Source organism: Sphaeramia orbicularis, chromosome 5 (genome assembly GCF_902148855.1).
Source record: "Sphaeramia orbicularis chromosome 5, fSphaOr1.1, whole genome shotgun sequence".
Taxonomy (NCBI): Eukaryota; Metazoa; Chordata; class Actinopteri; order Kurtiformes; family Apogonidae; genus Sphaeramia; species Sphaeramia orbicularis.
This window is the reverse complement of record NC_043961.1, coordinates 12,259,289-12,331,377: the sequence shown is the minus strand read 5'-3', so window position 1 is coordinate 12,331,377 and position 72,089 is coordinate 12,259,289. Positions and strand designations below refer to the sequence as shown.

The 72,089-nt window shown below is 37.9% G+C and overlaps 2 protein-coding genes across 2 annotated transcripts; one reads left to right on the top strand and one right to left on the bottom strand.

Annotated features, from left to right (window-relative positions):
- Positions 1–23,674: 23,674 nt before the first annotated feature.
- Positions 23,675–58,255, bottom strand: LOC115418965 (uncharacterized). Its single transcript, XM_030133528.1, has 11 exons — positions 58,187–58,255; positions 49,889–50,078; positions 49,709–49,800; positions 47,768–48,000; positions 43,830–44,066; positions 43,679–43,753; positions 42,968–43,184; positions 38,073–38,281; positions 36,929–37,001; positions 29,840–29,957; positions 23,675–25,663 (listed from the first exon to the last, which is right to left on the bottom strand). Exons 1-11 carry the CDS (start codon positions 58,200–58,202, stop codon positions 25,468–25,470), a joined length of 1,656 nt encoding a protein of 551 aa, XP_029989388.1. The 5' UTR covers positions 58,203–58,255; the 3' UTR covers positions 23,675–25,467.
- Positions 58,256–60,396: 2,141 nt separating this feature from the next.
- eevs (2-epi-5-epi-valiolone synthase) lies at positions 60,397–68,290 on the top strand. Its single transcript, XM_030133529.1, has 5 exons — positions 60,397–60,539; positions 63,896–64,529; positions 66,538–66,777; positions 66,910–67,162; positions 68,196–68,290. Exons 1-5 carry the CDS (start codon positions 60,397–60,399, stop codon positions 68,288–68,290), a joined length of 1,365 nt encoding a protein of 454 aa, XP_029989389.1.
- Positions 68,291–72,089: the final 3,799 nt, after the last annotated feature.

The window sequence follows — 72,089 nt, the reverse complement described above, 5'->3', positions numbered from 1 at the left end:
TGATCGCCTGAAATGAGAAAATGTATATAAATCTAAGCAGTTAATGGAGCTACAGCAGGGATGTGGTTAGTTTAGTTTGGCGTGAAGATGGGAATTGACTGAAAAAACCCAAAAATAACACTGCCTAACAACACTTTCTGAAGTAGAGAAGAAAAATTAGAATAGATATCCTTATTATACAAGACAACATATAAAATGTTAAATAATTCAATACATAAAAAACAATTTGTGCAGCTATTTCATTAGGATAAACTGACATGAAGGTGGTTATTTATTACCAAATAAATTAGGAATAAAAGCAGCCCCCATGATCCCACACATCCCATCCGGTGTCTTCCATGGTAACAGGCACTAATCGTATTCTTTCTCGTAGTAAAACATGTGGGAACACCACCTGCTCCAACTCAAACACGATGATGTGATCGTAACTCAGCCTCAAACTACTTAGAACTGAAGGAAGTGGCCTCAGTTTTAATGCACTAGTATATGCGGGTACATTATTTTAATACAACAGTGAAGTGAAGAAACTATCTGAAAAGCTCTGAGGGGAAGCTGTGTGTAGTTTGTGTTGAATAACAACCTGAGGGAACAGTAAGCCCACCTAAGTTAGAGAGAGAGCTGAAGTCCCGCCCCTTCCTGTTGTATCCAGTGGGCCCTCATTTCATTGAAAATATTAGTCATTTTTCATGACGCGTTCTTGTCTCATGAAACATCATCAGTCGAGCTACAAGTTCTGTTCCATTCAAGTTCGCACAAAATCAATGGTCCTCGGTTTTCTTTTCTTTTTTTTTTTTTTTTCCGGGGGGGGGGGGGGGGGGTCATTTTATATTTTACTTTATTTTATTTGGTTTTGTTTTGGTGGTTGGGAGTTTGATGTTTGTTTTCTGTATTGAAAAACTTTGTCTTTAGTTAAACATGTCATTATATTGTATCTCTCCTTTCACGCCAGAAAATCTATAAAAATATTTGATTTAACCCTTTCATGCATGAATTATGAGAACCTTAGTCAAGATTTTTTTCTTGAGAGTTTTTATTCCTCCTTAGGCATAAAAAACCCAATGTGATCGAGTGTTTTTTTTCTATAGAGTTACAAAAATATCCATGCATTTCATTTTTAAAGTAAAGAAACGTGTTTAAAACCCAATATCAGAAAGTGATATGAAAACTATGAAATAAAAACATTTTTAATGCTGCTAATCTGATGTCTTCTCACATTTAAACATATTCTAATGCTAGTAATTACTCACTTCATGGAGATAATATGCAAAAAAAAAACTTTTTGTCTAACAAATAATTGATTTACACTAAAACATGTCACTGCAGATCAGGTTTATCAAGAACAGCAAAGTTACAGTAATGGTATGAATGTCAGGGTATGAGATGGTGCATAAGTGTCCACTGTGTTGGCTGATATGAAACTAAAACAACAAAACCCATTAATATACAAGAGAACAGCTGGAGAATAACTGTCCACTGTAGTGACTTATGCATGAAAGGGTTAAAAAGTTCACACAAACCAAGATCAGATGAACTGGGCAAATTCTATTCAATTAAGATAAGATAAGATAAGATAAGATAAGACTTTACTGTTCCCACCATGGGGAAGTTTAACAGTTTACAACAGCTGAAGAAAGGCAGGTAGAAATAAGCTTTCTTGAAAGTATAAAAATTTAAGTATAACATTTAAAGAAATGTACATATTTACATAGTGATTCAAACTAGATGCTTCTTTACTACCTTTGCCAACAACTGCAACTTTCAAGATGTGATCAATTCTGTAAAATAATTCAGGTAAAATGTAGTTTCTCAGTTTTTCATTGTCATCAGATTTGACCCATTTGGACGTTCAGAGGCTCTGAAGTGAACGTGGAAACACCGTCATCTTCTACAGCATTGATTCACCAGTAAAACCAATGGAGTTTGATAAATGTTTTATGTTCAGTTAATGATACATTTTGCTGAAAAAGTCACTTTTTCTTCAGTTTTGATATATCAACCTTTGAATACAATAAGAACTTTCATGAAAATCTACATGTTCAGTGAAGGAAAATACCTAATTTTCACTGAAAAATGCAAATTGCAGAAGTTAATTAACCCTTTCATGCATGAATTATGATTACCGAAATAAAGGTTTTTTTCCTGAATGTTTTTATTCCTCTTTAGTCATGAAAAAAACAATGTGATTGAAATGTCTTTATGAAGCTATTTTTCATGGAGTTACGAAAATGTCCCCTCAGCTGGACACCATGCATTTAATTTTTGAAGCAAAGAAACATACTGTGTGAAAACTATGAAATAAAATAATTTTTAATGCTGTGAATCTGATGTTTCCTCACATTTTAACATACTATAATACTAGTTATTACTCAATCAGATAATATGCAACAACAACAAAAAAACAACAACTTTTTGTTTTAAAAGAAATTTAAATTACAGTCTAATAACAATTAGCAATTGATTTAGAATCAAATATGTTACTGCAGATCAGGTTTAGCAAGAACAGGAACAGCAATGGTATGAATTGTAATGTATGGGGTGTTGCATAAGTGTCCACTGTGTTGGTTGATATGCAAGTAAAACAACAAATTCCATGAATATACAATTAAACAGCTGTAGAATAACTGTCCACTGTAGTGACCACTATGCATGAAAGGGTTATAAATTAAATAATAAAGGTTAAATGTAGAGAAAACGTCATCTGGACCTTTAAGGGTTAAACTGGACAAATGTGTTCCCATTGACAGCATCATCTTCTATACAGTGCGTTGCTAAATGCATGTGTCATCACAGGGGTTATCGCTCTAATATTGCCCTGTAGTGTTTTTAAGAATAAACATGATTCCAATAACACAATGTATAAATGTAGATTCACCGGTGAAAAATTCTAAATAATTAAATGACAAGTTACGTGTACGTATGTGTCCTCTAAACACTTTGAAACACAAGTCATAAGGACTGTCCGCTGTGAGTAAGTGTCTGATTATGGCCAGTGTCGTTTGATGATCTCATGCTTCATAGCACCCATGGGGGCACCATTTGGCAAAGGCCGCCGGGAAGACACATAGCACATTGTTTCACTGCAACCACAAAACAACTTGGAAATGCTCTAGGCGTAGTATCAAGGAGAGACATCTGATAATTGATTATGTCTCCACAGCTTTCCTGCTTGTGTCTCTGTGAGGGAGCGAAGCATTTTCTAAATTATGCATGTGTAAAGGAAGGAAAGGATGCTTTTAAAATGTTGTAGAAAATAAAGTGAATACCAGCAGCTCCTTTACTAACACACACATGATTTATGCTGCAAGATACGGGTTTAATATGGACAATAATTCACTACAGGCTTATTGCAGAAGTGTGAACGGGTTGCTATTTTTATGTGTTTCTCGTGCAGTTGACTGTGCAGGGATCGTCCTCAAGTGTCTCTTCTGTCAGTTCTACGATATGATCCTCATGGTACCTGCTTCGTGTGAGAGAGCGGCCAATCACTGTTGTCCGAGCTACAAACAGGTGGTCAGCATGGTGCCGCCGACGCCCAGCAGCGAGGATGAGTCGTACATGGACATGGACTGTGGTCTGCTCACTTCCTGTAAGGATGCGAGCGACTGCCTGGAGCTGGCGATGGAGGTGTCTGAGATATGCTATCACTAAGGCTACGTTCAGACTGCAGGCAAATGTGGCCCAAATCTGATTTTTTTGCCCATATGTGACCTGTATCCGATCGGTTAAAGACAGTTTGATATTTATGTTTATGCATTTGGCAGACGCTTTTTTCCAAAGCGACTTACAGGGGAAAACCAATTAAATCACTCAATCAATCAAATTTAATTTATATAATGCCAGATCACAAAAAAAGTTATCTCATGACACTTTATATATAGAGTTGGTCAAAAACCAGACTCTAAGCCAATTTACAGAAACCCAACAGAGTCCTCCAGGAGCAAACACTTGTGACTGGTGACAGTGGCGAGGAAAAACTTCCCTTTAACAGGCAGAAACCTCGAGCAGACCCAGACTCCTGAAGGATGGCCGTCTGCCTTGTTTGAACGGAACAAATGCGATTTTTTCAAATCCGACCTAGGCCACTTTCATATGTGGTCCTGAATCCGATACGTATCTGATATTTACCTCCACCAAGGAGGTTATGTTTTCATCGGGGTTGGTCTCTTTGTTTGTTAGTAAGATAACTCAAAAAATTATGGAAGAAGTGATTAAATTTGGTAATGATCGGGGGGAGGGATGGGAGAGGGGGTCAGATTTTTTGTTTGTTTGTCTGTTAGCAAGATAACTCAAAAAGTTATGGAAGGATTTGGATGAAATTTTCAGGAAATGTTGATACTGGCACAAGGAACAAATTATTCAATTTTGGTGGTGATTGGTTATTCGGGGGGAGGGGACTGATCTGCCTTTGGGGGAGGTCTGCGCTTTTCTTTTCTAGTTTGCAATGCAACTTCATTCTGAACAGCCAGGTCGCATTTATCCGACCTTTATGTTACTGAAATGTGACAAACGTCACAATTCTGTGCCCCATGCAGAGGAGTTGCAGGAAAAACATATTTACATTACCAGTCAAAAGTTCAGACTCACCTGTTTTTTCTTTACTTTCATGACTATTTACATTGTAGATTCTCACTGAAGGCATCAAAACTATGAATGAACACGTATAGAATTATGTAGTTAAAAAAAAGTGACATAACTCAAAGCATGTTTTATATTTTAGATTCTTCAAAATAGCCACATTTTGCTTTTATTGCTGCTTTGCACATTCTTGGCATAATCTCAATGAGCTTCATGAGGTAGACACCTGAAATGTTTTCCAACAGTCTTGAAGGAGTTCCTAGTGATGCTGAGCACTTGTTGGCCATCTGCAGTCCATCTCATGCCATTTAAATGAGAAGGTGAGTCCAAACTTTTGACTGGTAGCGTACTTCTGTAAACACATTGTGTCCCTGCGTGATCACTTATTACATCAGGACTTCTTTTGTGCATGCGGGTCACTTCAGGGTCGCATTCAGTTCATACTTAAAACTGATAGAAGTCGCATTTAATGTGGAATATGAACGAGCACACAGAAAAAAAAAAAAAAAATCAGATTTCACCAAAAAATCTGAGTTGTGCATTAAGACCTGCTGTCTGAACGCAATCTAAGACTGGAACTAGAACCACCGGGCACCAAACTGGACAAAAGACCAGACTGTTTCACGTGAAGCTGAAGATTTCTTCTTTGTCCGAAATAAACCTACAATTTGCATCGTTCAGTCGTGCATCTGAGATCACGATGACACTAATCATAGACATTAAGAGTCTGCATGTGATATGTTTATTTGTTGAAATGCACTGATTTGTTGAAACAGGAGGAAGCCAGCTATAACTAATTCCACTAATAATGAAAAGATGGAAAGAAGCTCTGTTCATAAGAATTGTGAATGTGAAGCAAGATGGGAAGCAACTATTGTAAGGAAAACGAGATGAAAATGTGTGAGCACCAGTAATGCTGTTGTTTATTACAGATTAAATCCACTGTTTGCCAATGATCATCAGTCAAATCCTGGTAGTGATTGTGTTATATTTACCCCAGATAGCCTTAGTAAACTCTGTCTGACTCTTCGGAGGACAACTTGATTGAAGTTATGTCTTGATATATTTTTAGCTAAGATGCTAAATTCTGCTAACACAACATTTTTAGATGTGTTTATGCATCTCAGTAAGAACATCCATCTGGTCCACATCACACTTACATAATATATACATATAAAATGACAGTCAGTCAAAATAACACTATGCCTTAAGGTGAAGACACACCAACCTGATTTTCAGCAATCGGACGTCATCAGGCCATCTGGCAAAGGTTGGTGACATGAGTCTGTTTGGTGTGTTCTCTGCGATTGGCTATTGTCAATGTTTTTGGCCGATTCAACATGTGTAATCGGCCACTACCCGTCAATCAGTCGGACCAATCTGATTGGTGCAGGGATAGCCCTTGACTATTGAATCAGTGAAGGAGAAGTTTCCATGCGAATCCAGCTCTGCCAAGGTACTTCACATTATTATTGTCTTCTATAATAGGCTATTCACTGCTTGTATTGTATCTGAATGAGTGCCAGTCAGCGTTGCCTATGGGTTTCAATCATTCCATGAAGTTAGCACTGTTAGCATTGTTAGCATAGTGCGATTTCTCTGTAGTTTTTGCCTGCGACATCTTTCTCCTTCCACAAGAAGAAGTCAGAGAGCTGACGACACCAGTATCTTCTTATTATTAGCCATCCAACAAGTACAACAACAACCCTCTTGGACTACTGAACACTCTCTGCTGACAACAATGACTGACGATAGCGAGCTCTGGGTTTTCGTCCAGAGAGATGTTCCGTCATTTCCGGTTTTACATTTCGCACAAGTGCAGAATGTACACTTAAGTTGGTAGTCGATTTGGTGTGTTCTTCACACTTTTTTGACCGTGTTGGGGAGATGAAAGCCAAACGATCAGTCTGGTGATGATCGGCAGTCGAGTTGTTGTGTCTTCGCCCTTATAATCCCGTGCTGCATCAGCTGGTAGTTTACATTCTAGCTCTGTTAGCTTAGCTCTGTTTTTAGACAGAAAACAGCCACAGTAAAACCACAAATCATCACTGTTAATAAATTCACTTCATATCTCTGCAATCCAATACATTGGAATCTTTGTCAGAACTTCACAGCTCTTTATTCTAAATGCTATGTTGATTTTTTTAAAAAAAAATATCTGAAGTAAAAAGTACTACATATAAATAGGGATGTAATGATATGAAAATTTCATATCACGGTTATTGTGACCAAAATTATCATGGTTATCATTATTACCGCGGTATTGTTGAAATTGTGCTCAAAATGTTCAAAAAGTACTAATACACACACTGAAATAACTTAACCAAGTTGTATTTTGACAAAAAAAAAAAAAAAAAAAAACCCAAATAAAATAATAGGCACAATGTAACTTCTGTTGGCAGAAACATTCAAGTATTAACCCTGAGTGGTCTGAGTCTATTTTGGCCGTTTTTCAGTACTTTTGATTTTGCTTTTATATACTATATAAACAAATGTTTACTCTACCCATGTTTGGTATCTTTTTTTTCAGCACAACTTCATTTCTATCATCTGTTTATTATTTTTTCACTTTAACCTACTATATCAACATAAAAGGCCAGAAAACAAAAAAATATATAAAATCCAATTTGAAAAATGTATATAATTTATTGCATAAATAACACAAAGATGCTTAACGAACCTTTTCAAAGACTTTAAAAGTGAATATTGGTTCCAAATATTAGGTATATAAAATCAAAATTGTAATAAATTAAAACTATACTCAAATATTTGACATAAAAGCAGGTCTTTACATAGGCGTTTTCTACGGAAAAGTGCGGTAATCAAACACGGTTATCATGATAATTAGAATTTAAATGGTAATACTAACCGTCTGCGATTTTATCATTATACCGGTAATCGTTACATCCCTACATGTAGACCCTCTAATTGTTTTCTTTGACATCAGTAAAACTCATGTCTTATTGTCTAAGCGGGTGTACAGTCCTGCATTTCAATTGTACAGTATCGAATCAGTATACAGCGAGTGGCCACAAACAACACAGCGGCCTTGAGGCTTGCGAATTCCATCACTGTTCTTGTAATACACACAGACACACCAACAAGCACTCAGATCCAACATCATAGTCTTTCTGAAGTACGGGGGAAAAAAATCTTGAAGCCTGTCCGCTGTTGAACGCGTCTATTTCAGTTCAAGTGCCACTGGAAACACAGGAGCTGTTGGATGCAGCATCTGTAGGACACTCGTCCTTGTCGCTCCCCTCAACCTCTGTTCTCAAAGACAGTTCTCTCAAGTGGTAGATCACTGTTTGGATCACTTCAGTCTGAAATATGTCCTTGTCATATAATGGGAAATGGACACGGGAGCACAGTTGTGTTGTCAGTGTGTGAATACTGGACAACATTATCCTTAAGCATCATCTGTTTCCCAGAGAGGTCAATGTGGATCAGGGACGCACAACACTCAGTTACTGGATTAAGTCCAATTACAAAACATTTGTTTTCCGTCATCATATGTGGAGACCGAAAGAGTAATCACACTCAAACAACAAGACTATTATAGAGCAGCTGGCAGAGGCTTTTCAGTCTCCTATGAGATGAATGGTGCATTAGTTTGTCTGAAAACATGTGTATCAGGATCAGAATAGCCTTTAGTGTCACTGTGTGTGCAGTGAAATTAGGAGGTCCACTCCAAAGCAACAATATAAATTAAAAAAAAAAAAAAAAACATAAGAAAATAAGAATAGAGTGAATCTAAAATTACAAAAAGTAAAATAAGAAAATAGAACATAAAATTTAACAAATTAACAGTAGAATTAACAGACAATAAAATAAAAATAGACAAAATATGAATGGACACAATATTAAAGGGGTCATATTTTGCTGAACCCACTTTTATTAGTCTTTGGTTCATTTATTTGTGTATTTGGACCTTAATAGTTCATAAAGTTTGAATTTGAACCCTCCAGGTGCTGCAAAGCTATCTTTATATTGGATTTCTACAACCCATTTTAATTCCTACTTAATTCGTTATGTTTTATAAGTAGTTACGTCACGACATTTGCACATATAAGGACAAGACCTCCGATGAACTTTTCTCCAAGTACGACATAATTGTTTGTCAGCAGCAGCAGTTGTAGTAAAAACTGAAAATATGCCCAAACTCCGAGCCGATTACCTAAAATGTTCAGTTGTTGGTTTTATTGATGAACATAAGTAACTGAACGGGACTGAAAGCACAGTCAACAACCTGGAAGAGGGTGGGCTCATGTACATTTAAAGGGCCAGCGCTCAAAACCACCTTTCTGGTGTCATTACTCAGAAATAGGGTTGAAGATGGACCTGTGGAGTTGAATTAATGAAGAATTCAGACCCAAGCAGAGCATTTACAGTTTATGTAGACCACAGGGAAATGTTTGAAAATGCAGAATTCCATTTAAAAAAGCCAAATATCACTCCTCTAACAGTAAGTATATCTATGAAAGTTTAAGTGTAAGTACAGGATAGACGAAAACAACGTCTTCTACATCATTGTCGTTGTTGTCTTGGTCGAAGAAGATGAAGATGACAACGACACAGAAGATAACAACAAAGACTACTCCAGATACAGCGCCTTCACCATAGGTCATGTCCTATTGGCCGGTGAGATTTAAGGTTGAAAAACACCAAAGGGCTTCACTACAGCCAGTGTTTAGTTTTATCTGTCTGTTCTTTTCAACTGTAGAACTGCAAGGAGTGATCGTTGGAGGATGCAGGTACAGGGGTTGGACAAAATAATGGAAACACCTTCACCTCAAGATGATAATGCCCCAATCCATACAGCTAGAATTGTTAAAGAATGGCATGAGGAACATTCTAATGAAGTTGAGCATCTCGTATGGCCGGCACAGTCCCCAGACCTCAACATTATTGAGCATTTATGGTCAGTTTTAGAGATTCAAGTAAGACGTCGATTTCTACCGCCATCGTCTCTAAAAGAGTTGGAGGGTATTCTAACTGAAGAATGGCTTAAAATTCCTTTGGAAACAATTCACAAGTTGTATGAATCAATACCTCGGAGAATTGAGGCTGTAATTGCCGCAAAAGGCGGACCTACACCATATTAAATTATATTTTGTTGATGTTTTAAGGTGTTTCCATTATTTTGTCCAACCCCTGTAGATGTGGCTCATTCTGTTATTGTTATTTCCAAGATCATGTTCTCAGTCCCAGGCAGGGGCGCCGCTACCATTTGTGGGTCCCATGAAAGGATAAACGTTGTGGGCTCTTCATAAATTCAGTATCTTGTCAGTCTGTCGGACCAGGGGGGTATGTAGGTGGGGGTGTGGTCCATTAATAACCTCACTTATGCTAGCGTGGAACGAAACTGAAACTTAACATTTTTTCAACGTCCGACTCCTGACTTCTACGCCTCTCTCATACAGCAGATCTTACACGAAAATTTCACAACTTCTACCCTGTATCCACTGGACCCCCTCCACTGCTCTATGGGCCCCCAAAAAATGCTAGGACCCATTAATTTGTCATGTTTACCCCCCATTAACGGCACCCCAGGTCCCAGGTCTTCACATACTGACACTAATTCACCAGGCTTCACTATAATGTCCATTTTCAATGTACGTGTAGAGTTGAGGGAGGTTATAGTGGAACATAATAAGATTGTGGACTCTTATTTTAATGACCTTATTTTTTTTTTTTTTGTAATCTTAACTCTAACCCTTTTTCTGTCTCCAACAAAATTAATTTTAAGCCTACACTGGAAAAAATCCAAATCTTACCAAGTGTATTTTTCTCATTTCAAGTCAAAATATCTCATCACACTAAACAGCAATGTTTCAGTCAGATATAAGAACTTATTTTTAGACAATAGATCATGAAAATCTTATTTCAATAAATCTTACCAAGATCATTTTCACTTGTTCCATTGTCAGATTTTTTGTTTAATTCAAGATTGTTTTGCTTAATTCAAGCAAAAAAGTGAAAATTATCACGGTAAGATTTCTTGAAATAAGATTTTCCAGATCTATTGTCTAAAAATAAGTTCTTGTATCTCACTGAAAAGTTACTTTTTGGGTGATTATGTCTTATTTTAAGTGTGATGAGATATTTTGACTAGAAATGAGAAAATACACTTGGTAAGATTTGGATTTTTTCCAGTGTAAACCTGATCAAACTCTAACTATGGTATTGTTGAGATGTCTTCTGGACTACATCACAGCAAAAACGCTGCTTGTGGACTATCATCTGCACCAAACTTTTACATTCCACTTCTGGTAATCGATCCGAATCCTCTAAATTCTATACACTTTGCCTTAAAGCAAGATAATGGCAAAAGATGAAACATTTTATTAAAATACAATCATCTTCACTGTGAGAATGTAAAGTGAAAATAACACCAGCTCCTACAGCCAGTTAGCAGCTCCATTTATGTTAAATCACAAATTAAGAGTCATCCCCTGTACCTTCAGAGAGACTTCCAAAGAAGCAAAATACATTCAATGCAATCAAACATGTTTCTTCATTCTCTGTATACTTTGAATATGCCGGTCTATATTAAATGTATAACAATCCTATCAATATCATATCAATATTTCAGAATACTTTGCATCTTCTAACGGAGGCTGAGCGTTGTTTGACAGGTAATCTACAGGTAAAACCGGACGGCTATAAATAATACCCAAATCCCCCGTCATTTAATTAAAATACTTTGATCAGTATTGTTGAACGCTCTAGTCAAGCAGCAAAAACAAGGATTAGTCTGCATTCATCGTGAAAAATCGGCAGCTGCTGTGAGCGAGAGGCTGGTGTTTTATGAAAAGCCGAGTGAAAATAGTTGAAAATGTTCCACCTCCTCTTGGAATTAATTGCTTTGAAAATCAAATTCAAGGTCTTTAAAACAATGGGATTTACACATTGCTCACAAATTTACATGGTTTGGTTGACCGCACTTAACTGAATTCTTTATCTAATGCCGAACATTTAAAGGAGTTAACTTTCTATAGACTTTATGTACTATTTTATAGAGGCTCTATGAATTTAAATGAAAACTGCTGTATCTGCACATGTATTTTTAGATGATATTAGTCCTCTGATATGAATTAGGCTCTAAAGTGTGACCATGTTTGACCTCCTGAAAGCTGCACAATAGCTCAGACGGCGCTGCACAGACTCGGAAAAATAAATGTAGATGCTGCACATGCTGTGCAAAATTGTACGTTGCGGGTTACATCTAGAGGGAACACTGCTTGTGACCAATTTTCTCATTACCTGGTACAGCACAATTACAAAGCTGAGTGCTCTAGCTGATACTGCTCCATAAAACCTATTGGAGGTCCTCTGTGGTTTTTCAAACATAAAGTGTGTCTGCATAAACAGATGCCAGTTTTAAAGCGAAAACATCTGCACATCTTAAATTCGCTGGATCTCTTTCAAATTACCTGATAGCTCGGGGAGTTGCGCGGGCTTTAGGAACTCTAATGTTTTTTAATAACATCCAAATGGCCTGTCCTTTCACTGGTCAGGTTCAAATGGCGTCCCATCCCGGCCCAGCGGATGTGGACAAGGTCAGGTGGTTTTCAATGCTGCACAACACATGCATGCACCTTAATGGCTTCTCAGAGGATAGCATTAACCCATTAGCGTGCATTCTCCGCTTTGCGGCTCCCGGTTTAATTCGGAACACTTGTGTACGAGCGGGCCAGAAAGAAACAGTAACGTTGAAATGATTAAATGTGAAATGTGTTGTTGCTAGCAAAAGTCTTCAAAACGCAGCACGTCGTGTTTGGCGACACGAGACTCGCATTAACAAAGTGATCTAATCGCGCGCCGCTTCGTCGTGTTTACATGCATCTCTGCTCGCTAATCGGATATGAGGTTTCTTCAGAGTTCAGGCCCTGATCGCTTCATTAGTGTGAAGATGCTCTAATACTAATACTGTCTCCCTTCAGACACAGTGCTGCAGCCCAGAGTGGCCTCCCGAGGAAGCAGCACCATTAAATATTAATGCCATGTGTTTAGAGGGTTTTATTTCAAACAGCGGGTTTGTCAGCATCTTATGTAGTGCTCCTCAAGATTAAGTCCATGTGGAAAATGGGGTCCTGAAGCGTTATGTAGCGTGGTGCCTTCAGAATAATTTAGGCCTGTTTGTCTAATGGTCTTTCTGTGTTAATATCGCCAACATTTTCACTGTGATTTTCTTAAGTAAATGGAGCATTTTTAAGCATCTGAGAGGACGGAGCAATGTAGCTGTCACAAGGTGAAGAATGTTTGGACGCATTCGAGTTGACGTCACCTCAAATACTTGATGCATGTGTTTCTCATAAGGCTTTATGCTCCGTGTTGCAGTTACACCCATGTTGCAGTACACTTTCAGAGCAAACAATAAGACGTCAAAGAAAATAACATTAAATCGTGACATTTGCAGACTGTAAACAAGCCAGAGTAGATCCTCAAGATGATTAAGTTCACACTTTTTTTTTTTTTTGCAGGATTACATCACTAGACTATGTGAATGCAGCAGGATATTTTTAAATCTATTAAATATCTATCAAGAATTTTGTCATCTGTCCTCATTTTTTGTCATTTGTTCATTTGTCCTAGTTTAAATGCCAGTTTCACAATTACCCCCTAAAATGAACCTGACCTCCCTCGCATATAGGGAAACAGCGTGCGAGCATCTTCTTCAATTAGGTCAGGGGCGTTAATAGTACAGTGGAAAACACTCCCCACAACATCCTCCAGGAATTGCGCCTGACACTACTGACTCTCTTGAATCTATATTTGGGCCACGCGCGTGGATATGTGTCACCCAAGACTTCCCAGCTTTATCTCTTGCCGCGAAAAAGTAAAGTGAGTTGTGTGCCCATGGGCGGAGATTGTCAAGGCACACAGGGAGCTCCCAGCAGGCACTGCAAAAAACCAGGCCCTGGGCAGGTTTTTATGATACCTTTCAATCAGCAGATGATTCCCAGCTGAAATGACAGGTGATTTGACTCAGCCTCCAATTAATGACCTCATTTTAACAATTAAGAGCAGAGGAGGAAGGGGGAAGAAAAAAAAAAAAAAAAAGACAAGACAAGGAGCTGAGAGCCGACGGGGGAGTTTTGTTGCCGTGATAGTACAAGGCACCGCTATCTTGTTACGTGACCGAATCTGGTCGTCCCGGCTCAGGTGACCTCCCCCTCTTTGAACCAGGTGGCGCCCTGCAGGGAGAGCACACAAACCGACGAGGAGGCAGAAGGAGGCAGCGAGGATTGTAGGGCGAGGGGGTGACAAGAGGGTGGCAAGGGGATGATGGAGTGCATCAAGCTGCGAGTGCCCCCTCCCCACCTCCCCACTACCGCCACCTCCACCCTTCTCATGCCCCCACCCCCCACAGCATAGAGGAAATTAAAGAGCTGTGTAGCAGGAGGAGAAGAGGGGAGGAGGGTGGTGATTTAGAGCGTGGCGCAGGGGGATGGGGACCCGGCGCATTGGAGTTAATTACTGAATAATGAGGAACAATTTATTGTGTTCTTGTTAGAGACATCAAAATGCTGCTGGATACTGCCTATAGAGGAGAGATGCAGTTCAGATGTGGTGTTTAACTCGGAGTCATTAGACGGCCCCCGCCTTGCTTTGCCTCACCTTATAAAGTGGGGGTGTTGCAGGACCTCTGGGCTGATGAGGGGACTCATCACGTTGCCCTTATATACCACCACTTTCCTTCAGGCTTTCTGAGTTTATACTAAAACTTAATGAGGGCTGCATCGGCTCAGAACAGCCTCTCCTTCAGTTTCCAGTGCTTCTGTTGCTAATGTGTCAGATATATATTGTCCATCTCCAAAGTCATTCAAGTTGCAAACGTGCTTAGTGCGTGACATGTTCCAATGCAGTCGCTACAGTTAATCAATATGGTGCTGTTATGTGTTTTTATAATCAGATATGGATTATTTCTGATCTAAAAACAGGTTTCATATCTTGTTTTCTAGCTACACACATCCACACTAAAGCGCTTTAACTGCTCATGACATATGTAACGACTAAAACACACAATATGTCATTTTGGCCACTCGGGGTCTCTCAATAAAAACAATAACAAAATACGTAATGATATCATTAAACCGTGTGGGATTATGGGAATTGTTGTTCTCAGCACCACAGCTGATAAGAGTCTATCTGATGTGACTCATAGAAACCATGTATTAAAGTTTTATTCACATTAAATTTGGTGACGTTTATTACCATTATGTTGCATTGTTCTAATGAAAAATAAAATTACAGATCCTTAATTTTAAGTATTGTAGGAAGCAACTGTTAACTGATCCAAGGGACTTGATTTTTCTGATGGGAAGCTGATAGACTGTTGTGTGGAGAAGGGGTGGGATTAAATGAGTTATACTTCCTCCTGCTCCTTTTCGAATATGCAAATGAAGTCATACTTTGTTTTCATGTTTATGTATAGGTTTTTGTTTTCTTATAATCTGTTTCATTTATAAGGAGGATTATTATTATTATTTTTGTTTTGTTGCATATTCGAAATAAACTAAACTAAATATAATCTAAGTATGCAATTCAACAAAAATTAATAACATAGTCCTCGTCATTTTTAGATGTTTTCACATACAGGGTGGGGAAGCAAAATTTACAATATTTTGAGGCAGGGATTGAAAGACAGTGTATGACCAATTAGTTTATTGAAAGTCATGAGAATTTATTTGCCACAAGAAAATTGACATACTAGAAAATGTTTTTATTCTATGTGTCCTCCTTCTTTCTCAATAACTGCCTTCACACGCTTCCTGAAACTTGCGCAAGTGTTCCTCAAATATTCAGGTGACAACTTCTCCCATTCTTCTTTAATAGTATCTTTAAGAAAGTCAACATTGCTGTGTGATGTTCTATTGGTAGCATGTTCTAAAACGCCCCAAACAGCATAATCCAGAGGGTTTAGATCTGGGCTAGAAGGCGGCCATAAACATGATTCCCAAAAATTGCTAAAGTTGGATTTGTTGCTGTTGTCAACAAGTGTTTTGGTGTGCTTGTGTAAGATTTTAACTTCAAATCATATTTTACTGCATTTCTAACGGTCTTGTTGTCTACCTCAAGTTCAATTGCCATTTTTCTCATGGATTTGGTTGGATCCTTTAGGATTTTGGATTTGAGAGCTTTAATAAAAGCTTTGGTACATTTTTTGTTGCTTCCTCCACTTCCAGACTTTCTCGTAATAGTTTTGCTCATAGTCATTCTCTTCTTTACATTATAAACAGTCTTTATGGACACTCCAACTATTTTTGAAATCTCCTTTGGTGTGACGAGTGCATTCAGCAAATCACACACTCTTTGACGTTTGCTTTCCTAATTACTCATATGGGCAAAAGTTTCTGAAAAGGTATGGATAATAGTGTTAGGTATGATTATGACATCAATATATGTTTGGTTTCAAAACAATTGACGTAGTGCCTGCTGAGAAAAAACAACTAAATGTTCATTGTAAATTTTGCTTCCCCACCCTGTAGAAATATTACATTTTATAGCCTTATCAAGTTTTAAGGTTATGCATAAGCAATGGCAACAAAGATATTGGATTTGGCTTCACACAAAATTCAAAGTTTCAGTCTGAAGATTGCTCTTGGTTGTGTTTTTGTGGACTTTGTGATAGAAACTCTGTTGTGCTTGGAACTGGTTATTTTTTCATGTGAGCTGACTGCATTTGTGCACTAATGGCAGCTCATGTTGCTCATACTTGCAGTAGATGAACAAGCACTGAAGAATTGAGTGAGGGGTGTAAAAACTTCTGCAGAAAAACAACACAACAGAGACAGATGTTATGTTAGTGAGTGTAAAAGATCAGCAGAAAACAGACTCTAATGCCAACTTCATCACATGCAAATCTTCCTTATTGAACCTTTAACTCTTTAAAACCTGACGTGTCATCGCTGACACACCCTGCGCATATGAAGTTTGGATGGTTGTAACTCTTTCACTGTTTGTGCAATTAGAAAAATTCCATCGGTTTCTGAAATATGAGATGTTGCACTTTATAGGCTTTATTGGGTCATTATGGTAATTTCACTCACACCTGTGGCAGAAGTTGGAAAATAAGCTGTTTTAGCAGAATTATAACATGCAGTAAATCATAAATGCCTGGCATTTTTAAAAAAAATTATAAAATAAATAAATAAATAGCTGGCAGATTTTGAAAGTTCTCAGCGTTCTGGAAAAGTACACAAAAGGACTCACTCACAGCATATTTTCTAACCTTATTATAGTCAAAAATAGAAAGAAAGGCCAGACAGACTATTTTAGGCTCAGGGTTAAAAGGGTTAAACCCGATCAGGCTCTTTTCCTAACCTTAACCACTGTGTTTTTATTACATACATTTAAAAACCTATTCCATTCACGATGCAAATTCCACTGTGTCGAATCTAAACAACCTAAAATCCTCTGGCACATTGAGCAAAGTTCTGCACTTAGAATATAATTAACATATTTAGTTCAGAAATGCTGATATTAAAGTATTGATAGATGTTTGATAGACGTACAATGCTGGCGGTTGCTCCTTTGTTATCAGCCCTTGCATTGATAATTTCGTAACCATTTACTCCACATAAAGTTGTGTAACTGCAATGTCACTCATGTTTCACATATGCACATAACGTGTTGTCTTCAAAACACTTACGAACTCCACATGTTTACAGATTACACATGCAAAAGGACAGTGTTTACATATGTATGCGTGATGCAGGAACCCGCCACCAGTAATTACTTCACTAAAAGCATAAACGTGACACTTCCTCTGATGTTTACTGGGTATAACTGGTGCATAACTACATTAAGCTGGCAGAAAAGTGAAAAAAGACAACAGCGAATGTAACTTGACTTTATACTCCAGCAGAAAAAAAGACAGACTCTCCTCTCATAACGGCAATGTGTCAGACTCGCTATCAGTCCTCAACTGAGTGTGAAGTATCCCGACTCTTTGATGTGTTAAATATGAAATCTGACCATAGAACAAAGCAGCTGTCAGCAACCGGCACGTGTCAAAAGCAATCCACGCCAATTATTATTGAGTTTCTGTCATGCATGCATCTGCTCTGCAGACAGTGAGGTGTGTTACAGTATCGCAGTGCTAACAAAGACTTCAGACGGTCTTCAAAAATCAACATCACAGCGTCGGGTTGTCTTCATCAAAAGGCTGCTGTTGATCATCTGCAAATACAGTCCACCTTTTGTCCGGGGCCGTTTGGAGAAAAGGCTCAGTAATTTGTTGCGACGCCATCGGGAGCGTTAGTCGCAACATCGTACTGTGACCTAGAGAATATGACTTTAACTTTGTCAAAGGTTCTCCACATTAAGAGCAACACAATCGTTGGATCACAAATCACACACTGTAAGTTATGAGAGTTACATGCTGTGTCTCTCATGACATTGAGGGAGAAAGCGAGAAGGTGCTTGCTGAGTGTGTAGCCATGCTGTGTTGCCCAAATAGATACGTTCCATCTGAGAGTGATGCAGCCTTCGGAATGATCCCGCTAGACAGATGAGTGCTACTTGAATGTTAATGAGGGCTCCTTTAGACTCGCATAAATTAAATGATTAGATGTCTGCAATCATGCAAGGTCCTTAGGTGTCCCCTATTTATGGCATTTGAAATGTAGCTGCCTTTATTTACGACATGTCTCCCCGCACAGGCTTCGCCACCTGAGCAGCCCAACGCTTTCAAAAGACGAGTTTTTTAATGACCTGCAAATGAATCACTCTGGCAGAATCGTAAGAGAAGTGGAGCCCTCCCCCTTTTTAGAAAACAAAAAGGGAAATTGTGCCATCCACCGCGACGCTCGCAGATGTCTCGAATAAAAAACCCTGCGAGTGAGGAATACAGTAAAACATATTTGTTTCGGCGACGCTGCTTACTGAAAGATACACTGTCGAGCCTCGGAGAAGGCCTCGGAGGACGCCACAGTCTCTGAACACAGTCACCTAACAATGAATCTTCCTCCTCCTCGGTTCACACGCTCTTCATTGTCGTTTTCTAGTTGCAACAACAGCTATTTTCATCTTCATGATTGCATTAATTACAGCATAACTCATGTCTCTTGGCTCCACTAGTGTTTTCCCCATAGAAAACAGCGTGTCAAGCCTTCAACAAAGGAGGGGAACAATACATATACTCACTTGGCACTTCATTAATCAACATAAGAAATCAGCCTGGCTTGACACTTATCTAGCTCGGACTGAATCGACTGGAGTTGTATTGTATTTTCTTTTTTTTTTTTTAATGACGTCTATTTCATCCTATTCTGAAGATTTTAATGGATTTGGCTGCATTCTCATCAACGAAATAATCAAAGAGATGCAGCCACGTAGATCCCACATAACGGCGTGACGGACAGGCGGTAAGTAAGTCAGTAAGTAAGTGCTTTTCTATTGAATCATCAGCCCATTTTATAGGTTTCCCAGGGTCCAAAGAAGACCCTTAGGTGCTCGAGTCGCAGTCATCCCCCCTCTTAGACTGAAGTATGAGCCTTTTTTTTGTGTTTTTGTGGCGCTACAGAGGGCAAGAGAAGAATTTTCTCTTAAGATTCTTGCTTTTTTCCCCTCTATTTATTAGGGTAATGAATTTCCGACTGCAGTGCCAGTTCCACTGAGTCTGCTTCTCGGCCTAATTCTCTGTAACATTTCCTCATTGCCGCTGGGGAACATTATATGAAGGCAAGGCTTACAATACCATCAATATGCCCAAGACGACAATCGGACGTCTCATAGATATTAATGGAAGTGCAAATTAAATCAAAGTTGGAGTGCAGCTATCGGGGCTATGATCAATGCCTTTTGCACAGTCAGATTTAATATGGGGTTTGTAATTTGAGTATCCAAACAAAATGTGCATCTTAATGGGAAAGATGAAAGTAATCCCACATGGGGAGGAAATAATACATTAGCTGCATTGTAATTAGAGAACTCAGAGTGCAATGTTTCCCCAGCTCAGTATTAATGTTGAATAAAAGCCTGATACGTTTACGTTGCGGATACAGGATGCGGACATTTGGATTGTTTTTAGACACCTCTTGAGATGTCAGAGGAGGCATCAAAAATCATAATTACGTCGGGTTAATGCATTAGAATCAAACCGAAAACAAACAGTGAAACCGAGCAAAAAACACAGCGCTAATCAAGTTGTGTGACTGTTAAAGCAGCAGGAACACATCTGTGTTATTGCAGTCATGGCACATAATGAAAGAAAAACACTGCAGGTATGCCTTGATTTGATTGTGAAATATTAGATTTCATTATGGGGAAAAAAAAAAAAGCAAACAGAAAGACTCTCTGTTTTAAGGCCAAGATGCTAAAAGGGATCATTTGAAGATGTTTTGGTGAAAAGTTATTAAGAATGCGTGATTGTTTCATTTCAACGTCACATTACTAAAACCAATTGTTAGTCACAAAGGTTTTTTTTTTATGGTCAATGTATCCCAAATGTCCCTTATGTGTGTTTTGTATTGTACAGAAATCAAAAAATAAAAATAAAATGTAAAAAAAAACAACAAAAAAGAATCCCTGATTGTACACATCACATCACACGCATCAAAACAGAATAAAATACAAAAATGCATTTGGACACAATCCGCCTCTTGTGTTTATGCAGCGTTGAGTTAAAGTGACCTGATGTGAAGTCAGCAGGTAGCACAAGGAAAGCAAACAGGACAACAGCTTTACAATGAATAACACATGAGATAACAAACACCGGGAGATGATGATCTGGTACATGTACGAGAGCTGATGCAACTGATCGAAACGAAACACGAGTTAATAGATTTGACGAAGAAAAACAACTTCATTAGACATTAAAAGACGATGACGGGTGATTTCAACATGAATGACAGCTGCTAAATCTTTACATCTTTATCCAACTACAGTCTTTTTTTTTCTTTTCTGATCTCAAGTCGACATCGTGTAGACCGGAAACATCAGTTCGGTTACTTAATAGAAACTTTTCTCTATTAGCGACTGATTTGTACCAAGTCAGTCTGTTAAATGAGGAAATGCGATATTGTGATGTGGAATTATCTGTAAATGTCCTAATGTGATTGAGGGGAGTTGTATTTACAATGAATTTATGACTTTTTCTACTTATTTGATCGCTTGGACATGTATTGTGGATGCTTGTGGGAAAAAAGATTTTCCACTACAGTGAATGAGAAAGTTGAATTGAACTGAATGATGGTGAAAAGTTGGCATCTTTTTGTTTTTTTTTTTAACTTATATTTTATTGTTTCATTTTTGAGATTTTACGACACAAACATTTAGAACATAGTGTCATCCTGTATATTGTCCACTTTTTCCATTGATCTTCGCATGAAAAGTTGGCATCTTTTAAAAACGGACCGATTTGCAATGGCTTTTAATACAAGTGTGTGACTTTTATTTATGTTGCAGTTGTGTTTAAGATGCTATTTATCCTATTATTGTGTATCTGTTTTTATCAGCTTTAGTACATCTAATATTTACTGTTATTTTTACTAGTTTGAGCATATATTGTATTGTTATCTACAACTTTGTTTAGCACTTTAGGTTGTTTTAAATGTGCAATAGAAATAAACTTGACCTTGATCTAAATGTAAATGACAAATAAACCTAAAATGGCCTTAGTTTGATGTTCAATCCAGATTTCTCCATTTAGGAATGTATTACTTAGTTGAAGTTTAGTTCAATAAAATAAGGTTATAAGGTCCTAACAGATAAGTTCTGAAGTATGTTGTAACTCTGATTTGAAAGGTGTCATAGAAATAAAGCTTATTTATTATTATTATTATTTCCAACAGTGTTAAAAAGTGTTTGTAAGATGATCAGTTTTTACCATTTCTGTAAAAATCCATTACAAGTCGACCTGTACTTTTACAGCATGATCAGAAAAAGGTAAAGGCCTCTTTAAAGCCATGTCTTACAGAATAAAGTTAAAGTTTTCTATACATTTTGAAGCTTAATTAGCCGATGTTTTAAGCTGCACGAGGATCAGATTCTCCATCAGGTAATTAGTCAAATTAAAACGTCTTAGGTCATTAAGTCTGAAGTTCACCCGGCACTACTGGCCCTTATTAGAAGATAAATGTTGACATTTTCCTTTTGCTGTTGCTCAGTCCTACCTCTGATGATAGCATCAGGGGACTCGACTCAATTTATAAGGAGTAACATTTCATCTTCAAACACATCGCTGAGTGGATACGAAACGCCGCGCTGTAATCCATCAATAAAAGTGTATTGATATTGTCAAATGTTAATATGTCGTCCATAAACCCTTGGGTCCTCTTGTCACCAGGACACAGGCGGTTCAGGAGCACATATTGCCTCATCGTGTTGTTCGGCGTTGACCCGGGTCTCCCTCTGAACGGCTGCTGCTGTAAAATGTTGCATGCCGTGACAGAGCTGAGCATTAATCAAAGCTGATTTGAAGTGTGAGTGCACGAGTGGCTTTCCTTTTCTTTTTTTTTTTCCTGCAGGAGAACTGTTTAGCACAACAGCGGTTTGTACAACAGGGTCCCACTCTTCAGAGTAATGGTAGCAAAAGGAGGTCATAAATAATGGATTCAAGATCACTTACACCTCATGAAGCAGGCGATGGCGTTCGAGGGGGGATATCACGTTTTGCTGCTCAAATTATAGATTTGGCTCTTTTGGCTGCAATTGTAAAAGAAAACAAGATCTCAGCAAGAGGGCTTTTAGAGTGTTTAATGTGGTGCAAAACTGATGGCAAAACAACAGTTTGGACCCAAACTCTGTAAGAGAATCGGCGGGAACATGAGGACCGAGGGGTATAACAGGTTTCTCTTGAACTCCACTGTGAGTTATACAAGGCTAGTGTAAAGAAAAAAAAAAAAAAAAAAAAAAGTAGTGCATTTTGAGGATGGTTTAAGAGAAGTGTGTAGATAAAAATGAGTATTGGGCTTTATTTTTATAGATACATATTTACCTTTCATTGGCTCTGAAGTTTTACTGATGATTACTCCAATTCCGTCTTGATAACTGATGGAAATAATTACATTTCTAATGCATTACAAATGTCACCGTCCACTATCAAATGAAAAAATACATATACGTATTTGTTTAGCATTGCCTTTTCTGTTCTGTTTGCACTCTAAAATTGGAGAGGTGTCCTTGTTTTATGATAATCTCTGCACACACATAAGGCAGGGTTCACTGTTATTACCTTTAGATGATGGCAAATAATGTGATAACCTCTTGTAGTAACTTTGTGTCCTCGTGTCAGTGGCTCTTCTGCTGCTGCTGTCTTTATACTGCCCCTCAGTGGCCAGACTGCAAAACTGACACAAACACAACCACCCATGAACAAATTCTTCATGCGTGCACTGTGGCAAAGTTTGATATTTCACCATAAAATATGAGCAAAAGAATCCCAATAATTTCCAGTGTGCGCCCGTGCAGCTGGAGATAAATAGCACAGAGCAGAGGAGATGATCAGATCTCACTCCATATCTTAATGGGATCCTCTCACACACCATTCCCATTAATGACCAATCCCCCAATTATGTAAATCAGAGAACGGTCACTAATAGTGAGAAGTTGAAGTTGCTCACATAAACACCAACAGTGTCATGTTGCGGAGAGTTCTAATTGGCCTCTACTTTGGCGTAATTGCAGCGTCTGGGGTCACGTCCTCGGATAACCTCTCCTTTAAGTATTGTTTTTCAGCACACAAACAGTTAATGGAGCAATTAAGACGACGCTCACAAGCACCACTCGTTGGGGCCATTTGGGAAGACCGAGGCAGGGTGAGGCAGACTCGGACGCAGTGATCCTGCTCATGCTACACAAGAGTTTTGGGCCGGCGGGAGTTTCATGTCAAGGTGCAAACGGAGAGAGAGAACAGAGAGAATACGACTCTGAGGTATCCATTCAAGGGGTGAGGGAACAGGTTAACCTCCATTCTGCACCTTTTTGAAACATTTTTAAAATATTTTTCTACATTTGCATCGTACTTTTTAGTCAAATATTCAGTCAAACAAGTGCAAATTAGTTTGGTTTAAGAAGAATAACAAAAAAACATGATTTCCTGTAAATGTGTGTTTTAATTTATTCATTATTTCAGTACCAATGTCATTTATTCCATCATGTAAGATCACTTTAGGACATAATTTGTAACAATTCTGCTTTTAAACACCTAAAAATTAAGCTTATATCGTACAATTCTTTGACTTGTATAACTATATCATATAAAATGTTCTCAAAACTGTTATTTTAACGCTTGATTCATTTCTTCGTTCATCATCATATCCCCTTGACTAAGATTGATATTCAGAGTGAAATTAAAAAAAACATTTACACGACTTACGTCAATGTCAATGAAACTTTTGTTTACCATCTCGTCTGTAAATATTATTAAAAAACTTACACAATTACATCTTTTATTAGTGTCTTGATTGAGCGCCTCCTAGTGGTGGGAGTTATACACTGCACATTTAAGAGTCAGAATTTGTTTTGCTACTAAAAGTGAAATAACAAAGTATAAAAAAGTTTATAAAAGGCAAAATAAACAAAGCAAACAGAGGACTGAAGGGAACAGAGAAAGAGCAAAAAATGTGGATGGTTTTGACGACTGAGCACCTTGTCAAGTAGGGTTGTCAGACTTTTTTTTTTTTAAACACATCAGCAAAACTTTCATGCATAACAGCAAACACAACCTGCTCGAGTGGCACAGATAGAAGAAGACTACAAGACATAACACTGCAGCAAGGCTCAGTTATCCTTTTAACTGCAAAAGATGAAGAAATCAAAGCAAAAGCTGCTATTTAGGATCATCAATAAAAACAGTTTTGTGCAACGGATGGAATTCTTTAGATGAGTCTATTTGTACAGGACCAGAATGACTTTGTACTTGTTTGAATGTGATCTTAATCCTGTGCAAATATATCACATCTCAAATCAGGAAAATAAAAATTCCAAACAGTTTTTTCCTCCATGTTTTCAATTCTACCTCTTCCCGGGATTAAAAACTGCCAAGACTGGTCCTCATGACCCAGGAAAGTAGAAGGTTCAGGGTTTTTTTTTGTATAGAATAATTGTCTTGGGTAAAAACAGCATGTTGAAATTTTTTTTCGGATATATTTTTAATATATTTTTTATGGAATCTCCATATAACAAGGTTTTGAAACTAGTTGTGAAACTGCAACATTGGGTCTCAAGGGGATACATTCAGGATCTCAATATATCATGGATATTTACCAAAAGAGCAGACTTAGATCCTTTGGAAGAGTGATATCTTAAAACAATGGCCGACAGTGAAGAGCATTTTTCTATCTTTCAACAGCGGTAGATGGTTAATACTGAGCCTTGACATCAGATCTAGGGAATAATGTCGGTAAATTTGAGTAAAAACAGACTTTACTTATCTGAATGCACTGTGGTTTCCTGGTTATTCTCGTCCTGTACAAATATTTAGTTGTGAAATTGGTCCCAAATCTTAACACACTACTAGTTTTCTGCTGTTCTGTTTTCTATGGGATATTATAACCTGAGCTGTTTTTCAGTAACAGAGTGCTGATATGTTCTTTTTTTTTTTCTTTTTCTATATATATTAGTTATGTAAAATTGGGGTAGGATGATATAAACTTGGCTTCTTCCTACTTCATTTTGGACTGAGTGTTGTTGAGGAGCCACAATGAGGTAGTTGTACATTGTGTTCTTTTTTGGTTGGCCTGTTGTGGTTTCTCTTTGCGTTTGTATTTTGTTCCCACTTATGTCTGAAATAAAGTCTATCATATCATAACACATTGCATATCAGTGGCAGTAAAACTAATAGCACTGTGTGAAAGCGTCGTGAGGAGATCCACCTGTTTCCAAAACTAATCTCAGGAGAGCGAAAAAAGAAAAAAGTTTTCATCTCTTCATCTACCGAGTCTACCACAGACTTTGCCCACCCTCTATGACTAAGTTATGCCCTGTCATGTAGTCGGAGGCGTCAGATGCCAAGTAGACCACTGCAGCTTGCAGGTCTGTCACTTGAGCCAGTCTACCAGCAGGGATATCTGACAGCCAGCGCTGCACCAGAGGCCTCAGACTCTCTGAGTGGATGAGAGGGGTGTCAACAATCCCCCTGAAAAGAAAGACAGAGAGAGAGAGGGAGAAAGAGGGGAGGAAAAAAAAAAAACACACAATGAAATCAGAAGGCATCACGATTCAGAGCCAGGAGTGACAGCGTAGCTTCAGAGCCACCACTTTGGTGACAAAAATAAACCCAATTATCCGCTGAAGAAAGGGCATGGCGTGGCATCTCTGATGATATTTACTGTGGGACTGGTGGCACTTTAATGACTGGCACATCTCAGGCAGAGCCCACGGGTATGAGGGGACGTCTGGCATAATTTGCTCATAGCCTTTGGTTAAGTACTTCTAAAATGCAGCGCTCTAATATTCCTCTTATGACTTCTGATTGAAATGAGCTGAAACTACTTTGAAACGGAGACGGAGCATGAGTGGAATGTAGAAGAAAACAGGTGATATGTAGCGCTGACCGCGACAATGTTCATCTATAAAGCTCTGCTGGATAAACTCCCAAAATACCTCTGTAATCTTCTTTCTGTTAGCTCTAGCAGTTTCCATCTACGTTCCTCCAAGTGGTTGCTTTTGACTGTTCCCCGTGTTCTGACAGACTTCGGAAAAACAGCCTTTTCCTACCATGCACCGTGGTCGTGGAATAATCTTCAAAAAACTGTAAAACTACCAACATTCGTTTCTGTTAATGATTTTAAAAGTATCATGGAGAATGCACTGTTTCACTGTTTTTCTTGATGCCATTATGGTTGAATAGTTATTGTGTTTTATTGTTAATTGTGTATCATGTATGTGTTTTGTGTTGTTTGGACTTTGTATGGCTGCTACCTTGGCCAGGTCTCCCTTGCAAAAGAGATTCCTGATCTCAATGGGACTTCCTGGTTAAATAAAGGTAAAATAAAATAGATAAAAATAAAAACAACCTGACAGTAAGGACAGTATCAGGGAATATCAAACTTTATAGATTATTCCTGATTCTGATGTGATGGGTACATAAACAGAATCATCTTTATTTGAGAATGTGCAAAGTTTTGATTCAGAATTGGGCTGAATCGGGCTGAAACAGCTGCAGAAGGTAGATTATTTTTCCTATTTTCACAAAAGAAATAAACAGATGTGCCAACATCTTCAACACTGCTATTGTTACAAGAACTACAGATACTTCTTTAACCATCATCAACTGACCTAAAATACAACCAATTCCAAAAATGTTCATGACCTCAGAGATGTTTTACTGACATCAAATTCCAAATTACATTTTTTTCCCTTATATGGTAAAATTTCTCAGTCTACACATTTGTAAATAGAATATGGTGTTATGACGTTTGCAATTCATTGTATTTGGGTTTTATTTACATTGTACACAGTGTCTCAACATTTTTGGGATTGGGGTTGTTCTCGAAGTGTTAGATAAACCTCAAATCAAGTGTTATAATTATTTCTCTTAACATGTTTTTAGTAGTGACCTGTAGTGGGACCATGCTTTAACAAAGGTGGATTGTTATAGAATCACAAAGTTATGGGTAATTGTTGTTATAAATCAGCCTCAGTTCAACGTGTCATGGGCCATGGTGGCAGCAATTGTTAACAAAAAAAAAAAAAAAGAAAAAGGGATGTAATTTTACTATTGGTTATTTTTGCATCTAAGTGGGGTCAAGAGTTGTCATGTGTAAAAAGAACCAAAATAAAATGCACATCTTTGGCATCATAGCATAATTTTCCATGTCATATTTTTGACCAAACTGTGATATCTGCATAAAATGAAGCAGCAGCTATATTTTAGTATTGTGTTCATTGTATTGTTTGTCAGGTTTCATTATTATGTATTCTTAAAAATATGCAAATCTAAATTTAATGGTGTATACAAACATGGTTAATGTTGACATCTGTGTGCCCTCGTATATGAAAGTGCCTTTGTTCCTATTATATACACATGAATAAAAAATATGAAACAGAAAATGAAGCAGCAGTGTTAGGAGAGTTTGTTTATTTATTTCGAATATTTACCATAAAATCAAACAGCAAAAAAAATTATATAAAAAAGAAAGTAAACCATTCGAAAAAGAGCGGGATGAAGTTTAACTTAAAATCTCCCCTTACTCCATCCTCCATCCTTCATCTATCCTAAATTCCTATGTCAGATCCCATAAGTAACTCAAAAAATCCTCACATATCAGACTAAATTCTGACTATGCATAAAACACAAAATTGCTGTACATATCAAGGATAGACTGTCCATTTTGCCGCAGCATTTCACATTAAAATAAACTCTGTCCTTTCCGTAATAGTAATGGTGCACATAGAGTTAAGTTATGGAGGTGTCAGAATTTGGCCAAAAATATGCTATGAGGCTAATGATATGTTATTTTGCGATTCTTAGCTAGCTAACATGCATTGTTAACATTGCCTTTACCAGGTAGAAAGTGATGTCAGAACCAAATCTGCACAAATACAAGCTCCAGAGCATATAATAAGCTAATATGACACTGAAGACATTAAATGCATACACATGTAGCAAGATAGCGATAAAACTTTCCATTTGATCTCATTAGGGTTTTTTTCATTTATTTGCGAAGCTTACAATCTCGTTTTTTATTTAACAATCAGAAGTGGAGTTATGAATGCTACTTTGTGTGCATACATATATATGAATTTATGGATAATTTTTTTTTTGTCTTATTTCCTAGAAGTGTGGTTGGCTATGTGTACAGCCTTATTAATATCATAATTAATTTTTTTTTTTTTTACATACTTATTTAATTTACTTACATTACTTTTTTTCAGTGAGCATTATTGATACCCTTTTTTTCTTCTCAAAAAAAAAAAAAAAGAGAACCGTGTACTTTGTGTTATTGATGTCCTGTATGAGACTGTTCTGAATAAACATTTGAATAAAAAAAAAAAATAACAAAAAAACCCAGTCAGAAGTGGAGGTGGTTATCCATGTGATAAGAGTCATATCTGTAATAAATATATAATACTCTATACAATGAGCCCAAACAGTGTCCTCAGCACTGCTATCAAAACCGGTATTCTGGTTCATCCGGTTCATGATCTAACTAGAGGCCGGTTTTAGTTTTTCCTCCTTTTGAGCTCGGATATCAAGCCTCAGTTACAACAGATGCAGCTCTTTCCACCCTGTGCGGTAGACACATCACAGATCTTCCATTTAAATAAATATGTCAACACACCGGGCTTTGCCTAATGTGCGACGACTTCTGACTTTTTGCACAATTGACATGACAGTGACTAAAAGCTGCGAGGCCTGAATCATTGTTCACTGTATACCGGCGCCTTGATATGGAATTCCAACATTTGGGTAAATTAGCACTTCCAAGGAGCGTGTGACACCTTGGTTAACATATTCCACCTCAATTATATTTCTCTTCAGCTGCCCTGTTATCTGGAACCTTTCCTGGCAATCAGAGGTACTGTTTTCCCTCAGCCAATTTTCTAGATAATGCAGCTTATCACCGCTGCGGCTAAAGTTGCCAATGGAATCAGGCTCCAGTCAACCTCGTGAGCGCTAATTGTGTCCCTTTTTTATGCATATTTACCGACTGTCACTTCAAAGAAATCAGCGGCCCATTGAGACACCCAGTTAGCGAGGGGAAAGAGAATTGCTTCTTTGCAAATTAAAATTAGCAAACAAGCTGCCGATAAATAAAGCTGAGCGTGGCGTGTGTGTGTAAGTGTGTGTGTGTGTGTGTGTGTATGTGTGTGTGTGGGGGGCTTTGTTCTGGGGCTGTGACTGGGCCTGGCTCGCCCGCCGCCACCGGACGGATTTGCTCAGGGATGGCTGGGGCTAAGGGACGCTCCACTTAACACACACACATACATCGACACACACTCAGCCCTTCACGTCTTCCCCCTTTTTTCTTTCCACCGCTCAGCTGCACAGACAAATAGATACAAACAAGCCGCTATTGTTGCGCCGACACTTGGAGTGAGGTTGCAAATTTGATTCCCTAATTGAATAGAACAATTAGAGCAAGTGTTTGGTTGATTCATCCCTCAAGACGTCATCTAATTAAGCACTGATGCATTGTTTGAGGACTTAAATTAGTGCATCATTCTCAAATGGGGCTCTTCATATGAAAGCGCACTAATCACCACTTCCTTTTCTGCAGCTCAATCCTTTACAACACCCAAAGGTGGACGAGTGTGTTTTGGCACAGCTGTAAAAGAGCGAGGCCGGCGGTAGATAGACAGCACTTACGGCGAGATGCAGTTGACACGCACTCCTCGGTCGATCCATTCGGTGCCCAGAGTCTGAGTCAGTTTGACCACTCCTGCCTTCGATGTGTTGTATGAAAGCTGCTTCTGGGGGTGAGGCACTGAAGGGAAGAGGATAGAAAAGAGCTTTTACTTCCACTGGAAACGGGGTTTTATAACCATAACATGTAGCAGTTTAGGTCACAACTCAGCAACAACAGGGTAACAGTGAGAAAATGGTTTATAGGTAATGATGAGGCAAGAAAATACTCAAGTATATGTGCAATGTTACACTGAAATTTATGTAAAAAGGAGCAAAAAATAAAATAAGTGACAAGGAAACATATTTAGAAACAGCAACAAAGCAAAATACTTCCTCCCACCCCTTTTCGAGCATGTAAATGGAACTATTGTGCTGTTCTTCTGTCTAAGATTGTTATGATTGTTGATATTTGCATTATTATGCATGTTTTGCTTGTTTGCGTATATGTTAAATTTCATTGCATGTTCGAAATAAATCACTAAAATGAAAAAAATATATAGGCTGGTAATAATAAAGCAACCTGCTAATGCCAAAATGTTTGTTAAAATGTTTATGTTTATGTTACTGATAATACATACACAAATATCTAGCATTAACATTAGCAATTAGCATTAGCATCCAGACCTTTTTTGCTGTGAGATAATAATAATAATAATAATAATAATAATAATAATAATAATAATAATAATAATAATAATGATGATAATAATAATAATAATAATAATCATAATAATAGCTTTATTTATATAGCACCTTTTAAAACAAAGTTTACAAAGTGCTTTTGACAAACAAGTAAAGGGCACAACAGCAGGATACAAGATGTAAGTAAAAACACTAAAACAGAAGCAACACAATAGGAGAAATGTGTACCACGATGCAGAAACATGACACTTCGAATAAATTAAATGAATCGGAATAAAGAGGGCAAGGATAACGTAACATGATGCTGTTAAATCAATGCAAAAATAAAGGCGTGAGATAAAACATCATCATGTATGAGAATATAAACCAACAATCAAACAGGATAAGATTCAAATTTAAAAAATTTTAAATTAAAATTAAAAGGGACAAACATCATATAAAAGCAAGTCTATAAAAGTGTGTTTTAAGAAGTGATTTAAAAGATAGAAGTGCTAACCATTACACCACTGCATCGCCCCATCATTATTTTTACAATTCACAATTACAGTGCTATATTTGACCTAAAAATGTAAAATGTTTATAGAAAAGGTATAATATTGCTCAAGATCTAGGCATATTAGTGTGCTAACGCAAAGCTTGTTGACATAAGCTAAATTGACATTAGCTAAATTTCTAAGCTAACAGTCGCTACATTGCAAATAGTTGCCACTTGAGAGAAACTGAAGAATTTGGGAGTGTGGGGATTTCTGCGGAAACATTTATTTATTTATTTAGTAGGGACAGTGTACATTAACAAACATCTGTATTGAAACAACGTCAGATGTAAATATGTCAGATTATAGCTAAAATGCAGTTTTGCATCCGTAGTACATAGCCAGGTAACAAAATAACACACTGCAATTCAAACAAATACAAATATAAATATAAAAAATTGATTCAAATTGCTTAGAATCAGCCTCTGGCCATTACGTATATACACAAGTGAGACTGTGTTTAACTAAGAAATGGCATTAGCTAAAATGAACAAAGACCTGTGACAACATGAGCCCTCAAAAATCTCACATCGAACTATTAACGTGGTGATAACGAGAGATCCAATTTTAGGTCAATATCATGTTAGTTTGAAGCTGAAAAAGGAAAAATGCCGTTATTGCCGTTAAACTCTACATCTAACCCCAAATAAAAAAAATATATGAATAAACACCCTTGAAACTGACCACATGGGACCATAATTACAAGAACAAAAAAATACCAGATTTTCTCAACATAGCAATATTTTGAGTCAGTAGCACTATATCATGCTAGTATTTTACTTCGATAAACTCAAAGTGATTAAAATTTAGATGCACTCAACACCCGAAAGGAAAATAAAATGGGTGCAGTTTGAGAATTTGTGCGAGTGGTGAAACATTTTCTGGACAAAGATTAAAGTATGGTCAGAACATTATCAAAGCAGATGAACAGATGTCGCTAAAACCTTGATTTTGTTTTTTGTTTTTTTTTTTTTTTTTTTTTTTTTTTGGGGGGGGGGGGCATCTAAGACATAAACCAGGTACCAAGAGGCTTCAACCCAAACATGATGGTGACTAATGTTGATTCTACAGCAGAAAAATGAACAAAAAGAATAAGCAATAGAGTATATAGATAGAAAATTTGGAATAATTTAGAGCTAAGATGATGGACTCTAGCTGGATACTTAGCTTTAGTGTTGTCCTGATTTTGGATTGTTTTGCTTCCAATCAATCCGATTTTTTTTGGGATTCATTTTGCCGATACTCCCCTCCCTACCCCCTTGGATCGACCTGATCTCGTGACTAAATCCAATCCGATCTTCTTAAAAATATCAGATCACTTTAGTTTTAATGGGCCTGATGTTTGCATCTATACCAAAAAAAAAAAAAAAAAAAAAAATCACCAATTTAGCTCATATTATCCTCAGATTATGAATCCACAAGAAAAGGCCTTGGAGTGAGATTGGATAATGCACATGTTCACATAACTGAAAATCCTGAGGTGCTCAACAAATTCTGGTTTCAATTAAAGTCCAGTGTTGTCAAACTATCTGTAAAAAGAGCTCATGTTTTCCCTAAAAGTCAGTGATTCCAGTTGATAATATTAACATGAGTCATCAGCCACGATCAGAGACAAGTTCTGCTGATACTATGTGAAATATCCACTATTTTTATTAATATTCTGATTAGAATGAGACAGTATTGGTTGATTTTTTTTCATGATGTTATTAACACTCCCAGCATAAAACTGAATATGAAAGCTGGTAATTTCTACCTTACTGCGTGAAATACAGTGTGTTCTACTTATATTTCTTAATAACTACTGCTTTATTATCCCATTATTACCCTACTCTCTTATTACCTGTACTGTAAAGAGCTCCCAGATGACATTTTTAACCATGTATCATTAATAAAGCCTTTCTATAATTCACAGTTTTCATTAAAGATTCATTTTTAGAGTGTTTTAAAGGAAAGTCAACACTAGTTTGTCTTTCTGAAAAGGGTAAAACGTATACATTGTATATAATGCTCTTGTGGATACTACATAAAAGCTCTTCCATTAGCTGCGGGGGGACTCTGCGGATGAAGCCATGTAAAATTAATTGCTTATAATGTCCAGTTATGCTCTGTCCTCAGCAACAAAGGCAGGGAGCCATTTGTTTGCCTTGACCATCACAGATGCTGCACACTGCATGGGATGCCGGGACAGGGGCTCATTTTCCGCTGGTTGATTAATCATCAGAAGGAAGGCTCCAAGTTACATACAACTTTAGTAGTTAACCTCATCACCCGCCAATCTGACTGCCAAATGGCTTCAGTGTGAGTCTGGGATGATGAATACCGGCCAGCTGCAGAGAGGCAGGGACCGGTCCTGTGGAGAGGAGCTGCAGCATCCCGCATACAGCGCTCAGATAAAAAGGAGGCGAGAGGCGGAAGTTAGAAATGAGATGTAAAAGGTGGGGAAGGATGGCGAGTTGGTGGAGATAGCGGAAGACGGTAAGGCCGGACTGGGCCGGGCCGGATAAGGGAAGGCTAGGACCTCAGAGGAGCAGGCGAGGAGGAGCAGAGCCCAGGGCTTACATGCAGATTGAAGGTGAAATCCGACTTATCAGGACAGGAAACACAGCTCAAAATGCCTAACAGCACTAATCCTCGCTCAAGACCTGATGATACGGCCTCAAAATACCATTCAGAAAATGCCTTCATCCTTTAAATAAACCTGCATTGATGTTTTCGCCGTCTTAAAGAGCAGTAATCCCCAGAGAAGGGAAAAGGAGGTAGAAGGAGAGCATTCTCCAAAGCCCTCTTTAACATTCACCCTGCTACTTATTGCCCATTTCAAGTGGGAGAAAACATGCTCTTTATCGGGAACGCCTTGTACATTGTGAATTCTTCTGTGCAGATAAGAGGTTCAAATGATGCACTTTTTTTTTTTCCCCCCTCCAGAATGGTGCCACTGCCGCTATTTCTTTAAGCGTAATACACAACTGAGATCTGCAGGTATAAGTGGAACAGTCACAAATCCCTCTGTAAGGTCATCACACAGCCAAAAAACTCAAAGTGTGAACAAATCAAGCGTGGATGTTGCCTTTGAGCTGCTGGCCATCATTCAGGAAAAAAAAAAAAAAACTGTGGTTGACGGTCGAAGTGTGTGTGTGTGTGTGTGTGTGTGTGTGTGGCTTAAGTGGACACACACATTCCATTCTAGCAGATGGACAAAAAGCTGTCATTGTGCATTTTAATTGGGCATTTACGGCTGCTTTTTGGGCTTCCACTTGGCTAGAACAGGTCCCATCTGATTACACATTATGACAATATTATAACAGATGTCCAGACCAATAAAGTAAATTCCTGAAGGACTGTATGTAATGTGAGTAATTGATCATTTTTTTATGCTGGCCTCTATTTACCAGCATGCTCCTGTTTTACAGATTGCCCCTGCAGTCGGGACTGGGGCCCATATGGCACAGCGGTTTACTGGCGATTTGACTATACTGCTGATGAAGTGTTGCTGTTTCTCTGGAGGAACCTGTTGGAGGAGGAACATTACACCCGGCTGCGAATTACAAGGCTTTTACTAGGCTCTCGCTAAACTCTAAAAGTGTCTTCCGCTGTTCAAACAAGGCTGCTGGCACAGGTTGGGGTTTTGCCGTTGCACAGGAACCCTCCCTTCCCATGTTGGACCTCAGGTTGCCTTTCACATCCTCCAGACAGCTCCGCAGAGAGGGGATGTTTATTATGATGCAAAACTGCCTCGCTGAGACGCAATCACAACACTTTGTATTTCCTGCTATGCTGTATGCAGGGGTGGATGCATCTTTATACAACAGTTTAACTGGGGTAAAAGTTGCTGAGGAGAAAAGCTGGCTAATCCGTTTTCAATGTGCAGGTTCACCCAAGTTTTCTCTGCAAAACATGCACTTAAAGCTGCTGGAAATTTAGCTTAAAGCAGTAAAAAAATGGATATGGTATCAGTGTTGAGAGTGTGGTTAAGCATCCATAAACATAAGAGCGAAAATAAACAGCGAAACCATCACATGTTGGTAAAATCCAGTAATACAACCTTGACTACTATGCTAATAAGTCAGTTACATGTAGCATATAATTTTAATAGCAGCTTACATTGGTTTTAGGAGCATTATATGTGAAAAAGAAAGAGGTTAGATAAGGAGAAAGAGCAGAATTATTGTGTACAAAGCCAAAAATTTGGAGAGGAACTAACTGTTTCACAGTGTTTATGTTGTAACCATAGACTATACATAAAGATGGACACTGTGATGCTGTTTACTCCGACTGCAGTAAAAACAGTAAACGCAACATCCACAGGATTGGTTTATAGTTGGGTTTGATGAACTCAGGTTTAGTGACAATCCAACAATCATCTGTTTTTATTATATCAGATTAATTATGAATTCTGTTTGAAGTTATTACAGTAAATGCACAAGTATTTTGTTAAAGAGGGGAAAAATATACAATTGTTGTCCTTTCTGCTCCTTTTCATTCATAATGTAAAAGCAGATGAAATAAAAATAAATCAACTAAATGATTAAAAATAAAGTGATCAGCATAAAAAAAATGACATTCGGGAAAAAATTATTAAGTATGTGTATTTTAATTTGGTTTTGACTTTTTTTTTTTAGTATATTCAGATTTAGTTTAAGTTTTGTTTTGTTTTCTTCAGTTTGTTTAGGTTTGGTTTCACTTTTGTTTCATTTTTCGGTTTGTCTTTTATTTTATGGTTTGCTAGATTTAGTTTAGCTATTTTTTTTATTTATTTGGGTTTTTTTTTTTGCTTAAATTCTTTAGTTTTTTGGTTTCACCTTTAGTTTGTTTTTTAGATTTTAGTTCAGTTTAAGTCCACTGGATAACATAGAGGGGGTGAGACTGAAGACCTATTCTGCAACCGGCCACTAGGGGGAGATAAAGATGCTTTGGCTTCACTATGAGGAATACTACAAAATCCATCTTTACATACAGACTGTAGTTGTGTCCAAAAATCACTTTCTTATTCAACACTCATTAGTGAGCAGCCAATGGAGGTTTTAGACACTTTGCAATTTCCATCATGCATAATATTTTGCACAATAATTGCAATTTTAATATCTGTAAAATGCAGCCCATTGCATTGTGGGACTGTTATCAAAGAGTAGCATAAATGTAATGGTCAGTACTTTTGATTTTGAGTCAACAATAATGTTCACTACATATCTGCAGACTTCAACAAAATACCAAAAGTAGCGAAAAATGGAATATTTAATAAGTGACAAAGCTATTGACAAAACAGAAAGTTGGTTGATAACTTGTTAATCCTTTAAGTACCAGAGTTTTTTTTTTTTTAGTTTTTTTCTATTTTGATAAAGATTTCAAAAAGCTGTGTTTCATTCAGCTACGTTGCTTGTCACAATATTGCATCTTTGGCGCTTAAAGGGTTAACTAGTAGTAGCTAATTGTAGCTAGTTAACTGGAGTGGGAAAACAGCCTGGGATATATTTATTTTTGTAGATAAAAGTGTAATAAATGTACAACCTAATACAAACCCAGGACCAGAAAGTTAAAGTAAAGGTTGCATTGTGGGTTAAACTTTTTCAGATTCACCTTTAAGTAGATAAAACCTTAAATTACATAGTCTGAAACTTTGGTGTGTTCGGTTTCCAGAGGCTTTAAAGCACATTTTTGCTCCTATTTCACCTTTAAAATCTTAACTCATGTAACTTTCTGACTGACGATAAAGTCGATTCTTCACATATCTATACAGTACGACACTGCCTTCAATCCCCTCCCCTCCTCCTCCCAGATCTCCTCGTCTCGGCCCTTCTCTCCACGCCAAACGAGGGGATTAAGCGCAGACGTGGAGGGGCTCAAGAGAGAGGGTGGGGGGAATAGAAGCATCACTCACCTATTAGACTGGCCATGGAGGCTGTGTTGATAATCTTGCCGTATCCTTGCTTCAACATCACTCGACCTGCAGCCTAAGGCGAGGATTCGGGGGGAGAGAGACACATTAAAACACCTCATTATGACGCTGATACGCTACCTCAAAACCCCAACACAACACATCCGGTTTATCCTTCAGACAGAAATAGTGGCTCAACAAAAACATCCAGTGGATCCCAAAACCCGGGGTGGGATGTTAAGTTATAACCGTCCGACTGTGATGAGATAATTTGGACCTAAATATAGAAACAGAAACCAAAGCTGGTAAGAGCATCAGTAATTAGGTCAGGTTCTAACTAGTTTTTTCTCTTTTTCCTTTCTTTTTTTTTTTTCAGAAATAGACTACTAAAGGAATACATGATGAAGAAACAATTTGGTTCTTTCAGCATATTTTCCCTGGTAAACTGGAAGTACAGAAATATTTGTAACTGGTGAAGAAATTGTACATTTTTAATTCATTTGTTTTCATTTAATTCCGAGCTATGCAGTTTTTCTCTGCTGTGAAAGCATATATGTTCAGTTTTTTTTCCTTACTAAAGTGAAAGATTAACATGTTTTGCTGTTTTCTGCCAATTGATGAAGCATTAAAAGCCCTCGATAGAAACGACCTATGGTTTTCATCAGCTTTTCATCAAACAGGAGCAAATTTGTTTGAGCTAAATCTATTAAAATAATTTGCAGTCAGTGTGTAATGTAACCTGCGTTCACATGTGCAAAACAAATTGAAAATGATGTTTGTCCTTCACTTTATGTTTTGTGCAAATAAAAGATATATTCAATTGAGTACCTACGTTTATTAAATTACCACATAGTTTTTCTTCTAAATTCCATTTTTAATTAAAAACCTGAAGATCCACCATGAAATAAATATCTTTTCAGGGAAATAAATAACTGACAGAATTTGTCTTTACACCTAATTTCACACCAGTATCGACCAGTGCAGGAATTATAACTGAACACACAAAACTACAGTTAATACAGAGGTTGTCTTATTGTTTTGTTATTAATTTTTGTTTTGTGCTTATATGAAACTGTACATGATGAACAAAAAACCTTGCTTCCAGATCTATAATGTACATATGAAAATGCCGACAGTGGATACACACCTGGCAGCACATGAACGTCCCCCTCAGGTTGACATTAAAAGTTCGGTCCCACTCCTCTAAACTGGTGTCTTCACTGGCTGAGTTCATGTTAATGCCAGCGTTGTTGCAGGCGATGTGGACCGCTCCCCATTTGGACACAATGCTGTCAATCATCCTCTGGACATCGTCTGATTTGCTGATGTCAGCGGAGATTGAGATCGAATTGATCCCTGAATGAAAAAAAAAAAGAAGAAAAAGTAACTTTTATGGCAGTTATTTATAGAGGCTGGAGCTTTTGTTAAGCAACTGATGTGGAAAAAGAAGGTACAAATCACACTGAAAGGCTATAGAGAACAAATCTGGCCAAGCAGGGTGTTTTTATCCTGTACAAGGCTGCCATCTGCTGGTCACAAAACTAAATGACTCCATTATTAACAATTTAACCCTCAAAGACTTTAACAGTCACTAGTGACCAAAAGCATCTACTGATCTAAGATGCTTAATATATACTGATCCACTAATCTGATCAATACTTATAAATAATTGGTGTAAAATGCAGTTTGTCATCTTTTCATGGCCATCAGATATGACCCATTTGGACGTTCAGAGGCTCTGTAGTGAACATGGAAATAACGTCATCTTCTACAACATTGATTCACCAATAAAACCTATGGAGTTGGATCAGTGACAGTGGATGGACACACTTGTTTTTACATATTAAACTAACTGTAATGATTTTTCTCTGTTCTGATATAATAACCTTTGAATTTACACTGAGCTTTTATGAACATCTACATGATCAGTAAATTAAGGATAAATGTGGATGTAGATGTTATTCAAACTGACTGAATAGGGTTCTGCTTTGGGATTCTTTTAAACAACATTGTTACATACTTTTAGTACCTTTTAAATTATTAGTGGTGTTTTACATGTCATGGTCAGAACATTTTAGAAAAGAGATTTTTTTTCTTGTAATTATCTTTTTATTGGAAGGGCATATGTCCATCACATACATTAATTACAGCCTTAATCATTCAAGAAAATAAAATAGGATGGATGTAGAAAGTTTCAGTGATTATATTCATACTGCTCTTCCAGAATTTCCTTTTACAGACCACAAACTTTCAGTTAAAGCAATTAAAAAAAAAATAAATAAATAAATAAATAAACAGAACAGAGGAGCACACCACCTCATACAATCGCAAAAGGGGATACGTTCAAACAAAGCTCGAGTACAGAAAAGAGATTTTTTCCTGGTTAAAAAAGGTTGTTACTACTACTACTACTAATAATAATAATAATAATAATAATAATAATAATAAAGTAATTACAAGAAAATATATAATTTTCACTTAAAATGCAGGGTATAAAATTATAAACTGTGATAAATCACTTAAGAAAGGTTAAGTGTGGGTCTTAAAAGGTTAAAGTGTGACTTTAACCCTGGTTGTAAAACCAATTCCCACTAAATGAGCCTGAAAATTCCAACAAACCGTTGAAGATAGAGGTGATCAGGGTCTGAACATGGGACAGATTCTTCCATATGACAGAATAACATTCCTCTATTCCTCTATCCATCAGTGTTTTGGCCTTCTGCATCCCACATATTTATTCTGTTTTTTCTCTATTTTTTTAAGTCGGCATCAGGCATGAACCCAAAGTTTCATCTGTTTTTTTAATTCCACGTTTTACACTGCATGACTATAGATCATTTTAGTAACATTTCTAAAAAAAAAAACAAAAAAAAACAAATAGGTTAAAGATTAATGTGATTGTGGGGGTGGAGGAATGTAGGGTGTGAGTTCAGTTTGTGGATGGCCAAGGGGTAGAGCCGTACGACAATTCAGAGCCCTATACAGTCGCGGAAAACATTATTAGACCATCAAAAGTCATCAAAAACAATGGTTGTGCAATCCAGTACTAACTCCTGTGTGTATGATGTGACTAAAACAGATAGAAAAGAAAACATGGAATGTCTAAAAGCACTGTTTTTGTCAGTACAATGCCATAGACACTGATGTGAGAACTGAAGTGATTTTGGTTATTATCAAGAAAACATGGAAATGTTTGATATCAGCTCTGAAATTAAACCCTTATGAGCTATTTTTGTTGTTATCATTATATTTGTCCAAACAAATGTACCTTTAGTTGTACCAGGCATTACAATGAACAAGAAATTGGAGAAACCAAGGGTTGATCTAATTATTTTTTATGCAATTGTATATATTTTTACATATTTTTATGTGTATCACTTTAAATCCTCAAAGCCCCACAACAGGACTTGGAGGCCTTGAGTTTTCATTTATTTTTCTAAGGTGTTTGCGCTCAGAATGAAGGTTCATAGAGGATTAGCGGTTGGAGTTTCAGTTGAGTTCATTTAAAGCCATAAATTTACCTTCTTCGCAGAGGGAACTTAAAATATTTTTTTGGTTTTTCTGTAAATTCAGAGAACATTTTAAGGCAGGGGTGTCAAACTTATTTTAGTTCAGGGGCCACATTCAGCCCAATACAATCTGAAGTGGGTCGGACCAGGAAAATAATAAAATAACAATATATAAATGATGTCAACTCCAAACTTTTCTCTAGGTTTTAGAGTGAAAACTGTAAAATTACATTAGGAAAATAGGAATAGGAAAAACAAACTCTCCTTTAAATAAATATTAGAATAACATGAACAACCATGAAAAAATTTAAACTTATTAAGAAAAATAAATGCGATTTTAACAATATTATGCCTCAGCTTCTTATTTACACAGGTACATTACAACTTACAGATCACAGTGGACAAAAATACACAAAACATTAGTAACAGGCAGAATATTGGTCAAATTCCACTTACTTCTCTTAAGACATTTCAAGATGTTCAAATTTGTTCAGGTTATTTTTTGTGAAAGGATAGTTTGTAAACGGCAACATTTTCATGTAATGTTAAGAGAAAAATGTAAGTAGTAATTTGGAGTTATTCAGAGGTTGAAGTTATTTATTTATTTAAATAATTTATTTATTATTTAATTGATTATTTTTGCATGTTTGGTAAGTGGTAGTTTTTATTCTATCCTATTTACCTTTACATACTTTATCTAATTTTATATTTTATCCTTTTATCTTTCTCATGCTACAAACACAGAGACCTGGGTAACTATATTTCGTTCAATCATGTACCATTGATTGAATGACAATAAAGCTGAGTCTGAGTTATAAAGACAGTATTTTACTGATCTGACCCACTTGAGATTGAAGTGGGCTGAATGTAGAACCTGAACTAAATGACTTATTATCTTCAGTGGTGTAATTTTTGCATTTCACAAAATTTTCCCACGAGCCAGATTAGACCCTTTGGCGGGCTGGTTTTGGCCCATGGGCTGTATGTTTGGCACCCATGATTTAAAGGAATTTTTTTTAATTAAATCAATGCTGCAGACTGTTAGGGTTTGACATTATTTTTCTAATTGTTCCTTTTACTTCACCACATTCATCTGACAGCCTTAATTTTCAGATTCTAATATTCCACCACCTTCCTGTTCTCTATGGTTTGAGAAAGTTTTCTTCTTTAACTCTTTCAGTGCCAGACAGTTAAGGGGCTAATAAGCCTTAAAAGCCTTAAAAGTGCCACAGAATTTTTCAGTATTTCGCGTCGTTCTTATAATATTCGAAGAATCCTGCAGGAAACCGCTTGGTAACATCCGGTGTGTTCTCCAAAGCCGATCTGATCGGCCCGCGGCACTTTAAAGGTTGTATTCGTAAAGCCGATTTAATTGGCCCACGGCACTGAAGGAGTTAAGATAAATAAACCCTTTAAATCCCCCTTAAACTGGCTGTGAATTTACCATCACAGGCCGAAAACAGGCCTGGTTTTCTGAGCTCTTGAAAAATAATTCGCGACACGGGAGGATCTAACAGAATATGATGCATTACTGTAGATTAAACAACTAACAGTACATAAAATAGTTCAATGAAGAAAAAAACAGTGAAATATTCATGAATGTATCAGTAAAATGAGTCCAAAAACATCAGCTATAACATATACACAACACTGACATGGAACATTTGACTAAAAATTAACACTTTTACCATAACGTTCAAGTACATTCTGATAATACTTTAAGGTGCTGACGACTTTCGTGAGCAATTTTTCATTAAATCTGTCAAACCTCAGTCATAGCCTAAGTATCACGAATCTGTAAGTCTTTATGTGATTACTCACATGAATCTCTTGCATTACGGTGAACAATTTCGAAGTGTTATCCACCATAAACAAACACCATGTGTTTACGTTCCAAACCCGGAGGCAATCCCGGCATCTTCAGAATTTTTTGTTGCGACGTGCATTGTGGGCAATGGGGACTCCTGCTGCCGCTGCACGCAGCTGCATGGACCTCCCTGCAGTGGCAGCACGAGCCTCCGTTTCCCACAATGCGCATTGCGACAAAAAATTCCGAAGATGCCCAACTTACCTCCGGGTTCAGAACGTAAACACATGGTGTTTGTTTATGGTGGATAGCACTAAGAAATTGTTCACCGTAATGCAAGAGATTCATGTGAGTAATCACAGAAAGACTTACAGATTCATGACACTTAGGCTATGACTGAGGTTTGACAGATTTGATGAAAAATTGCTCACGAAAGTCGTCAGCACCTTTAAGTACTTTAAACTTTTCATGGTCAGGTTTTAATTCTGCACTTTTCCTACTTTAATTTTCACAGTGTACTATTAATATTTTCAATTAAAAACACAGGGACATCAACCCAATAGCTAGCCCTTTTATAAATTGTAACTATTAACCAAAACTGCTTATGTATTTTTTCTTCATAGAAAAAGAAAATCAGCATAAACAATATAACTCTCATGAAAAGGTCTAAAACAGAAGGGAACATAAGTTTTTCTCATCACCGTGGCATTTAAATCCACTACGTACCTTTAAGTGACAGTTCTTTAGCCACAGTCTCAGCTTTCTCTTGGTCCATGTCGACCACCGCCACATTGGCGCCGGCCTCGCCGAGGGCGTGTGCGAACGCCCGGCCGATGCCCTGCCCCGCCCCCGTCACATAGGCCGTCTTTCCGTCGAGACGCAGCCGGTCCAGGATGGGACGGCCCGCAACGCCACGGAAAACCTCATCGTTTGTGATTTTACTCTGAAAATAACCAACAAAGTAGAGACAATGATCTTATTAATAAGGTTTGTGAAAAATAATGCATCTGAGAGGAGATGAAAACCTCATCTGCACCTCAACTGAGATGTTTTCACCCACTTTGGGCACTTTGAAACCACTGGTTCCAAAATTAAGGATTGAATTAGGAAAAAACATTTTTTTCCCTCCATTTATCCATCCATCCATCATTTCAATTTATGAAATGTGCAGACCTGCCTGCTTTAATACTGTAAAGTGTAAGTGGAATAAACAGTTTTAAATGCTGTGTTTGTTTGTTTTTTTTTTTAAATTGTGTTTGTGTTCCAACCTTTGTGGAATTGGACTTTAATGTGGAAAATTTTCAAAAGACACTGAATTAATTATGTAAATAACATATTTTTTGATGCATTTCTATGAATTCAATCTTCACAGTTGCTTTTCAGAAATCGTTGATGGGAATTTGTGATATAATTAAAGTCCAAGCATCCCGACGTTACCTCTGTCCTTGAACATTCAGCAGCTGCAGACACTCGGCGGATGATGCTAATGCCATCTCTAAGAGGGACAATAACCTACAAAAATAAAGTGACATCATCAGCATATAGATGAACTGGAAAAACCACGTTGTACTAATGGTTCACAAAGTACCTGTTCAACACGTGGATCATTAGACACAAACTGGTTGAACTCCCGAAGTGCCAGCCCGTTCTCATCTGTGGTGTCTTTCAGATAGACTTTGGCTTTAAACAATGAGTTGTCCACACAGATGACCCCTCGCAATCTCAGGAGGTTGTTGTCCAAGATAAAGTTGTAGTAGTTGATGTAATTACTCTTGTCAGCATCGATGAAGACCATGTCGAACTGTTCTCCAGCAGCGGCCAAGTCCTGAAAGGTCAGACTGTTAATAGATAGATAGATAGATCGATCGATAGATAGATTTACTTTATTAATCCCCAAGGGGAAATTCAGAATACAAAATGCGCTCCACTGCATTGTTGAGAACTGAGCAGATTAAACTGAGCAGGGCTTATCTTTTTTTAGGGTTAGGGTTTAGGGTTTAGAGTTAGAGTTAGGGTTACTGCTCCACAAACACAGTCATACCACATTGACAATAAATAAATAAATGCAGAGTATTAGTAGCTGTGAATAAATTAGATTAAAAAGAAGTAGACTTAAAAGACAAGATGTGTTTTCTACATATCACATAAAAACATAAAAGCAGAAAAACTTAAAAAAAAATAGAAACCCACCCGAGGACAGAAGTGTTCCTGAGCTTCTACCTCCTATGCACCCTCACCCAGCTACTCCTCCTCCCGTCTCCTCCCACTGAAAGAGTTATACAGTCTTATTGCACGAGGGACAAACAACTTCGCATATCTTGTGGTGGAGCAACTCAGTGAGTGCAGTCTGTTGCTGAAGGTGCTCCTTGGCTGACTTGGGACACAGCATAGTGGGTGGTTGGCATTATTCATGATTGCCCTCAGTCTAGACAGGGTTCTCTGTTCCATCACCTCTTCTACGGAATCTAGCTTCAGATCTACCACAGAGCCCGCCTTCTTGATGATCTTGTTCCGGCGCCGGATGTTCCTCTTGCTGCCCCCCCCGCCCAGCAGGTCACAGCGTAAAAGACAACACTAGCCACTAAAGAGTTGAAAACCATCTGTAGTAGCTTGGTGCAGATGTTGAATGATGCCAGCCTGCGCAGGAAGTAGAGTCTGCTCTGACTCTTCCTGTAGATGTGGTCAGTGTTCAGAGACCAGTTCAGTTTATTGTCCATTATCAAGCCAAGATATTTGTAGGAGGGCACCATTTCGACCACCTCCCCCTAGATGTAAACAGGGAGTGGGGTGAGGGGCTTGCGCCTGAAGTCCAGCATCATCGCCTTTGTTTTCGAGGTGTTCAGGAGCAGCTGGTTCTTCTGGCACCACCCTACAAAGTCACTCACCAGTCTCCTGTATTCCCCCTCCTCATTCCCCTTGACACATGCCACAACTTCTGAGTACTTCTGCATATGGCAGAGCCCTGAGTTGTGTTGGAAGTTGGCAGTACACAAGGTGAAGAGGATGGGGGACAACATAGTCCCCTGTGGAGCTCCCGTACTGCTGGAGGTGGTGCTAGATACACAGCCACCAGTCCTGACAAATTGTGGTCTGTCAGTCTGGTAGTCTGTTATTCAGGAGATGAGGAGTGGGTCCACCTCCATAGTGGCTACTTTCTCCTGCAATAGAGGGGGCTGAATGGTGTTAAATGCGCTTGAAAAATCGAAAAAAAAAAAAAAAAAAAAGGATCCTCACAGCGCAGCCTCCCTCCTCAAGGTAGGAATGAGTCCAATGGAGCAGGTACAGGACAGCATCCTCCAGCCCATCCCCTCCCTATTTGCGAACTGGAGTGGGTCTAGAGCATGCTGCACCTGTGACCTCAGACGATGCAGTACCAGCCTCTCCATCAACTTCATCCCCTGTGAGGTGACAGCAATGGGACGAAAGTCGTTGGAGTCCCTGGGATTTTTTGTCTTGGGAACAGGGATAATACAGGATGTCTTCCATGATGAGGGGACCTTCCCCAGGTGCAGGCTCAGGTTGAAGACGTGCTGGAGAGGATCAGTCAGCTCCTCAGCACGGACTCTTCACAGCCTAGGGCATATTAGGTCAGGGCCAGCTGCTTTCCTAGGGTTGAGCATCCTCAATACCCCTCTCACCTGGTGTGCAGTGATGGGGGAAGGATGTGGGGCTGGTCTAGTGGGGGAGGTGCTCAAGGGAGAAGGGGGGAGGGGGGGTTTGGTGACAGGAGGTAGTAGAGGTGGGCTGATGAGGGGAGGGGTCCTGCTGGGAGAGGAGGAGGAGAGAGGTCCGGTGGGCAGGGGAGGAGGGAGGGGGGTTTGGGGGCTGCGAACAGTTGGTGGACTGATGCAGCTGTGTTCAGTGTGGGGGCAGACGAGAGGTTAGCGACACCCGAGCTTAACCGGTTAAAAAAGGTATCCAACTCATTTGCTCTCTCCTTACTTCCCTCCACCATTCCACAGCAGTTTTTTGCACCCAGTGATGGTTTTCATACCTTCCCACACCTCTCTGATGTTGTTCTGTCTCAGCTTCCCCTCCAGTTTCTTTCTGTACACCTCCCTGGCCTCCCTTAGGCATTTTTTCAGTTCTTTCTGTACTCTCCTTACCTCCTCCGGGTCTGCGTCCCTAAAAGCTCTCTTTTCCCAATTGAGGACTGCTTTCACCTCTCTGGTGTAAACTAAACATGTGGCTCATGGGTCAGAAAAAGAAATGCCCCTGATGACGTTTGGTCAATGCCCCCATGACATACAAACCACACAGGTGAAGACAAGGAAAACAAGATACACAAACATATGACTGCCCACTGCATTCACTACAAATATCCTCCTGAACACAACAGCTTTTTATTCATTGCTTTAATAAGCGAATAATTGAGAACTCATAAAAACGAGAAAAAATTAAAAGGTAACTTGTGTGTATTTCCATGATAAAGGTTGTGTTATACTCAGTAGGGGTATGTATTGGCAAGAATCTGGTGATACAATATAAATCATAACACTAGGATCATGATACGATATATGATGCTATATCATGGTACTGTTAAAAAGGTAATTTTTTTATTTCCTGGAAGAACTGAATTACTCCAGAAATATGCACAAATACTAAACACATTTTTATTTGATCACAACAGGATCTAATGCTATATCACAAAATTTTCCTCTGTTAAAACTTAAGTTATGTTTGACAGACATTACAGATTAAGATCCTGCTCAAATGTTCATTTTCTATTTGTTCATAACTAACATCACAACATTATTTTTGTGCAATTCCATCAAAGGAACTAACATCTGCCTCTCTCAGACAGTAAAACGTGCTTTTAGGATGCTTGAAATAACCATTATTTAATAAAACAGTGTTAAATAATAATAAATGAGATATAAACAATAGAAAACCAAAAAACAAAAATGAACCTCTGTCAAATCTGCATTTGAATAAATACCTAAAAATATCCATACAGTACTTTTTAATATTGGTAGAGTATTGTGAAATGAAATATCGCAATATATTGCAGAATTGATATTTTCCTATGCCCCTAATACTCAGGGTGTAAAATTAACACCCGCCAAGCACCAATGGCAGGTAAAAAATTAATTTGACATGTAAAACAAAAACGCACAGCCGCCAATGACTGATGGAAAATTCTGAATTGATCAGAGTTACAACTGCAAGCACTTTCAAAAAAATTCAAGCACTTTTTCTGACCTTGAAAACATAATATTGAAATTCAAGCATTTCCAAGTATTTCAAGCACTCGTACGAACCTTGTGTAAACTGAGCATTAGCTAACAAGCTAGCGTTGCATAAATGTTGTGCTGATCAACAGGTCAACGAGTTCTGCAATGTATAAAAAAACGTATGCAGAAAACCAGTTTGCACACACGTGGAATACAAACACGTGTCAAAAAAACATTAACATTAACATTCTATTCATTTTCTTCTTGACAGGTCATAATGAAGGAGCCTCAGACACTTAACACCTCTGCTGCCTGAGGGTGTTTCTGTCACTTTTAAGGATCTTTTTCTCACCTTTAACGTGTCAAGGGCGGATCCGGTTATCACTCTGATCTTCTTGCCATGTGGAGACTTGTCAAAGATGGGTTGAGCGAATTCTTTGAGGTATGGCTCTAACTCACAGGCGACCAAGTAGCCGTCATCTGGAAGCCCTTCAGCCATGGACAGAGCTCCATAACCTGTGAACATGCCGATCTCCAGGATCCTTTTGGCTTGACTCATGTGGACCAGCATTTTCAGGGTCTGACCTGCCAAGGAAACAGAAAAATAAAAGCTTAAACAATATCCCATTAAAAAATTTAATCAGATGCACAGATGCTTATTCTGTAGGTTGTCAAAAAGCTTAAGTCGCTTACTTAGATTTTATTATAGAAACAAGAGCTGCTTCTCTTTTAATGTAAAACGGAAATTTGTGGGACTCAACATTTTTACCTGTGTTGGACTACGGAAACATATTTTATATGCATGCACCTGCCCATTCTCTTCATCTGGTGGACAGTGTTTATCATGGGGTTGTGAGATTCATTACAAACTGTGCATCTCTACAGAAAAGTAAACTGGTCATCAGTATCTGCTCATCGGCTCAGTCACTGGTAATGGTATTTTAATTTACAAAGCAATTTTGGGGAGACTTCCTTCTTATTCATGTTCAATGTTAACTCTGTCCTAGTCTTTTGCCGTTGTGTCCTTGAACAAAACACTTCACACACCTTGCTTCCAGTGCCACTCACACTGGTGTATGAATGCGTATAAATGTTTGGTGGTAGTTGGAGGGGCCGTTTCACGTGAACTGGCAGCCACGCTTCCATCAGCCTGCCCCAGGGCAGCTGTGGCTACAAAAAAAATGTAGTTTACCACCACCAGAGGGAGAATGTGAGAGTGAATGAATAATGGATCAATAATGTACAGTGCTTTGGGTGCCTTGAAAAGTGCTATAGAAATCTAATCCATCATTATTATTATTATTATTATTATTATCATCATTATTATTATTATTATTAATTTGGAACAATGGAAGTTACAATCAGCTCAATGAACACTTTGACACTGTTTGTTCCAAAGATAAGGAGTGAATTAGGAAAGAAATCTCTTAGGTTTTCAGCTCCTGATACTTGGGACAAACCTCAGTCTGACTGATTTTACAGAGAATGTTAAATCTCTGGAGTCAAGGTGGTTGGTTTGAAAATGTTTCCACTGATTGTATGTTTTTTCTGTTTTTGCAAATGCGTTTCTTATTGTAAAACTGTAATTATGTGACTGTGTCACTGTGGTCTTGGCTAGGTCTCCCTTGAAAAAGAGATCTCCCATCTCAATGGGACTGACCGGTTTAAATAATGGTCAAATAAATAAACAACTGGTGCCGGGCACAACAAACCCCGCCCCTTGCAAGTATTGTAGCTTAGTTTGACATCAAACCAGCCGATGTCATTATGTCTATGCGTGTAGTGATGTCATCATATCAATTGCCTCTATAAGTGTGCAAGTTTGAAGTAAATTGAAACAAAATTGATGTTTTTATAGACATTTGAAATGTCACCCATTATAAGTAAATGGGGAAAAAAAGATTTAAAAATTCATAAAAATTTTAACTTTCACCTACTTTTCCCAAAATGTTACCATATCTATTCTGGGTCAGTGGCAATCTATAAACCCAATTTGGTATAAATTTAACCAATAGTTTTGCTGCTACAGACATTTGAAATTTCGCCCCTTTATAAGTAAATGGAAAAAAAAAAAAAAAGATTTTAAACATTCACAAAAAAATTTGAACTTTGACCTACTTTTCCAAAAATTTAATCAGGGCTATTCAGGGTCAATGGCAATCTATAAACCCAATTTTGTATGAATTCAACCAACAGTTTTGCTGCTACAGTGTTAAAAAAAAACAAATAAACAAACTAAACCAAAAACAATACCCCTTGCCTCCCCTCCGGGGGTCGTAGTAATAACACCAACCTTCCACGTGTCCGGTGATGCACTCCTTGGGAAGCCTGAACATGGTCTTGCCCTCTTTATGCACCCGATCCCAGTCATGTGTGACGGTTTTTCTACATTTAAATACACAGAAATGACCAGATTTTCTTCTTTTTTTAAATCTTACAAAACAGTCATTATTGTGAAGCGGTCTGTACATACTCGTAAAGCTCTGCCAGAGGTTGGCTTTCCTGTGTGGTCATTCTCTCCAGGTATTCGTCCAGGCCACTAGCGATGTCCAAAGCCTCCTGCAGGCGACTGGTCAGCTCTTTGGGAACACCTCCATTTGCTGTTGCTATGTCTTTGGCCTTTTTTAGAAGATCCACAAGAATCTCCACTGGGGTGTCTGGAACTTAAAACAACATAAAATACTGATGATGACGGTGATAGTAGACAAAACACAACTCTGACAATGTTTAAGCCCAAGCTGAAAATAATTCTTTGGAGCTCTGTAAATGGTAACTGAAATGGTTTTATCTGCACTCTTCTATTATTTTAACTATTAAATTTTTTTTAGATGTTGTATTTCACCCATAAAGACCCAGTGCTACTTTTGTGGTAGTTCCCAAATTATTTTTTCCTCTCTATTTAACCTTTCTTTATTATCACCATTATTACAATATTATCCTCAGAATTTTGCATTTTTTTCCCAATGAAAATCAGGTATTTTCTGATATTATATTCACTGATCATGTAGATTTTCATAAAACCTCAGATTAAAGTTGAGGGTTATTATATCAGAAACAGAGAAAACTGAAGTAAAAGTGACTTTTTCAGCAAAGATATCAATAACTGAACATAAAAACAAGTGTGTCCATCCACTGTCATTGATCCAACTATATGGGTTTTACTGGTGAAGTAATGTTGTAGAAGATGATGGAGTTTCCACAGTAACTACGGAGCCTCTGAACGTCCAAATGTGTTATATCTGATGACCATGAAAAGATGATAAACCGTATTTTACAGGGTGAGTCAGAAAAAACGCTCTTTTCATTTAAAGAAATTGTACCACTGAAATGGAAATGCTTATTTTTCTTTTGATTATACAGTCATATTGATGTGGTTATTGAGCATGTCTGGCGATTGAATCATTGATTTATGGCATAGCATAACAGAGGGAATGTCCATTGTTTATTGTGCACCGAAATATCTGCCAACACAGTTTATGCCACCGTGAATGAAATTGAAATTGTCAACCATTACAGCATGTTTACTCGCCATCAAAATGTTTTGTCTCAACGAAGTCGTCCGGCACGACCTTCAACCTGGCTACCATTCAGATTGATGCAAATCTGTGCTCGTTGTCGCATCTCTAACACAGCTCTTCTCGCCATTCGTGTTCGTCGTAGGGCTTGGATTTCAGCCGTGATGCGATTTCGGAGTTCCTGAAGAGTTTGTGGAACAGTCTGATACACACGGTTTTTAAGATACCCCCACAAGAAAAAATCAAGGGGGGTCAAGTCCAGGGATCTAGGTGGCCACTCTCTCTCCTGACCCAAACAGACAACTCGATGAGGAAATAATACCTGCAATCGCTGTGGTCTTGCCATGATGAAAACTCCCTGGGCACTGTCATGTAGGCCTATGTCCTGAGTGTGAAAGCAAAGCCCCGACTCCTGTAATTGTTGTCAATTTCAAGTTTGTTCACTGTGGCATACATTGTGTTGGCAGGTATTTCAGTGCCCAATAAACAACGGACCTTCTCTCTCATATGCAATGCAATAAATCTATAACTACATCACCAGACATGCTCAATAACCACATCAATATGACTGTATGGTCAAAAGAAAAATCAGTGTTTCCGTTTTAGCAGTACAATTTCTTTAAATGGAAAGAGCGTTTTTTCTGACTCACCCTGTATACCAATTATTTACATGTATTGATAGGATTAGCAGATCAACAGGTTTATACATTTTAGTTCAGTCGATGATTTTGGTTGCCAGTGGCTGTTTGGGTCTTTATGGTTTAAAATTATATATTTTACTGTTTTAATCTTTATTCCTTTCTATGTAACTTGTTTTATTTTTGTAAAACACTTTGAATTACCATGTGTATGAATTGTGCTGTACAAATAAACTTGCCTTGCTTGTTATATTATATGTTTGGTTTATTTACTTACTATGTTAACTACCAGTATAGGCAGAATTTGCTTCACAAGTTGTTAATGCTAATATCAGGCTGTGTAGATGGAAGTGTTGACATTGAGGGGAAAAATGTTCTTGGATTCGTTTGGATTTTTGGTTTTGGTTTGATTTTAAATTACAGATTTGTTTCTCTTGTTTCTCGTAGGTATGATTTTGACTCACGCCCCTGTCTATAATAATGTGAATATTTTGCAAAACTGATATTTTTCTCTAGATTTGTCCCTAAATTGTATGGTTTTTACCTAAGTATATTTAGTACTATATCATGCTCTGTATGAACATTATTCCCCAGTGCTCTTAATGTAAAACAAGAACAACACCATTGTTCAAATGAAGCAAGTGTGTCTTTATAAAAAAGTAAAAGTATTCAAAGCCAAATGAAACAAGTGGTGCCAGGCAGAACAAACCCCGCCCCTCGCATGCATTGTAGCTTATTTTGGCATCAATCCAGCTGATGTCAGCATAGACATAGACACATTTCGGCCATTAAAAGCAAATGGGGAAAAAAGACTTTAAAAAATTCATTAAAAAAATTTGAACTTTGACCTACTACAAAACCAAAAACAATACCCATTGCCTCAGCTTCGGGGGGGGGGGGGGGGTAAAAGGTCATCTTCAGCCCTACTGACACAGAACTAGTTTAACCAGTGAACCTCTGGTGGTTTGTAGTTCCATCCATCTTTTAAGATGTCACTGTTCTGAGTGATTTATGTCTACAGTTTAACATAAATATTCTTGCTGTTTTGTGACATAAACCTTAGGAATGTCCATGTGAAATCCTTTTAAATGTTAACCAGGGATTAGGTGAAAAAAAAAAAAAAAAAGATTACAAAGGAAACAAAATCCATTGCAAATCACAAAAATGTTGATTCTCACAGGGCTAATACTATCACAGGACCTTTGTGTTTGCAGAAATTATCTTCACTGGAATTTTTACTTTACAAATGATTATATATTACCAGAAGTCCACAGGTAATGCTAGTCCTGTACAAATAGGGCTTAAAGGGTTAGAAGAAGGGGGTAGAAGAATTTTTTTTTTTTTTTAATTCCAACAATTTTCAGTCACTTTCTGCAAAAAAAACAAATAATTGCAGTGGATTAAAAAGTCTGAGATTCCTGTCTGTGATTATAGTGGAGTAAAAGCATAAAGTGCAAAAAAAGGAAATAACCCAAAATTCATCCTCAAACACAAGAAACTAAAAGTTGCACCGAAGTAGAGTATTTGAGTAAAGGTTCAGTTGACTTTATCAGACAATCTGATATCTGTGCAGATTCTGTATGTGATAACCTCATTAAAATAGCAAAAAGTTTTGTTAAATTGAATCTGACCATTGTATTTTTCTTGTTGCTGGTTAAAATAAAGCTTTTTATTTAAATTTGTGCAAATCTGATAGCTAAAGCTAATACTTTTTACATTATAATTCCTGGATACATTTCTAAACAATTAGACACTTTTTAAATCACTTTTGGTTCAGTTTTCATTTCTTTCAGTGCTGTGAGAAGCTTGTGGACAAAGTGGAAGGTTGTTTTGCAAGCACAGAAGTCAGAGGTGCAGTTAGGGGGGGTGGGGCACTATGGTGACCCCCACACCTTAATTCACGCTGTGGCTTGCAAAAGAATTGATTTAAGGATTGACACGGTTATACAAACATGCATGTTATGGTGGATCATGGAGGAAGCTGACCACAAAACCTGCAGTGAAGTGTGTACAGGGTGTCCCATAAGTCTCCCCATACATAGGAAAAATAAACGTTTCTTGACATAAACCATTTTTATTTATATAATATGCTCGATATGACTGCCATTTTGTCGGGAACACATTTCAATGTGTGTCCTCCACTGCTTAAGAACTATGAAGAAGAAACATAAAGAAATACATGTTAGAACCATATATGTATGGAATGTATTATGTCTCCTATGTATGGAGACTTATGGGACACCCTGTAGTTTTCTACAGCTTTTGCACAAAAGCAGGAGAGCACCACAGGGTAAAACAAACCCTTGTCACTTTTCCATTGACCCTCAAATTGCGCAAATATAACTTGCACATAAAAATTTGCCCAATGGAAAAAACATTTTGCCAGAACTCTCATTTTTCAATGAAAACTTTTTTGCGCTGGCAACAGGAAGTTTTTCGGGTGTAGCAAAACTGGTATATCATGCAAAACTGCAATGACAACATCTTTTTCCACAAGTAGAGTCACGTGAATAAAAAACGTGGATGCTGACAGACGTTACAACAAGCAAAGAAGAAGAGTTTTAAAAGAAACATGGCACGGTATGTGTGGACACACCAGGAAACTGAATAATTTTTTAATTTAGTACAGGATTGAGAGGTAATATATAATAATGAATATATCTGTAAATCAACATGATATTTATGTTCATCGCCATGTTTATGGAATGACGTCTCATGTCATTTCCCAAATAATAAATAAACAAATCATTGCATTTGTGACTTAATGGAAAAACCGACATTATGCACTTGTTTTTTTTCGACATTTTGTAAATATCGGTAAAGTTTTGCACAGATGTTCAATGGAAAAGCCACTGCTGTATTACAAGTAAAAGAATAAAATATTACTGTAATTTGCATTAACATCAGTAAAAATATATTAAAATGAACTATTTAATATTTGAATGAAAGTACGCCCCCCCCCAAAAGTCCTTGGAAGGATATGAGAGTCGCGACACTTCCACAGACTCCCCCTGTAAAAAATGGCAGACAAAATATGCACCTACCTCTGGGTTTTGGAGGGGCCGGTAGTTCCTACATTGAGTGTAACGCCATCGGAACACATTTATTACCTCCGCCAGGAGGTAGTGTGATCACTATGGTTTGTGTGTTTGTCTGTTAGCAAGATAACTCAAAAAGTTATGGACGGATTTGGATGAAATTTTCAGGAAATGTTGATACTGGCACAAGGAAGAAATGATTAAATTTTGGTGGTGATTGGGGGGGGCGACTGATCTGCCTTTGAAGAGGTCTGCAGTCTCCGAGTGCTTTTCTTGTTTCTATTGCAGCTAATCTAGCAATTCGAGTGCTAAGTTAATAAGAAATCGTCAAATTATTGAGTGTATTTCCTACATTAGCAGACATTTACATTGTAAATTCTGCTTTCTTTGGTATTTGTTAGCATTTATATAAATTTATATCTTAAACAACTGATATATTTAGTTTTCAGCTGTAGCCCTATAGTTAGCAAGATTGACTTGTCTAGCAGTTGCAATTTAACCAATATAACCACAAATTATGGAGTTTTAAAGATAAGGTAATATTAGTACAAATGTTATCAGAGGGTTTTGTTACCTCTGCCAGAGAGGCTATGTTTTTGCTGCCGTTGGTTTGTCTCTCTGTCTGTCCATGTACAAGATAACTGGTGATTGGGGGGGGCTGATCTGCCTTGGCGGAGGTCTGCGCTCTCTGAGTACTTTTCTAGTTTTAGTTGTTTTGCTGAACCTGCAGGTGTTTGGTTTAGTTTGTCAGCTGAGGTAATGTGCTGATTAGGAGAGTTGCTGTAGAGCTGAGCTCTGATAAATAAAAGTTTATTACCTTCACCAAGGAACGGTGGAGGTTATGTTTTCATCGGGGTTTGTTTGTCTGTCTGACTGTTAGCATGATAACTCAAAAAGTTACAGACAGATTTGGATGAAATTTTCAGAAAATGTTGAGACTTGCACAAGGAACAAATGATTAAATTTTGTTGGTGATGGGGGGGAATAATCTGCCTTGGCAGAGGTCTGCGCTCTCCGGGTGATTTTCTAGTTACAGCTATTATTCATGAGTTAAAGGAAGCAAAACTTCTGTAACTTGGCATTTGTAAGATCTGACTCATCCTATACAATTCTGTTGAGTTTTGAGTTTGCTAATATTGAGTGTTTAATGAGTTTAGCGTCTGTGCTAACACTAACATGCTAAGTTAGCCACTCTGCTATCTGTTGGTTAATGCCTTCTTGGGTACGGTTACATGATGTTTTTTAAATCCGATTTATTTTTCCAGAAGAAATTAATTCGGAACTAAAGTATTTTCTCTTCTGCTTACATGGAAATGTTAAACCCGAATAAAGGTTTACATGAGGTATTAATGAGGTAGATAAGTGAGCAAAAGGGTTTGCGCTGCAGTGCTCACATTGCCTTGTTCTGGCAGCCCTTCTGTTAGCTTAGCTTAGCATAGTCACTGCATTTCCATGGTCACACATAAGTTTTTTAAAGGTGATTTGTAGTCTTTTGTAAGCGATTTTGTGTAATCCAATTCTCCCTAATTATTTCTTTAGATCTGCGACTTACTGCACTCATACAATCTTGGGACTGTTGTGTTGACGAAAGTTGGAAAATCTTCTTGTTGGAAGGGATGCATGTGCTAAACTAGCTTTGCTTTTTCACAATTTCACAAAATCACTTATAAAATACTATGGACCACCCATGAAAGCCTGGCTACGTCTGACCATAGGAATGAAGCGATTATGCTAAACTAGGCTAAGCTAAGCTAACGGAAGGGCTGCGAGAACAAGGCAATCAGTGCACTGCAGTGCAAACTGATTTGCCCACTTATCGAACTCATTAGTGCATGACAAATGAATTAATAAAAAAACAGGTGATGGACAAGACAATGAGCATGTGCAGATTGGCAGGAATAAAGTCCAAACAGAATAAAGGGTTTACATGTCCGAGGAACAGTTTAGTTTGGAACTAAAAGGGGATTAAACCAGTGACTTTATTCAGATTTAAATTTATTTGGAACTATTCTTTTTCAACTGGAATAAGGTGTTTACATGGTCATCTTAAATAGGATCTAACGTTTATTCAGATTAAACCAGGAATAAAAGTTGTCATGTAAACGCATGGATTGAGTGTGTTATCAGAGCAGAGCTTGGCAGACACAGTGTTCACACAGTTAACCACTTTTTTCTGTATTCACAGTCCTATAATAGTAAAACTTAAAATGGTAAATTGTCTATCTCCTTATGAGTACAGTACAACTGCAGAATGAATGAACTTGTAAAGTTAGCACCACTCACTTAAATAGCCTATCTAAGCTAACACCAACCTTTACCCCTACAATATAAGTTTTCAAAGTAATAGTCAGTCCTTTCAGTGGTCAACCCCACTACTCAAAAGTATAACACACACAACAATACACACAGTAGTGACACAACGGTTGTGTGTGGTTTATTTTCAGATTTCCCATGCTAACTGCAGTCTGTCCCATAGAAGAACCTGTCAGCTCAGTTCATTTAGACCACAGGTGTCAAACATGCGGCCCGGGGGCCAAATTCGGCCCGCCAAAGGGTCCAGTCCGGCCCCTGGGATGAATTTGTGAAATGCAAAAATTACACTGAAGATATTAACAATCAAGTGTGTTAAAATCATTTAAGGTCATTTCAATCAAAAAATGATGAGACCAGTAAAATATTATCAAAATAACCTGTAAATTATGAAAACTGCAAATTTGTCTCTTTGTTTTAGTGTAAAAAAAAAAAAAAAAAGTAAAATTACACAAAAATGTTTACATTTACAGACTAGCCTTTAACAAAAAATGTGAATCTCTGAATGTCTTAAGAGAAGTATGTGTAATTTTAATCATTTTCTCCCTGTTATTAAATGTTTTGTTTATTTGTAGATCCACTGTGATCTCTGAGTTGTGATTAACATGTATAAATGATAAACGGCGTAATAAAAGTAAATGATAAAAGGCGTAATATTGTTAACCTTGCACTTGATTTACTAAAGAATTTTCAGGTTGTTGATATTTCTTCGTGTTACGTTCAAGTACAATTCGTAGATGTAAACGTTTTCATTACGGAATTTTCTTTTTTCACTCAAAAGTTCTTATCCTATTATTTATATTATTTGACTGGTCCGGCCTACTTTATATCATATAAGGCTGAATGTAGCCCCTGAACTAAAATGAGTTTGACACCCCTGATTTAGACCTGCTCAGGCTTACATGAAGCACGTGATCACCGGAGCGGCGACATCAAAGCGTGTAGTAACTGTGTTTCTAAGGCTCTGAGTTAAAGTTTGTAAATAAACTATGTGCCACCTTTAAATCTGACAGTAAAGCATTAGCCTAAACTAAATCTGCAGTCATAAATAAAGAAAACCACACATATGGACGGAAATGTGTTTTAAGTTGACTTGGAAATGTAAGATTTTCCGTGTTTTGGAACCGAAAGCGCACAACAATCCACAGAACGCAACTTTTTTTTTTTAGTCGCTTCAACTTGCAACCTGTAGAGTTATGCAAGCTGTTCGAATTTAGCCTCATTTTATTTCTTCGATTTTGATCAGATTTATTCCAGCTAATATTCTTACCTTTATCGGACGACATGGTGCGCGTAATGGGCGTGCCAAACGCAGCAGCAGGGAGGAAGACGTGCGCACACAGAGCTGGACGGTTATATCAGGTACGGAACCGGCTGTTTGGGTAAGGGGAGTGACTGCCAACTTATACAACACACCGAAAATCTTCTTATCCAACCAAAGGAGACCCCTTTCGACCCCCCCAAACGTGACTTTACGCAGGAGTTGGAAGACAAAAAGAAAGACCCTGGGATCACCCAAACACGTGTGTTAGACGGGGTTTCCTAAACCTGTGCACACAAATCCACTGAGCGTAAAAGTGGAGCTGTGGGTCTGGTGAGCACATGGACACACGATCAGCCAGTTGGTTGGAGGGTTTCACATGTCTGGAGTGCCTCTGGCGGCTAAATGTAGCTGTGGCCTGCAGGAGAATAGAGTTAAGGATGGACATAGTTACATAAATATGGCTGGAATTAGAGGAAGGTGACCATAAATGCACTTTTTTGTACTCTGCTCCGTCCACATGGAATATGTTGCTAAAAGACTGGAAACTCTCTGAATTGATCTCCCTGAATGCTTTTAAGTCCAAACTCAAAGTGCTGGAGAAGAACATAGTGACTTGCACGTGTTTTTCATAGGATGAATTGTCCTGTAAATTATTGTTTGTTGTAACTGTATGAGGTAATTGTATGTTGTAACTTTGTGTTGTGTTTAAAGCTGTCTCTTGGGCAGGACTCCCTTGAAAAAGAGGTTCTTAATCTCAATGGGATCCTTTTCCTGGTTAAATAAAGGTTAAAAAAATAAAAATAAAAAATAAAACCTGCAGGGAAGTGAAAAAGGATAAAAGCAAAAGCATCACAGGGTGACACAAACACTGTATTACAAGTAAAACAAGAAACCATTTGCATCAAAATCAGTAAAAATATTACATATATTTTAAAAAGATAGTGCACAATGGCCCATTTCAGACCTGGATTACAATTATTAATGCACTGATATGCTCATAATGTTGGGTATCAGTGATGATGCATCATAATTCATGATCTTGAGCTTTTATGTTCCATTTACTCTGCAAAATATAATTACAGTGGAGTAAAGAGCATTTAATTTGTCTCCATAATGTAGTGGAGTAAAAAGCATAAAGTGCAAGAAGATGAAAATAATGTAAAATTAAGCACAGTGATCCTTAAAATTGAACTGAAGTTGAGTTTTTAGATAAACTGGTATATCTAAATCTGATAATATGAGTGAAACATTACCAACTAGGAGAAATGTTTCATTAAAACACAGTTTTGTTCTACTGAATTTGCTCATTTAATAACCTTATATTGTCTTGTTGCAGATTAAAACAAGCTTTCTTATTTCCATTTGTGTAAAGTTGCTATTTAAAGCTAATACTTTTAACACTAAAACTATAATCCTGAATAAATATTATATACACACTACTGTGCAAAGGTTTTCGCCCTTAGATTTGTTGTTTTTGAAGCGTTTAAATGAACATGCATATTTATTTCTCATTCTCTTTTCTTCAGATACAACAAGAAAATACAGGAAATATGTGCACCGCCTTAAAAGACACACAAAAAACAGAACTAAATGGGTTCTAAAGGTTAAAGTCAGTATTTAGTGTGACCTCTGACTCCCATGACAAGAAGCAGCAAAAACCATTAGAAACATCTGGCATGTGTTGAATGAAACCTGGGATAAAAAAAATCAGAAAGTGAACAAAAGGATTAAAGACATGTTAAGGTCACACTAAATACAGCCACTTTGGTTTATAGAAGCAGTTTTTTTCACTGAAACATTTGTTTTTACTGCTGTACATACTACAGTAAAGTAGTTAATACTGGGTCAGGTTTTTTTCCTTTGGTGAATAGAGTTGGTTTAACATTAAAAATCATCTGGATTAATCTGTGCAATGAACTTCTCATTAGCTACATGCTGTTTGTTGTATTCAGTGCAAATGTTTTGTAATTGACATACATTATGGTTACATCATTTGCTCAAATATATGTCGTGTAGTGGTTATTAAACACGTCTCCTCTGAGTTATGCAAAAACTTGTGTAAGTCATTCACACATGTATTGGCATGTGAAGTGTTAAAAAAATGGTCCTCCCTCAGGGCATCCCACAGAAACGGTGGTGTATTTAAAGAATGAGCAGGTAGGATCATCACCAGGAGTAGATCTGTGTCCGCCTATAACACACACATCACAGCCAAGATGGGAAAAGTTCAACTGGATGACCACAGCAACAAAGATAAGAAAACTGAGTTCAGCTTAGTACGACTCAAGAGCACATGGACGCGCAAAGTGGGGAAGAAGATCAGTAAGGGCCCGGATGACTGTGTCTCTGCAGCAAAAATGTGAGTATTTGTATATGCATGAACTGAATATGAATATATCTAAGGAAATCAGTTGTTGGATGACATTCAATTTTGACCCCTGTACAGGGTTTAATCCTGCCACTTCAGGGCCCCTTTGTGTGTAAAGCCATTACCCCTGACCTCTCACCTCTGTTATTTACCAAACTGATGCAGCAGAGACAAAGTCCACTGAAATACTTAAAGTGTATTAATAATGTGCAATGTCTGACAATACAGACTGGTTTAATCTGCAGACATAAGCCCCACCCCTCATAAAATTGCACTAGTTTAACCCATAAAGACCCAAACATCCACCACTGACCAAAAGTGATCTAAAATGTGTAACACTTGTTGATCCACTAATCTTATCAATACATGTCAATAACTGGTGGAAAATAAAATTTGTCATCTTATCATGGTGATCAGATATGACCCATTTGGAAATTCAGAGGCTTCTACAGCATTGACTTACCAGTTAAACCCATGTAGTTTGATAAATGGCAGTGAATGAAGACACTTGAAAATGAAAAATTAAATAAAATATTTGCTGGAATAAGTCACTTTTTCCTCATTTTTATCCCTGATTTGATGTAATAATCTGAGAATTAACTCTGAGCTTTTATAAACATATGATCAGCAAATTCAATATAGGAAAATACCTGATTTTCACTGAAAAATGCAAAAATACAGAAGATAATATTACAATAAATGGTGATATATAACTTAAGACAGGAAAATTCATTTAGGAACTGCCACAAAAGTAGCACTAAGTCTTTAACGGTTAAATTGATGTCATTTATTACAGTTACAGTTTGGTTTCGACCAATGACAAGATAAAGAGTTTGGTTTCGATCAACTCTGCATATACAGTCATGAGATAACTCGTTATGATTTGGCGCTATATAATAGAATTTGATTGATTGATTGATTGATTGATTAAAACAATTAAATATTTGCATTTACTAGACATTTTACGTTGAGAGGATGCAAAATTCTAATTTGTTTCAAGTTCACTGTGTGCATTTTTCTTATTTTCTTAAACTCCTCCTTAAATTCTTATGACGAACAATGGGATGCAGGTGCTCAACTATTGGGTTTCACTGCATTTGACACCTTACATATACAATAGCCTACATTACATGTGAAACCACGCCTCAACATAGTTATGTGTTTATCACATCAGTTAATTCCGTCTACAGTCCTATGCAAAGCTAATAGACTGACTCTACAGCATTCTTTCCAGTGGTGCTGCCATCATGTAAAAGGACACCACAAACAAAAGAAGAGAAAAAGGGGGGATGAAGTGGTTTAAAGTTTACACCTCGGCTGAAGCATACTTAAAGAATTTAGGGATAAGGCCTTTTAGTCTGGATGGAAATCTGAAAAACTTCAGTGTTTTTTTCTGATAGTTTGATGTCTCACTTGAAGCTTCCAACTCACCATATGAGTGGAGAATCATTTTGGATCATTCTTCAGAATAATGTCAGATCTGTTTGTTAAAGAAAGAATCAAAAAAATAACCCACAGCACTGTCAATAAAGATTGAGGAACATGGTCTCCAGTTACTGTCATTCCACCATTGAGCAACACCAGAAACTGTTCATTGCAACCACAACATTCTCTTAGATCTGAATCAGACATTACTGCCTATCCTCGAAGGCCTCAGTTATTGATGTGAAAAGGGGTTAGACTTATTGTTGAACTGGTTCAAAAATCTGCGGTAGATATTTGTTAGAATTTGAAAAAACACAATCTTATTTGTTTCTTGTGTGATTAGTGGCAGTCATGGCCTAGAAGGCTGGAAAGTTGACTTGTGACCAAAGGGTCGCTGTTTCGATTCACTGGACTGGTAGAAAGTTGTTGGCTGATGTGCCCTTGAGCAAGGCACTTTGCTCCCTGGGCACTTGATATGGCACTCCTAGTCTGAAGTGTGTGGTGGTGTCTATACTGACAAAAGAAAGAACCTGTATCTCAAAATTTTTGACAATGTCTTTTCTACAGAGACCCCTTCATGGTTTCCAAGCTTCTGTAGTTCCATCCATCTTTTAAGTATCTAAAAAAGAATTGACTGATGTGTTTATAATTCTCAAAACAAACAGAAACCATCAGAGGTACTTCAGCTGACTTGCAGAGCTGGAAAAACTAAAAAAATCTGTTGTTTCAAAATATAAAACTCATCTGGAATTACAGTCTACTCTCGTTAAACCGCCCGCTGTTATACCGCCATTTCCGCCTATCGCCATCCGCCAGCCCAGTTCTATGCACAAACAACACTTATACCATTGATTTCCCGACCGTTATACCGCCAGCGTGATTGCCATCGAGTACACATAAATTTTAACAATGCACTGAAACAAACGCGCCAGACGCTGATCACGACAAGCTACGAGTAGGTCTACGGAACGGCCACCGTTCATTTATCGCAGAACACTCAGTAGGTCAGGATGTTGGGAAGAGGACGTGGGATTAAGCCAAAGCCTCAAGATGATGGGGTGTCATTTCCCGACACGGTATAATAATGCTTAAAATGTTTCCCCACTTTAAATGATCCCTTACAACATAACAGAATCAAGATTTATTTAGAAACGCAATTAGAACGGGTTAACGGAGGCAGCATAGACATCATATAGTAAAGACATGCACATTATGGACGCAACCCGTTGTAACGCCATTTTCGCTATACCGCCAATTTGGCCGTGAACGGAAGTTGGCGGTATAACGAGAGTAGACTGTACCTAGATTTTTGTGGTTTAATAAGTATTTGTCTGCGTGGGTTCTCACCGGGTACTTTGGCTTCCTCCAAGTATTCAAAAACATGCACAGACAGGTTAATCAATTAATCTAAATCGCTCATAGGTGTGAATGTGAGAGTGATTGGTCGTTTGTCTCTATATGTCAGCCCTGTGATGAACTGATGACTGGGTGTACCCCACCTTTGCCCATAGGTAGCTGGGATAGGCTCCAGCAACCCCTGCAACCCTATTGAGGATAAAACGGGTTCAGATGATGAATAAATGAATGATATATTGATTTATTACCATGAGCTTGATGTTGGTTGAAAGAGATTTATTTGTTATTTTATTCATGTAGGTTATTACATTTTTCATTTCCATAGCTATGCAAGTCAAAGACAGTTAATGTATAAGAATGCTGAATCTTTATTATGGTTGCAGTGATTTCAGCAGATTAATCAAATATAGTCTATTTTTGCCATTTGAACCTGTCTTCATCATATCAGCCTTGACAAACTCACTTTTGGTTAACCTCTAAGCACAACCTTTAGTGTTTGGTATTAGTGTAGATGTACTGATGGGATTCATGTGCAATAAAAAACATTTTTTGGATCTTGTTTGCAGCTATGAGAGTATCACAGAATGCGGCACTTCTTGGACAGTCGTGAGCCCCATCGTATTTACCTACAAGGTGACTGAAACCCAGGGTTTGCTCGACCCAGGCAACAACACACTCCTAATGGGCCACATCACTGACCCACAACAGCTGGAAAACAAAGAACTGATGAACAAGCCCATCAAGCGCTTTGTGGTTGTCGACCAGGAAGTCTACAGAATCTACAACTCCAAGATAATCAAGTACTTCGAGGCCAATCATGTTCTTTACAAGATCTTGGCTCTACCAACCACTGAGGAGAATAAATCCATGGAGATGGCCTTGAAGATCCTAGAAGAAGTTAACAAGTTTTCTATTGACCGCCGCACAGAGCCCATCATCGCCATTGGTGGAGGGGTTTGCTTAGATATCGTAGGCCTGGCTGCCTCACTCTACAGGAGACGCACTCCCTACATCCGGGTCCCGACAACACTCCTCTCCTACATTGACGCTAGCGTGGGTGCCAAGACGGGGGTTAACTTCGACAACTGCAAGAACAAAGTGGGTGCTTATATTCCACCCACCGCTGCCTTCCTGGACCTGTCCTTCATCCAAACGGTTCCTCGCCGACACATCTCCAACGGGCTGGCAGAAATGCTAAAGGTATGTTTTCCTCAACATGTGAAATATTTAAGTTAAAGGTTCAGCATGTGAGCTTTTTTTTAAAATTTATTTATTTTTTTGGAGGGGGGGGGGGGGGGTATTTACAGAGTTAGAACTACTTTTCATTTCTGTATAACTCCACCATTGGTCCTTGTATTTCACACCTCAGCCTTCAGTGGTATTCTTCCTGACTTAATTCATCTTTCAATACCAATACTATACCATCAACTTTTCCACCATCTACTTTTCATGAAACACAGTCTAATAGGGTGTTGCATCTCAGGCAGGTATATGACGTCGAGACTGAATGTCATAACTAGGGTGGGGCAATAAAATGATAACAATATATATCGCGAGATAACTTTTCCCCGATAGAAATATGAGACATGGTCGATACAATTTCGATAGAATTCATTAGTCCATGTTTTGACAGACATAAGAATAGCCAATCATAATTAAATAGTGATGCATTGAACCAATTATGTTGGAACAGAGCCATGTCAGGTTAGGTTGACGTACACAGCACAGGTGTAGCAGCCAACTGCAGCACATGTGTTGATGTTTGGGCTGCAGCAGCCGTTTACATTAGTGAGTTAGCAGTGGGAGACCGGTAATGAGATGAGAGATAATGGCCCAATCCCAATTCACCCCTTGGCCTTCCCCCAGCCCTTGCGCTTGGCACTACCTCTTGAAACGGAGTTGCAAGGAGTAGTGGTTGAAACATTCCCCTATGAAATGAGACAACCCGTGGAGACCTGTAACATCATCATCAGTCATCGATGCTGCTATAAACAGATGTGACAACTTTGTTTGCAAAGGAATTCCCCATGCCGTCAGCAGCTGTAACTGTCTCTGTTGCATGGACTTTGGTCATCTTTTTGAGGCTATTAACCGCAAACCGCAGAAATGCAGTCTGTAATACACTGAAATGACATTAAACGGTTGATCAAATGATTAAGTTGTTTACGAAGAAAATACATACATTTATGTGTTTCTGTCATTACACTGCTGCACTTGTTTGCTGTGTTTACCTCCATCTTGCCGATGATTGAAACAAAATTATGGGAGATTTCTCATACCCCTCCGTTTGTAGTGTGGTCCTGAAAAATCTCTGTTTTGAGGGCCAAATATCTCTCCCCCTCTGACTCATCAAGAATAGGAACACCCTTATCCCTTCATGTGAATGGAGGGGGGGACACATCTGCTACAGGTGTGTTTTACTAGCTGAACTTGCACTGACTAGTATGCTCTTTGATGTCCAATCAAATGCCCATGTTATTGTACACCTGCTAGATCGCCCCCGTGTGGCCAACAAAAAACCAAATACCAAATAAAGACAATAGACTAGTGGGGATTACTCAATACATCTCCTTGGAACAAATATAAAACTGTGGGATGTTAGCGCAGGTCAGTGATTCTGATTTTTTAGGCCAGAGGAGAAGTTTGTGCTGACCCTGATGAACCAAGACTGTATTTACATGACCTCTGAATGAGCTGTTTACCTACAGAGTTAATGGTTCGCCTCTACTAAGTCTGCCATGTTTCTACACTACCTCAGAATGTGCTTCTTTTAAACGGCATATGGCATCCGATATTTCTGCAATTCAGTTACTGCTTTATTTAATCGTGGACCACATTTAATGTCATTTTAACCAATAACTGACAAATGGAAGCTAACAATAGCTTTTTTTTCCTTTAAGCAGCTACTGTAGGGGAGGGTGAGGGAATTGCAGCTTCACCACTGCCAATTTTTATGGACTGGATAGAAGGGATTAAGGCAAACTAGGCCATACAGGGAGACATATTATTATTATCATTATCATTATTATTATTACTGCATCAGGAAGCTCCAAGAGTCACCAAAGGCAAATGTCAAGTCAGTGACAGTAGCAGAAGTGGCAAATAAATATGCTTGTTAAATCAAAAAGATGAAGTCATATCCAAAATTAGGTTTTCATGCTCTTTTACTTGTTTCAGCTGTTCACTGAGGTTTCTTGTGTCTTTGCAGATGGCCTTAATGAAACACAGAGAGCTCTTTGAGATTCTGGAGAAACATGGTCAGTTGCTGTTGGATACAAAATTCCAGTCTGACAACAGTGTATTTGGGAACAACAACTCACATGCTGCTTCAAGATCAACTCGTATAGCCATCACCACCATGCTGGAGGAGCTTGCCCCTAATCTTTGGGAGGATGACCTAAATAGACTGGTGGACTTTGGTCATCTCATCAGTCCAGCATTGGAGATGGTGATTGATCTCTTTGTATTTCAACCTTTTATTGATACCTGCTATCGCAGACAAAGCATTCAGTCGTCAAAACTGCTGACTGTTGAAAAACCCCAGTTCTGAAGTTATCTCACATTTCTTTTTTCAATACAGAAGGTCCTCCCGTCTCTGCTGCATGGCGAGGCAGTTAACATCGATATGTCTTACATGGTTTATGTGTCTCGTGAGAGTGGCCTATTGACAGAAGATGATAAACAACAGATTATACGCTGCATGGTGGGTCTGGAGCTGCCAGTCTGGCACCCGGCATGCACCATGGAGCTCATCCAGACGGCGCTGCAAGACAGGCTGAAGCACTCCGGTGGCCTTGTCAGAATGCCTCTGCCAGTTGGCCTCGGGCAAGCAGGTAAGAATCACCAGTATCAGCAAGTACATAATCTACAGTATTGGTGTTTTGTTCAATCATTAATGGTTGTGTATAATTAAAGGTTGGGGTCATATCATGTGAGATTTGTTTGGTTATAAATAGCATAAAAAAACATGGACAAAAGAGGTGGCAAGTAGCATGGTTTTCTAGTTTGATACCTCTGACCATAACCTTTTTGGCCTTTTCTTGAGCCAAAAGAGACCACATTTGAGGTTTTAGCTGGGGGAGCAATAGAGGTGATGAGTAATCTAATGATAATGCTGTAAATCAGTCAATTCTGTGAAACATTTGCATAACAAAATCAGCTGATGGACTTGTTCATGTAACGTATTAACCCCAAGTATCAAAGAGTTATCTGTCAGGTTATAGATATTCAATAAAGACAAAGCAGAAAGTCCAGCTCAGATAGCAAGCGTGTCAATCAAAGTTTGACAAAGTACACATCAAACCTGTGTTTTGCCCCTATAATGTTACTATCAAAGTAAAAGGGCTACCAGCATACTTATTAGGAGGTCCAGAAGCAAATGAGACCAGAATAACTTGGGGAAAAATGCACTGACTTAGTGTTTCATTGGAAGTAAGATGTAAGGTCATAGGTACTTTTGGATATTTTTGTTTGTTGGACCCAGAAACAGTAAATAATATCATGTATGTTTTGTTCTGGGAACTGTTGGTTTGTTGATGTTAACTATCACAATCTGGCCATGTCATCATTGAGCTTCACAGTTAAATAAAGGTTAATAAATAAATTCTATGCTAACAACTGTCTTGATTAACAGTATCCCTGATAGGAGACTTTGGAGACAAAGGTTAACAGTGTATATTGACGATATCTTTCTCTAATAGAGGAGAACTTTGAGGAATTCAACTGACCTAAATGGGTTTCTCATTTTTTAACAATGAAGCGGCCAACTTTTACAAACTCTACTGCAGATTTGAAAAAAGTAAAGTGAGACTTGTTAATTGCAACTGATTATAACCGTTTCTTTTTCCTCTCTTTATCTCATTGCAGATATTTTTAATAACACATCCTATGAAATCCTGCACAGAGCTTATGAAAAGTGGTGTGATGAGCTGAGTGTGCCCTCTGACAGCGACGAGCCATGACCTACACAACATAGGACCTTTTTTTTTTTTTTTTTTTTTAGATTTTTGTTTATTTTTGCATGATTCATGAATTTATATACAAAGAATTGTAAAGAATGTGTTTACATTTTGTACAGGATTAAGGAACAGAACATGCACAGCTTTTTCCTGCTAGCATACATTTTTTGTTAGCATTCTTCACTTTATAGTACTGTAGCTGTAATGCTACAGTTGGCTTTATATAGATCCACCACCATTTCCAGTGTGTTGATGGGACCTAACTTCAGAAAATATCTGAACAGTGGTCAATGGCAAGAGACTTTTTTTTTTTTTTTCTATCATCATTATTCTATTTGAATTATGCCACCATTTACACATGTGATGTTAGTCAATTTAAGTTTAGTTTAGTTTGTGCTAAAGATAGTAAAGAAATGTCTAGTTTTGTATTAAATAGCTCAGTAGACTGCATCTCCTGTAGCACATGATACATGTCACCAACAAAATGATGGTTACCTCGGCATATTTAACCTTGCTTTTCAAGAGTGAGGTGAAAAGGTATTAAAAGAGATGAGGACTAGAGACTGGTCATGTTGAAGCTGCAGAGACAAACACTTCGTAAACAATTAAAGTTAAGTTAAAATGACAAAATTTCAATGATTTTTGGTGTGTAGTCTATTTCTATTTTCACAGTCTGATTCCACAACCTTTTTACAACCATTTAGTACTTTCTTGGCTTGTCAAATTATCTTTTAAGCAGACAAACATCTCGTGTAAATAATGCAGAATTCAACAGGGCGTTTTCTTTTGCCATTCACTGTAATAGAGTTTGTTTGTTTGTTTTTTTCAGAAGTAAGGTTCCATGCAACTGGAAGGATCAACTCTTGAATTCTCCAGCTTCAAACTGCACTGTCAAACAAGAGTAAAGTTTTAGTGTTATCAATGATAAAGGTGCTCGCACTAATGCTAATGCTAATACTACCATCAATTAATAGTATTTTCCACAATGGAAAGTCTGGTGGCATTATGTAGCTAGCAGGTTATTATTACAAAAGTTAAATATGTTAGTATTAGAAATGTGAAATTCTTTTTAATAGTCGGAGTTGTCATAGGTGCTGGTCAGTGACATTTGCCAATTGCTTTTCAAAGCTAATGGTAGCTAGTTTCATACACTGTTGTCAGTATAAAGGTTGAGATAGGAGGCGTTTAGGAACCGATGGGAACTTGAGTTTGCTACACATTGACAGGCTGCTGTCAGGGATGTTGATAATCAAGACAGTTGTTGGCATAAAATTTCTTTTACCTCTATTTAACCAGGAAAGTCAATGATGGCGACATGACCAGTTTGTAACAACTAACATCAACAAACAAACAGCTCCCAGAATAAAACAGACATGATGTTATTTACTGTTTCTGGGTCCAACAAACAAATAAAAAATGTTTGGCACTAGTAACAATGTTCTAAGACTTACCTTTGGGTATTAGCTAATGTTAGAACATGAGCAAACTCTAATTAGTACCATGCATATATAAACCAAATCTTTGTGAAAGGCTTGACGCAGAATATGACTTTTATGAGGCGTTTCAGATATTTTGGTTTTTTGGGGCGTCGAATTAAAAAATTAGGTTTAATAAGGCAATTCATTTAGGAGATGAAGTAAAATAAATAAATAAATAAATAACAACACGCTTCAGTAAACAAACCAGGAGCATAAACAGTACTTTAGATGCTAAAAATATGACTGTGGTTTAAGTTTACAGTTTCTATTGCTTTATTCTGTGCTAATTCTGCTGTGCATTAAATGTGGTTTTAAAGTCTGTGACTTACTCTAGGTGGAGCACAGACTGTGGAAAATGACTCTAACTTTAAAGAGTTAAATTAATGAATATAACCCCATGTTTATGATTAACAAAGCAATTATAAACAAGTATACAGATTCTACCATTGTTATCTGTGTACTGTTACTGCTTATAATGGGTTCTATGCTACATATGCTATAAAATTCGGGGAAATTGTAGTTGTTGTAATTCCAGTTTAATGTGTATTATAGTATTATATTCACTACCAGAAAAACAACTTTACAAAATACTGAAAATACTGTCCATATATGTGAATCTAACTGAAATTTAAAATCCTTTCTGTCAAATTATTTAGAGTTGTATGTCTTGTTAGAATGATGTACGTTTGTGACTTGTATGTTTTTATATCCTCAATGCCATGTTCTGACTTGAGTCAGTTGAGTCAGTTAAAACGTGAATGTAAATACTTAAAAGTTCATTAAATAATTGTGCTGCAAACCAAACAGTGGATGTGTGTGTTCATAATAGGTTGAACCGAGACATTTACAGACTGGTTTTCTGCTGACTTTCACCAACTTCATTTCACACAGCTCCAGGCAGGTCCAGAATTAGACTCAACATGCTGAATATCTTGGGAAACACACTCCATAAAAGCAGCATTAATCGATTCTTTTCTGGCCAGTTATGGCAGCGGAACAAGTAATGAGTTAAGCCAGTATTAGCCTGTAAATGTTAAGTAGCAATGAGCTGTTGAGTGCACTGTAATTAGAACAAAATATGAGGTAAGACCAGCTGATCATATGTTAACAGTTAGGTAGTGTTACAGAGATTATTACCAGGTTTTTACTATATTCTTTGTAATAGGTAATGAAAGGAAAGAGTGTGAATGGAAGGGTTTGGAAAAGAAATGAGAATCCAAATTGACAAGTTTGTGTTTTCCTGGAGTCAAATATTTATATTATAAAAGCCAAGTGGCCTTTGTTTGTGCGTGTGTGTCCAGTGATTTACACATAATTCGGAAAGAGCTGACAGCTGCCGTTTAGCATACATGTGTATTTTTGGTCAAGGAAGACAGCAGCGAAAATGGCAAGTTGATAGGACCAGTATTTTGGGAGATATTAGTAATTTTGGAATAGCTGTACAACAGTGGCGGCTGCTTGTTTTTCAGACTGAATGAAGCTCATTGTTGGCTTACATCAAAAAAAAAAAAAAAATTGTCAAGTTATTTAAACATACATTTGGCCCTCCGTTCCTTTTTAAGAAAATGCTCAGTGACTTTATCGTACCAAGTAGGCGTCTTTTCCAGGGACTGGACCAGTGTCCTCTCAATGTCCAGCAGAGCTGGGCTGCTTAGATTGCCTTGGCCCATTGTGTTGTGGGTGTAGGACTTAAACCTTTTTAAACAAGAGATGCTCCTTTCACTCCGACCTAGCCAACAGTATGATTGATTTAACTATCTACAAAACGATATTAAACTCGAACAAGAAATGATTAAATTATGGAACTGAAACAAGAAAACGCTGAAATTATGTTAAATTGAAACAAGGAAGTCCAATGAGTGTGTTTTATTTACAGTGCAAGAAATGAACGAGTAATTTCGTAGTGGTTTCTCTCTTGATTTCACAGCAGAATGCGCGACTGCATTACACTGAACTGTGTCAGTGAAGGAGTAGATCTGAAAATAGCTGTTTGCAAATTACCTATAACAGTCTTTTTTGAGTTTTTAGCCTTAAAAAGCACCAGGAGGCAATGATTTTAACCAAAACAGGCTTTTTTTCATTCATTCATTTGTTTGTTTTGAGCAGCCAATGAGAGCAGAGCGTCACAGAACACAAGCCAATGAAAGCGTAGCATCACAGAACACCAGCCAATCAGAGCGGAGCGTCACAGAACATCAGCCAATGAGAGCGCAGCGTCACAGAATGCCAGCCAATGAGAGTGGAGCGTCACAGATCGTCAGCCAATGAGAGCGCAGCGTCACAGAACGCCAGCCAATCAGTGCGGAGCGTCACACAACATCAGC

Coding starts and splice junctions, on each gene's coding strand:
- LOC115418965 (XM_030133528.1), bottom strand. Junction 38,282..42,967: donor TAAAGAACTGTCACTTAAAG/GTACGTAGTGGA, acceptor TTTTTCATTCAG/GGATCAATTCGATCTCAATC. Junction 25,664..29,839: donor CGTGTCAACTGCATCTCGCC/GTAAGTGCTGTC, acceptor CTTTCTTTTCAG/GGGGATTGTTGACACCCCTC.
- eevs (XM_030133529.1), top strand. CDS start 60,397: ATGGGAAAAGTTCAACTGGATGACCACAGCAACAAAGATAAGAAAACT. Junction 66,778..66,909: donor TCAGTCCAGCATTGGAGATG/GTGATTGATCTC, acceptor TTTTCAATACAG/AAGGTCCTCCCGTCTCTGCT. Junction 67,163..68,195: donor AGTTGGCCTCGGGCAAGCAG/GTAAGAATCACC, acceptor ATCTCATTGCAG/ATATTTTTAATAACACATCC.